At 31.8% G+C, this 66,837-nt stretch overlaps 12 protein-coding genes and 1 pseudogene across 27 annotated transcripts in view; 7 read left to right on the top strand and 6 right to left on the bottom strand.

Annotated features, from left to right (window-relative positions):
* The window catches only part of LOC111307417 (uncharacterized), a 4,099-nt gene extending 128 nt beyond the window's left edge, over nt 1-3,971 (top strand). The window contains exons 1-5 of one of the 3 annotated variants that reach the window (XM_022905429.2): nt 1-202; nt 1,601-2,380; nt 2,843-3,031; nt 3,137-3,262; nt 3,348-3,971. The exon at nt 1-202 is cut by the window's left edge and continues 128 nt beyond it. In XM_022905429.2, coding sequence (XP_022761164.2) covers nt 158-202; nt 1,601-2,380; nt 2,843-3,031; nt 3,137-3,262; nt 3,348-3,455 — 1,248 coding nt within the window. In that variant the 5' untranslated portion in view covers nt 1-157 and the 3' untranslated portion in view covers nt 3,456-3,971. Of the gene's footprint in view, nt 203-835; nt 1,514-1,600; nt 2,381-2,842; nt 3,032-3,136; nt 3,263-3,347 lie in introns of those variants that run through there. The other 2 variants (XM_089751938.1, XM_089751937.1) reach the window with 2 other exon arrangements.
* A 5,707-nt stretch (nt 3,972-9,678) lies between these two features.
* On the top strand, nt 9,679-13,770 carry LOC111306752 (cadherin EGF LAG seven-pass G-type receptor, putative (DUF3527)). Of its 3 annotated transcripts, none has more exons than XM_022904610.2 (3): nt 9,679-10,313; nt 11,277-13,156; nt 13,330-13,770. In XM_022904610.2, exons 2-3 carry the CDS (start codon nt 11,423-11,425, stop codon nt 13,498-13,500), a joined length of 1,905 nt encoding a protein of 634 aa, XP_022760345.2. In that variant the 5' UTR covers nt 9,679-10,313; nt 11,277-11,422; the 3' UTR covers nt 13,501-13,770. The 3 variants fall into 3 exon arrangements, with proteins under 3 accessions (XP_022760345.2, XP_089607681.1, XP_089607682.1); XM_089751555.1 differs by lacking the exon at nt 9,679-10,313 and adding an exon at nt 10,546-10,659; XM_089751556.1 differs by lacking the exon at nt 9,679-10,313 and adding an exon at nt 10,552-10,722.
* A 1,850-nt stretch (nt 13,771-15,620) lies between these two features.
* LOC111306751 (Ribosomal protein L14p/L23e family protein) lies at nt 15,621-18,079 on the top strand. The gene is made up of 4 exons (XM_022904609.2): nt 15,621-15,654; nt 16,016-16,300; nt 17,682-17,723; nt 17,836-18,079. Exons 1-4 carry the CDS (start codon nt 15,642-15,644, stop codon nt 17,916-17,918), a joined length of 423 nt encoding a protein of 140 aa, XP_022760344.1. The 5' UTR covers nt 15,621-15,641; the 3' UTR covers nt 17,919-18,079.
* Nucleotides 18,080-18,776: 697 nt separating this feature from the next.
* On the bottom strand, nt 18,777-20,428 carry LOC111306750 (putative peroxygenase 3). Its single transcript, XM_022904608.2, has 6 exons — nt 20,300-20,428; nt 19,875-20,024; nt 19,703-19,788; nt 19,505-19,599; nt 19,279-19,404; nt 18,777-19,141 (listed from the first exon to the last, which is right to left on the bottom strand). The coding sequence occupies exons 1-6, from the start codon at nt 20,394-20,396 to the stop codon at nt 18,988-18,990; spliced, it is 708 nt and encodes a 235-aa protein (XP_022760343.2). The 5' UTR covers nt 20,397-20,428; the 3' UTR covers nt 18,777-18,987.
* Nucleotides 20,429-23,369: 2,941 nt separating this feature from the next.
* Nucleotides 23,370-25,146, bottom strand: LOC111306747 (peroxygenase 2-like). The gene is made up of 6 exons (XM_022904604.2): nt 24,988-25,146; nt 24,501-24,650; nt 24,336-24,421; nt 24,119-24,213; nt 23,914-24,039; nt 23,370-23,816 (listed from the first exon to the last, which is right to left on the bottom strand). The coding sequence occupies exons 1-6, from the start codon at nt 25,082-25,084 to the stop codon at nt 23,663-23,665; spliced, it is 708 nt and encodes a 235-aa protein (XP_022760339.2). The 5' UTR covers nt 25,085-25,146; the 3' UTR covers nt 23,370-23,662.
* A 1,836-nt stretch (nt 25,147-26,982) lies between these two features.
* Nucleotides 26,983-29,401, top strand: LSP1 (Eukaryotic initiation factor 4E protein). The gene is made up of 5 exons (XM_022904606.2): nt 26,983-27,252; nt 27,793-27,961; nt 28,098-28,223; nt 28,985-29,050; nt 29,128-29,401. Exons 1-5 carry the CDS (start codon nt 27,056-27,058, stop codon nt 29,173-29,175), a joined length of 606 nt encoding a protein of 201 aa, XP_022760341.1. The 5' UTR covers nt 26,983-27,055; the 3' UTR covers nt 29,176-29,401.
* A 783-nt stretch (nt 29,402-30,184) lies between these two features.
* On the bottom strand, nt 30,185-30,998 carry LOC111306749 (protein PROTON GRADIENT REGULATION 5, chloroplastic-like; annotated as a pseudogene).
* An 840-nt stretch (nt 30,999-31,838) lies between these two features.
* LOC111306746 (uncharacterized) lies at nt 31,839-34,916 on the top strand. Of its 3 annotated transcripts, none has more exons than XM_089751748.1 (3): nt 31,839-32,892; nt 33,961-33,992; nt 34,762-34,916. In XM_089751748.1, the coding sequence occupies exon 1, from the start codon at nt 32,023-32,025 to the stop codon at nt 32,887-32,889; it is 867 nt and encodes a 288-aa protein (XP_089607874.1). In that variant the 5' UTR covers nt 31,839-32,022; the 3' UTR covers nt 32,890-32,892; nt 33,961-33,992; nt 34,762-34,916. The 3 variants fall into 3 exon arrangements, with proteins under 3 accessions (XP_089607874.1, XP_089607873.1, XP_022760336.2); XM_089751747.1 differs by having other exon boundaries at nt 33,961-33,997; XM_022904601.2 differs by having other exon boundaries at nt 33,961-34,916.
* ARPC2B (actin-related protein C2B) lies at nt 33,547-37,658 on the bottom strand. Of its 7 annotated transcripts, none has more exons than XM_089751746.1 (10): nt 37,205-37,658; nt 36,798-36,864; nt 36,274-36,481; nt 35,677-35,843; nt 35,025-35,102; nt 34,781-34,913; nt 34,386-34,477; nt 34,181-34,237; nt 33,903-33,954; nt 33,547-33,754 (listed from the first exon to the last, which is right to left on the bottom strand). In XM_089751746.1, the coding sequence occupies exons 1-10, from the start codon at nt 37,261-37,263 to the stop codon at nt 33,561-33,563; spliced, it is 1,107 nt and encodes a 368-aa protein (XP_089607872.1). In that variant the 5' UTR covers nt 37,264-37,658; the 3' UTR covers nt 33,547-33,560. The 7 variants fall into 7 exon arrangements, with proteins under 7 accessions (XP_089607872.1, XP_022760333.1, XP_089607869.1 ...); XM_022904598.2 differs by having other exon boundaries at nt 33,547-33,763; nt 34,781-34,943; nt 36,798-36,903; nt 37,205-37,600; XM_089751743.1 differs by having other exon boundaries at nt 34,781-34,943; nt 36,798-36,903; nt 37,205-37,597.
* A 2,842-nt stretch (nt 37,659-40,500) lies between these two features.
* On the top strand, nt 40,501-43,379 carry LOC111306744 (uncharacterized). Its single transcript, XM_022904597.2, has 2 exons — nt 40,501-41,463; nt 42,957-43,379. Exons 1-2 carry the CDS (start codon nt 41,225-41,227, stop codon nt 43,012-43,014), a joined length of 297 nt encoding a protein of 98 aa, XP_022760332.2. The 5' UTR covers nt 40,501-41,224; the 3' UTR covers nt 43,015-43,379.
* Nucleotides 43,380-44,259: 880 nt separating this feature from the next.
* LOC111306743 (FK506-binding nuclear-like protein) lies at nt 44,260-45,905 on the bottom strand. The gene is made up of 3 exons (XM_022904594.2): nt 45,667-45,905; nt 45,475-45,563; nt 44,260-45,395 (listed from the first exon to the last, which is right to left on the bottom strand). Exons 1-3 carry the CDS (start codon nt 45,748-45,750, stop codon nt 44,450-44,452), a joined length of 1,119 nt encoding a protein of 372 aa, XP_022760329.2. The 5' UTR covers nt 45,751-45,905; the 3' UTR covers nt 44,260-44,449.
* Nucleotides 45,906-47,729: 1,824 nt separating this feature from the next.
* Nucleotides 47,730-51,118, top strand: LOC111306742 (heterogeneous nuclear ribonucleoprotein 1-like). 2 transcript variants are annotated; one of them, XR_002692109.2, is made up of 3 exons: nt 47,730-48,126; nt 48,847-50,141; nt 50,599-51,118. XR_002692109.2 is itself a non-coding variant. In XM_022904593.2 (2 exons), the coding sequence occupies exons 1-2, from the start codon at nt 47,905-47,907 to the stop codon at nt 50,002-50,004; spliced, it is 1,380 nt and encodes a 459-aa protein (XP_022760328.2). In that variant the 5' UTR covers nt 47,730-47,904; the 3' UTR covers nt 50,005-50,357. The 2 variants fall into 2 exon arrangements, 1 of the variants encoding a protein (XP_022760328.2); XM_022904593.2 differs by lacking the exon at nt 50,599-51,118 and having other exon boundaries at nt 48,847-50,357.
* A 1,759-nt stretch (nt 51,119-52,877) lies between these two features.
* On the bottom strand, nt 52,878-64,223 carry LOC111306741 (uncharacterized). 3 transcript variants are annotated; one of them, XM_089751884.1, is made up of 26 exons: nt 64,188-64,223; nt 63,964-64,017; nt 63,444-63,627; nt 60,268-60,485; nt 60,054-60,159; nt 59,836-59,937; nt 59,618-59,677; nt 59,387-59,465; nt 58,588-58,735; nt 57,992-58,115; nt 57,397-57,577; nt 56,893-56,921; nt 56,586-56,734; nt 55,962-56,064; nt 55,710-55,805; nt 55,575-55,630; nt 55,359-55,482; nt 54,995-55,057; nt 54,826-54,885; nt 54,572-54,733; nt 54,111-54,184; nt 53,946-54,039; nt 53,680-53,816; nt 53,489-53,569; nt 53,283-53,388; nt 52,878-53,131 (listed from the first exon to the last, which is right to left on the bottom strand). In XM_089751884.1, exons 3-26 carry the CDS (start codon nt 63,615-63,617, stop codon nt 53,060-53,062), a joined length of 2,598 nt encoding a protein of 865 aa, XP_089608010.1. In that variant the 5' UTR covers nt 63,618-63,627; nt 63,964-64,017; nt 64,188-64,223; the 3' UTR covers nt 52,878-53,059. The 3 variants fall into 3 exon arrangements, with proteins under 3 accessions (XP_089608010.1, XP_022760327.2, XP_089608011.1); XM_022904592.2 differs by having other exon boundaries at nt 63,964-64,223; XM_089751885.1 differs by lacking the exons at nt 63,444-63,627; nt 63,964-64,017; nt 64,188-64,223 and adding an exon at nt 61,447-61,563.
* Between the last annotated feature and the right edge of the window lie 2,614 nt (nt 64,224-66,837).

Below are 66,837 nucleotides of genomic sequence, written 5' to 3'. Positions count from 1 at the left end.
GTTTCAAATGGATTTGTTTGTTTCATACACCTTAGTCTTATTACATTTTAAGCTTAATTAGGGCTGTCATATAGTAGCTAATATAATTTCTTTGACATTTGTCCCAATACTTCAACGGAGCTTTAATCAGGTTCATTGAAAAAGGAAGAAGAAAACCATGTTGGAAGACATGATTCATCCACCGGAACAGCAGCTTCCCATTGTAATTCTCACCCAATTCTTGAATGTGATTGTTTTTTTGATAATTTTCAAGTGATTGGTTGTGTTTTGTTTGAAGTGTAATTCTTATACAAAATTATATACCAACTTGGAACAAAGATTCTTTTCGTTGATGGGTTGGTTTTCGTTTTTATTATTACAAGGTTTTACGTGAGTTTGTGTCTAATCCTTTCATAGGATGTTTGACAGATTTACATTATCTTTGTTCTTTGTTGCTTTCTCCCTAATGTTTTTTTTTTTTTTCATGTCATTTTCGGCTCAATCATTTTCATGCCTCTCCTTTATTTCCTTCTTCAGCTTTCATTTGTATTACTTTATGTGAAATATTGCAAGCTAGGCTTTGCTTCATTTCAACCAAAAAACGAAAATTTCTTCAGGAGATTAATTCAATCTTGATTCTTGAATATATAACAAAGCATTTCCCATTTCAACTGTCATTTTCTTAGGGACAGCACCATCTTTCCAGTCTAATCCTTTTTTTTTACTGATTGTTGTTTCAACTTTTCTTTTGATCACTATGGAATAACTAACTTTTCGTGCTTCTTGTTGAAGCCTTTCTAATTGTGATTCTCTCTTTTTCTTTTTATTTTCTCTTGATTTAGATAGAGTGAAAGACCCCAAAAGAGAGCACTTCACAATTCACATGGAAAACATAAATGGGGCTCTTGGTAGTTTTTTTTTTCTATTCCAATTGTTTGTTTACAGTTGGACTCTTTCTCTATAAACTGAACAAAAATAACATGGCATTAACTTCTTTCCTTGTCAAATGCTTGTGATTTTTTGCAAACACTGGGGGTTATGGGGGGAGGGGGGGGGGGATTTTTAGTTCATACATGTCACATGGAGCACAGATACACAAACATCATTTTCTTCTTTATACGAAATATCCACTCTCAGTTTATCCTCCTAATGAGAAAGAACTTACATGTTTCTGATCAAATATGGAAACCAGATTGCTGCCTAGCAACCACACCCATGAACTTGGTTTATGTCCATTATGATCACTCCATCAAATTCCCCTTCATGTATCCAGAGAAAGAGAGAGTTCTATTCTGACCAAAGGTGATACCAAAAAAAATATAAAATAAAATATGTTCATTGAAAAATGTAGTTGAGCAACAGGAAGCTCTAAGTAGATTGATGACCCGAGTGCTTAAATTCAGGTTCTTTAAGTAACAGTTTCTTTTTCAAACTTTGTTGATCGCTAAATAGAATTAGATTCAAAGTTCAAACCTCATCAGATGAAAATATGAAGCATTATGACGCTTGTATGCCTAAAGAAAAGGTTGTTGAGGTTTGCATGTGTTGCAGTATGATTTTACTAGTTGAAGTAATTTTTCTTTTGTGATCTATCTAAACATGGTTTTTCATGTTTTTGCAGGATGATATACCAAGCCCGATTAGTGGTCCAATTTTTTATTTTTCTTATACTGATCTTTTCTCAGACGCCCTGCAAAACTCTGAGGTTGCTTCCTCGAATTGTTGCTATGATGAGAACTCTTCATATGGCAATAATCTTACCATACCACCAGACATTGAAACACTACATGGCTACAAAGATAACAATGGAAATACTAACTCAGCCACCCCCACTGCCACCAGTGCTACCACCAACGCCACCACAACCGCCATAGCTGCCACTAACAATAACAATAGCAATCTGTCCATAATCTTTGATTCTCCAGATGAGATTGACAATGACATTTCTGCTTCTATAGACTTTTCTCAATCCCCTTCTTTTTCTGTCCCTCCATTTCTAACTCAACAAGACCAATTTGACCTATCTTTAGTGCAATCTCAAATCCAATTAGCTGATGTTGCAGCTGATGGGTTCTCTCAGTACACTGCTGACCCTGTTGCCCCTCTTATGGGGCCGCCGTTACCATCTGTTTTTGATGAAGATTGCTTGTCTTCGGTGCCTTCTTATGTACCTTTAAATCCTTCATCTCCTTCTTGCTCTTTTCTTGGTCCTGCCATGACTACTTTCATGCCTGCTGGGGCTATGACTGCTGCATTATCTGCTGATACTACTGGGATTTTCGCTGGAAGCATTCTTATGGGCTCTGAACTGCAACCACAAGACCTGGAATATCAGGGTGATAATGCTGGAATTTTCTGTCCAGATTCAGTGCAACGAGTTTTTAACCCTGGAGATTTACAGGTGCTTGTTTAGTTTTCAACATTTGATAAATTGGAGTAGTCCATTAGGATTGTAGAACTTTCTGAACTAGATTTTGTCCATAATTTTTCACTCAACAATTTCTCTCTAATCTGAAAATAAAAAATTTGCCCTGAGAATGATTAACTACAGGTTGAAAATATTATTAATAGAAGGCCCTTACGAATCGTTTTCCATACATGAAACTTGGCATTGAAGGTAACTGCAAAACATTGAATTTTAGAACCATTTATGGAGGCTTCTGGTCCCCCATCCTGACTGACCCTGCATAAATTCCTTATGATTTTAGACTAAACCAAAGTGTATCATGAACTTTCTTTGAGCTTTCATCCAAACATGTCACCCCAAAAAGAGGAAGGGACATGATCTAACTATTGCATTTAGTATTAAAAAGCAACTACAGTTCATTTAACTTTGCAATCTTCTTTCTGATTGTTCCAAAAGGCCCTCAGCAGTGACAGTTTACAACTGGTGGGAGCAGCAGCCAGCTCTACTCCTTTAGCATCAGAGATCTCAAGTTTGGAAGATTCAACTTTCAACAAAGTTGGAAAACTTTCTGTTGAACAAAGGAAGGAGAAAATCCATAGGTACATGAAGAAAAGGAATGAAAGGAACTTCAGCAAGAAAATCAAGGTCACTTTTCTCTCTCCCACTCATATCAACATTTTATATGCAATGCATGTCCAACATGTAGCAATTTGGATAATTAAAGTACTAATGTTACAATCAAATTTGCAGTATGCCTGCCGCAAGACATTAGCCGATAGCCGACCTCGAGTTAGAGGAAGATTTGCAAAGAATGATGATTTTGGAGAGACCCCTAGGCAAGCTTGTAGCAATCATGAAGAAGATGATGATGATGAAGTAAGATCATTTTTTCTTTTCTTTATAAAATTCCAAGTTTTTCTTTCTGATGTGTATTGATACTTTTGCTTTCATTTCCCAACAGGTTGTTGTGAAAGAAGAGGAAGACATGGTTGATTCCTCAGATATTTTTGCTCACATTAGTGGTGTCAACTCCTTCAAATGCAATTACCCAAGCCAGTCCTGGATTTGAATATAGTTTCATTAACAACAAGTCTACCACAATTTTGCAGACCCCTGTTTCAGACAGGATTTCTCCACCTGAGTTTGATCTAAAAAAAAAAAACAACAAAAAGGAAAAAGAAGAATAATCGAATCCTATGGTATGCAAATAATCAAGTCAGGGTACTATAGACAGTGAATAAAACTGTAATTTTTGTAGATATGTATATCACCCTCCCTGTATCTTCAATGTCTATGATCAGCACAATTGACAATCCTATGGCATCCGGCATCCCCAACTTGCCAGAAATCACTGGTTGAAGAAATTACATCATGTTAGATTGTGAGTTGAAACAAATGCTCTTATTGTGGAATGCTTGACTCATGTAGTACAAATTAATTTCTTCAAAGGTAAAAAAATCGGATGTTGCTAGTTGATTACCTTTAGGTCATTTCATATTCACATTTATGTAGTCAAATCCACCTTTTTTTTGTGCGTTCTTTTTGGTGGCCAAATGGCAATGCATTTTTTTTTTCTTTTTGGGCACATTCTTACTGGGAAATTGGTATTATAATTTTTCCTATGACTAGTGGGCTTCATCAAAGCTTGCTTCGGCTTACAACTGCCCATGCTTGAATCAAAACCCAAATCTTGATCGTAGGGGCGGTTCTTTAGCAAAACCAGAGGGGGCCTCCAAGATTTTGAAAATTTTTCTCTATATACGCATATTTATATATCATATATATTAAATAAATTTAAATTGGCCCTCCAAATTAAAGTATTAAAATATATTATAATTTATACTGATTATATTAGATTAGTTGACATGTCATTAGAGTTGACATTTTGAAATTACGGGTTTGAGTCAGCTTAGGTGCATAATATTCTCTTCAGTCAGGTATGTAGTTTGGTAAAAAATTTAAAAGTAGATTAAGAATTTAAAAATATATATATATATATTAAAGTTTATCTATTTATTTTATCCATAAATTATTATTCACAAACATTTAATGTTAATTAGTTTTTCCCAAATATTAAATTATAAATATATAAATTAAAAAAACTTAATTTAATTTTTAATTTTTAATTTTATACTTTTAATTGAGTAAAAAATAAATAAATTTAGACTTTCTTCTTTGACCTATTTATTATAATTTCTTTTTTATTTTCAAAAGTTTATTAAACCCCCTTTGTTTTTGTTTGCTGTTTAAATTTTCGGCCTTTTAAAAGTATATATAATAAATTTGTTAAAAATTAATTTATTAGTTTATTTTTATTTTTATATAATCTATTTATGTCTGTATTTTAGCTCTATATGATAATTTTTTTTCTTGATATTTTGTTAATGCTATATATATATATAACAATGATTGTCTTTTATATATATATATATATATATTTACAATGACTCGATAAATTTTAAAACAACCACAGATTAGGCAACAACCAACATGACATGTTATAAAATTAAAAAAAAAAAATTGATTTGATAGGGTCTGATTTTTTCTCAGATAAAAATAATTTTGGATAGGTAAGTAAAAATGATTTTTACTTGATGGATTGATTTATGATATAATTGAGTTTTCAGTTTTGAGTGATCAAATAAAATTTCAAGCTAAATCATATTAACTTTTAAAGTGAAGTATCTAATTGGGTTTTATCATATTTGATTAAAAATATGATATTAATAAATGATTTATTTATGTAAATTTTTTTAATGTTAAATTATAAAATGAATTAATGAAAAAATTTAGTTTAGATAACTTGATTGTCAATATCGAAAGAAAATTTGTTGAAACATTTAGCTTATATTCAATTCTTAAAGATTTTGTTTCTTTAAAAGAACGTCATTCATAAATTTAGATAAAATTATTTATTTGATATATTTTGTTTTCTTATATTTTTATTTATAAATTAATAAAATTTATGATTTTATAAGTTTATGATTTTTTATTAGTATATTACTTGCATATATGTCTTATATTAGTAAAATAACATAAGTAAAATGAAATATATATCATATTAGACTCTTAGTCGACCCTTCAAAATCAAATGTGAAGATTCATCATTGCGAGTTGTTCAACAAATGCTTGGCATATCAAGAAATTTTATGTTTTTCCCAAACCTCTTCAATAACATTTTTGGATTTCGAAAAAAAAAAAAAAATTTTTTTCGAGCATTTAATTCAATGATTGGTATATATAGTCTCTTACTCAAAGAGAAGAATTCGAATATTTATTCTTCTAAATTGAAAATATAAAAAATGAAAATGTATATCATGATATAAAATTACTAAATTTGTTCTCCCTCAAGGTAATTTATGTGCTCTAGTTCAAAAGTTTAACAAATACTAACATCTACCAAAAAAAAAAAAAAGGTTGACTTTTAGTAATGGTCCACAGTTATCTATATCTTCAAATACAAACTTATTATGATGTTAGTTTAGATTTCCAATCAGCCCCCTCTTGCTATATATTGCCATTGAGATTTTGAGTGGAGTTGGTACATATATACCATTAAACAATTGTTCTCCATCATGATTATTAGGGTTTTAATTATTTGTAATTAGCATAATCATATAAATTACGAAATTCCCCCTAACTAAAAGTTGCTAATCATGATAATTTACTTGGATTATCAATGAATGATGATTTTTAATTGGGTCATGATTAGGGATGTAAATGATACATTAGTACTCGTAAGTTACTCGGGTTTGATTCGAAGAAAACTCGAATTCGGTTCGATTATTATCGAGTCGAGCTCGAGTGACTCGACTTATCGATCGAATCGAATTCAAGTATTCTTATATCCGATTAGAGTAACTTGCGAGCCTAATCGAACTTTTATATTTAAATATATTTTTATTATTTTAATTAATAAAATATTTCGAGTCCGAATTCGAGCATAAATAATCGAACTTTTATCAAGTATACGAATCGAGCTTATTTTTACATATTAATCGAGCTTAATTGAATGAGCTCGAGTAGCTGAAATTCGATCACGAATCGAGCTCGAACTAAGTATCGAACTCCGAGTTATGAGTCGAGCTCGAGCTCGAACTTCTTACTATTCGACTCGATTCGATTCGATTACATCCCTAATCATGATCAAACCGCACGTTTCGTAAGCACTTGAATGCAATAATAATTAGATTCATTGTTTGACAAAAGTGAACTTTACGAATTTTTTTAAATTTGTAATCTTTAATAGTTTGATCAACATGTATCACATCTAGGTTAATACTAAGTGAATATATTTCGGAATATAAACTATGATCAACAAGACAACAAAAATGGTATTCATTTTTTTCAATAAGGTTGTTGGTTTAAAACTATAGATTCATTTGATTGAGTCCATAATTGTCTAATTTATGATCTTGTTGGACCCACTTCTTTCTTAAAATTTTGAATATTCAAAATGCCGGGAATTTGGGAGAATAGACTACTAATGGAATCGAAGTATGCACGCTAGTAAATATTAGTGGCTTTTTTGCCAGCCGAAAGTGTACTCAATATAGACAAAATGGAAAATCAAATCTTGTAAGTTAAAAAAAAATGATTTATCGAGAAATTTAGATGAACAATGAAATTAAAAATAATAATAAAAATTATTGTAATTACGATTGAAAAATTTTTTTTTAAAAAATTTATATTGAATAACTCTCACTAAAATTAATATTTAAATTTAATTGTACCTCACCGAGATGCAATTGCATCCAAACATAGGCTTCTTGTTTCTATTTGAACATTTTATGTCTTGTAAGTTACGTTAAAAGGAAAAAAAAATTACATTTAGGTGTAATTATGTAAATAATGAAAAAATACTACTTCCTCTATCACAAATTTATTGTTTTTTATTAAATTAATTCAAATTTGATCATTAATTTTAATAAAATTATAAAATTAAATTTTTTTAAAAAAATAAGAATTGCAAATTTTAAATTTCAAAAATTCAAAGCTTATTTTTTTATAACTTTTTAATTCAATACAATATCTCAAGAAAATGAAAGTTAAAATTGAGTTAATTTGATCAAGAAAATTAATAAAGGACAATTATTTGGGAAGGAAGAGGAAGTATGAAATTTTCTATTTCTCACATCAAATCAAAGCAAAATGAAATTTTAAGTGATACTTTCACTTTCATATTGAATGAATTGATTTAAGAGAGCCATGAAAATTAGATGGGAAGCATAGGCTGAAATTACATTGATGCAATGAATGGATACAAGAATAGTTTGCAAAGGTAGTTGTGTGGTGTGGTAGTTAAAGATCTAATCAAAATGCAATTTTTTTTTAGCCTTTCTCTATCACATTTGATGCCAATAAAGACCAAAATTCCCTACATATAATCACATGAAAAAAAGGGTCAAATAATATTAGACTTAATCAAATAATGGGATTTTGAAATTTTCTTCTTTCAACATGAGAAGAAAAAATTTGGATGTGCCAATAGGATGATTTTAGTTGTCCATGTCAGATGGCACCTAACTCCAAATTAGTGGAGGTACTATTTTACACAAAATGCATGTTCTATGGCCCATAATTGCACTCACAAGAATCTTGGCATAGAAACCATCAACCAATTCCTTATTGCATCTCACTTATAATGGATACATTTAAATACATGAAAGGGAAAAAAATAAAAACTCAAAAAGTTGGTTTGTTTTTTAAATTTGTATGTCTTAAGAAAATCCTAAAGTTTAAATTATTTATTTGGAAAACGATGAAACAATACCATTAAAAAAATCGATAATCATTAAATTAAATATTCGAATAAAAAAATGAGTATATTTTAAGTTAACTTAATAGTAATATAATGATTTTTTTATATTGATGATGTTAGTTATTGAAATTTAGTTATTTGAACTAATAACACAATATTCTATTAATAAATCACATTATGCTTTGCTAATAATATAATGAAATTTTAATGAAATAATTTACTTACAATTTTCTAAGGTTATTATAGTTGAATTATAAATTACATTTGAGTGATTAAATTGTAATTTTTTTTGCATAAAGAAGACTATAGCTTAGAAATAAGAGAACGAGATTCAAATTTTAAATTTATTAAATATTATATTTTAAAAATATTATATAAATTAATTGAATTTAAATTCGAATTTAAATTATGATTTGTATTACTTCTTTGTGTTTCTAAATCCTAAGTAAAAATTAAAAAAAAAAAGAATAGTTAGGATTTGTTATTCCGGGAGTAACCGGACTATACATTGAAGTATTGTAACATACACATGTTTCATTTATTTTTCTTTTACTTTTTAAATTAACCTTGTTGATTTACTTTCCTTAATTTGGTCAGAAAAGGAGATTTACTTTCCTTTTACTTCCAACAACAATTAAAGGAAGAAAGTAAAGCTTCGTTTGGATGGGCATGTAAATTTATCTCATTGTATCATCATATTATTTTTAAACTAAATTTTTAAAAATTCAATCATAAAACAATACGACGACGGAGTGAAATCATTTTCACACACCGATAAAATAAAGCATAATAACCTAAGCTTATGGAATATTCTACTTCATACAGTTTGAGATAAGCAAAAGATGAACCCAAAATAAAATAAAATTCTAAAATTAGGGTTCATCAAATGATATTACAAGATATATATTGAATTCTATAATTTTAAGTATGATATAATAATACAATGTAAAAATAATATAATTTAAAATTTTAATAAAAATTATAAATAAATTTAATAAAAAATTATATTTTTATAACGATATAAATTATGATATAAAATATAATATAAATATATAAATTATTAATATTTTATATAATATAAATATATAAATCATCGCATCTTTTAACTATGAACATCAACATTATCAAAATTGACAGTTGAGTTTAGCTGTTTTTTAGAGATTAAATTTACATCCTTACCGGATACTGAGCGATGATGAATTGGAAATTACATTAAATTAATATAAGATCTGCGATGTAATAAATTAGAAGAAGTAAAAAGAGAATATGAGCAGTGTAATAAATGAAATCATAGTAAAAGAGAATAATAAACAACAGTACCAACGCGGCAGCACTTTGACCATTGCCTCAGGTAATCAAACCCAATCTTCCACGCTTGTCGCTCTTTCTCTCTCTTTCACATGGCTTTGGAAAAATACTTTTGTTTTTAATCCAAGAAATTTAACAAAAAACCAATAAATAAATAAATAAAACATTAAAACAAGAAAGTCCATTTCAGTTAATGTGCTCCCTCCGTGTTTAGCAAGTGGCCCTCTCTCTCTCTCTCTTTTGGCCTTATTGGATTTCTGTTCACATCCTGCGTTCCAGCTCACTTCCTCGTTTTTCTTTGTGTATTTTTCAATGGTTTCTTTATGAAGATTTCCCTACCATACCGGGTCTTTTTCATTTTTTTTGGATTGTATTTGACAAAGGAATAAAAAATGGGAAAAAAATTTGGGTTGGGTCCTACTTGAAACTATGGAAGAACGTGGTTGATGGAACCAAAATTCCTTAACTAAACGTGGCTTACACCATTTTTCGACTTCACACCCTTACCATTTTTGCTTCAGTTTTGGGGTGCTTTCAGCTTTGCTTTATTTGGTCATCTCTCTTTCTTAAGCCAAAAAAGAAACCTTGATTATTGTCAAACAGTTAACATCTTATCGACTTCTACTCTTAAAAAAAGCAAAAAAAAAAAAAAAAAAAAGGTGCTTGGAAACAGAAAAGCTGTCTTTTTTGTTATCCTGGTTGGGTGGTTATTCTTTACCTTGAGTTTTTAAGCACAGGGTTAATGGGTGATTAAGTTTTTTCTTGATTGAGAATCACCTGCTACTTTTTTTTTGCTTGTTTTGCTTGTCTATTGGATTGGGGTGGTTGAGCTTTGTTCCTTGGATCCATTTCTTTGAGGTAAGAGAACAAAAAAGTTTCTCTTTTTACTTATTCTATTCATAAATGTTTGCAACTTTCTTCTTTATTTTACTTTTCTTCTAATTTTGATTTTGACAGTCTTTTTTTTTTTTTTTTCTGGGTTTTGTTACTTTATGCTTTTCTTTTTCTCTGGTATTACTTAATATCAAGTGTTTACTAGTTTTGTCCTTAAGATTGAATTTCTTGTCAAATGTTTCATTTTCTTGTGATTCAACAGTTTTATATGTAGCTGAGTTGCTTGGCTGATGGAAGCTGGTTTATTGTTATAGAGTTCTATTTTTGACAGTGAACCCCGTCAGTTTTCTTTGATATCTTTGTAATTTGAGTAATCTTCTCTCTTTCTTCTATACTATCTGGATTGTAGGCTTGATTGAGTTTAATCAAGTTGGTATGAATTTCTGGTTATGGCGTTTTTAAATTTTTTTTCTGCTGAATTTTCCCATCACTGCTTCTTCATTCCTTCCTTTGCCTCCTTATAATCTTAATGTTGATGTTATCAAGCTTTTAAAATTTGGTTATATGCCATAATTATGATTCTTAAACAAAAAAGAAGTATTATATATCTTGATTTTGATTGCCCACAGATTTACTTTTAATTTGCATTTGGTTGTTTTTATCTCCTCTATTATAGATACCATGAAAATAAAATGAAAAAAGACAAGGGAAAGTAGGACATATGTTCTTGTTTTTCTTGTTCATAACTTTCATATAGTTACATATATAAAAAATCAAAGCTCCATCATTACTTGATAAAGTTATTATTCAAGTCCAACATGTTCTGTTTTGTTTCTCAATTGAAAATACCCTTTCCAACAAGATTTGCATTAACCTTGTTCTTTCTAGTTGAGGATTGGTAGCGCACGAGTCATAGCTTTCTTGCCATTTGTATTTGTTTCTTTCTTTTGGTTCTATCTTGATGTAATTCTTCATATTATTCTTCAGATTTCTTGTGAAGTACAAATTGGATTGTTGGAGGCTTTTATAGTTTGGATTCTGTCTGCTGTCAAACTCACAGCAACCACTTTGAGGCAGAAAATGTTAACGAGGTGTGCTCATCATTAAGCACTATATTTAATCAGAGACTGAAGATGGACAATGCATTTGTTAGTGGACAGAAAGATGACGTGGGGAAAGACGATTCGCTGCAAAACTTGGAAGATAACACAGATATGCCAGGAGAGAATGGAACGAATTATTCTGAATTAAAATTGAAAAAGCTGGCAAGAAGGGTAAATCCACAGCATGCTCTGATATTAAATGTTAGCAAAAGATTACAAGCCGGAAAAAGTCTTATAAAGGATTCATTCCTTCGGAGTATTTTTGGCATAGGCAATAAGATTCCGAGGCATGTGGTTACTCTAGATGAGAAATATCTTCGTCATTGCCTGGAATTGATTCATGTTAATCCTGCAAAAGCTTCTCAATGTAACATCTCTGTGAACTTGAGCTCTGTAAAAATGGGCATTTTATCTGATGGACTGAATTCAGCTAAAATAAGGGATGAAGGTACATTTGATTTGGGCAGGTTTGTTTTTGACTGTCCGCTGGCAGTTGGGACTGATAGTGTAGTCATTGGTCCTGCACAACAGTGGGTTGTAGGTTCAATAATGGGCAGCAGGAGTATGGCAAATATATTGAAGAGCCCATTGTTACAGAAAATGGGTAAATTGGATGTTGATCCAAGTTTGAATGATGTTAAAGGATCAATAAGTTATGACTTCACGAGCTCTCCTGGTGGTTTCAGTAACTATTACTCACAGAAGATAGGAAGTGAAACACCCATATCAGAAAATCATAAATATGGATCTGAGACTATGCATAAAAGGCTTGTTTCTGTGTCAAGTATAAACTCAACATGCTCTGATCAATCCTTTTCTTCTACTTCTACAACAATTTCTCAGGGAATGCTTCAGTGCACATGGAAGGGTGGGATTCCATATTTTGTTTTCTCCTTGGATAATCAGAAGGAGGTATATGTAGCAAATTTGTCAAAAGAAGGATCAGCTCACAATAAGGGTCTGGACTATATTTACTTGTTCCATTCAAGCAAGGGTAGTGATAAGGAACATGGGATTAGTGATAATGAGTCACACCTTGTTGGTAAGATGAAGGTGTCTACTTCTTTCTCAATCTGCCCCCAAGATTCTAAAATCATGGAGACGGAGTTTGTTTTGTTCAGTGGTAATGGAACTTTTAATTGGGAGATGCAAACTTCAAGCCATACCCACAAGAAGAATAAGAGTCTATCAAAAAAGGTGGTGGAAGTATTCAAGAGCAGTCACTCGTCCAAGCAGAGAACAATGCCTAGATTTCGTAGGTCAAGTTCCATAATGGAGGATTCTTCTTGGGATCCATGCCAAGATATAGTCAAGAATTCTGATGCACTAGATGGGACAAATATTTTAGAGGAAGAACTTCCACCAAATCTTGAATTGACTGCCATTGTTGTGAGGGACCATTTCCCCGAAAATCCTCGGCCAGAAGTTGGAGGTTGGGGCTTAAAGTTTCTCAGGAAAGCTAGGGTTAAGCAATACGTTGACACTTTGGAAGCCCCAGTTCTTTCTGCTTGTTCTTGCGGTATCAGTGATTGCTCAACAAGTATGGATATTCTAGTTCCAGCTGGTATTCATGGTGGTCCAAGAACCAGAAATGGTGGCCCCTCTAGTCTTATTGAAAGATGGAGATCTGGTGGACATTGTGACTGTGGTGGCTGGGACTTGGGCTGTCCACTGACGATACTTAAAGCCAGATCAAGTAAAGAAGTAGGTTTACCTCCAACAGAAATGTCTGAGGCATGCAAGTTATTTGATTTTTACATCCTGGTATGTCAGTCTCTATGTTTCCCATCTTTTACAACTTTGATGGTTAATTCTATTAGGATTTAGCCTCACTTGCATCGTTTGGACAGATTCTTTTTCATGGTTAACAATCAAATAACTGTTTTATAACCTGAATAAGCGTTGTGATAACCATTGCCTCGACTTCAATTTTTCAGGGTTTAGAGCATGGTTCTCCAACCTTGAGGATGATAAATGTTCATGATGGCCTGTATTTTATTCGTTTTCAATCAACACTCTCAGCCTTGCAGTCTTTCTCAATTGCAGTGGCATGCATCCATACTCAAAGTCCACCTCTCCGACCAAAATTTGTACAGCAGTCGAGGTAGCAAGATTGAAAATTGAAGTTTATTTAGTTGTAACCTTCTTACTGTGGCACAACAGTGTGTAAGTTGAAATTTAGGTATCTATACATGAATTGAGATTTTTTTTTTTTTGTTTTATGTTTACTCATAGCTAGTTTGACTGGTTTCAGATTGTTATCTTATATAGGTTGTCTATCATTAATCGGAATTTTAGCCATGATTTCTCAGAACAAAAGATATTGTATTTTTATCCTTTTTGATTGAATGTACAAGTTTGTGGAGTTAATTTTTATACCAGATGTATTCTATATTCTGTAGTCATTAATATTCAGTAAAATTTGGAGTTCTGTTTGTACAAACAAGAAGTGAAATTCAAGCAAAGGAAGAACAAGCATGTAGCTCAAAAATTGTAAGATAAAGGATGGGGCTGCATTTTGAGTGTGATGACTCAAATTTTCAAGTAGTTGTCATAAAATTATCTTTATATTAAGGTACTTTTTGCACATACTTTCATCAGTATTGCACTCATGCTCCAAGCGAAGCTAGGGGGAGAGGCCGGTCCTTTGCCCAACTGCTCCGCATTCTCCAGGTAACATTACTACTTTTCACTCTCAAATGCATTTTGCTAGTTTGCTGTCAAATTCACATTAACTGTCTAATTGAGAAGCATTGTTTCTGATACTGTTGAGAGTGATACACTATTATAATAGGCTTACACTTGGTCATAATATGCTTGTTTTGGTAGCATTAGTTTTCGTGTAAAATACACAAAAATCTTTCTGATACTATTGAGAAGGCTGAAAATAATCGATGCCCAAAGAAGATATGGAGCTGGAGGAAGTCAATGGAAAGTTACCAGAATATATGGTTCTACTGGTAGTGTGAGAATTGAATCCGATGCTAAGGCTGAAAATAGGAAGGGGAACAATCTGCAACAGATTTTTGGGCCGGGCTGCGTGTTTGTTGAGTATAGAAAAGCATAATGCATGGCTGCACATTGTTTACATGGATGGTTTTTTGACGATCGGATTGTGCTTGTGGAGTATGTTGACCTTAGACCTTTACCGGGTTAAATTTCCAAAATGAATTGGATCATTGCAAATGTAGATATAACTGCTTCTCGTAACCTTTAAACTCCATACATCCTTTGTTAGTTTCAAGACTTGTTCCTTCACGAACTCGTAGTTGATGATGAACTTTTATTTATAACTTTGGTTGTAGTCTTTCTTGCAAGCCTTGTTTGAACCTTAAATGGAGATTTCAAAGAACAAATGAAATGGATGTGTTGCAGATGCTACTTTTTTAAGGCTTCTTTTGTCCGTATCAATAAAGGCATGCAAAATGGATATACTGAAATGCCTTCGAGATACAACCTTGTATCAGAAAAATAAAACCACCAAGTCTTTTGACTAGATACGTAAATACCCTCTCTTTGACACGAATTTTTGCAGCAAAACAATGCCAAGAGACAAGCCATTTTATTTTGAAAGAATACAAGAAAAGAAAGAAATTTTGAATTATTCAATTTCTCGAATTTTTTTAAATGAATACTCATAATTTCTATTGTAGATTGTTTATTAAAAATTAATTATAAATTTACGCTTCAAAATTTAAATCGATGTTATCGCGTCGTATTTAGTTACTAACTCTTTTAATGCAAACTCACTATGAACATTTTTTTTTTTGTTGTTATGAAGTTAAGAATTTCACAAGCTGCAATACCATATTAAAAAAATATATAATAATTTAAAGATCAAATGAGGAGTTATCTTTATAAATATAAATTAAAAAAAATCATATTGACAATGAAATTTAGATTTTACAAAAAGAATTAATGAAATGACATTATCTTTTAAGATATAATAAAAATAAAAAATAATTAAAACATAAAACATATGATAATTTCTTAACTTGTCACGTGAAATTAAATAACTAAGAAACCCTAAACTAAAATAGAATTTATTAAGCCAATGTTTCAATTAAGGAAACCCCATGTTGGGTCCAGGCCCAATTTCAAAAAAGGGCATAAACCCATATCTGTAGGCCCACATACCTTCAACAGTCATGAATCAAAACAAACGCAAAACCCAAAAAAACCCTAATTTGCTCTATATAAATCTCAAAAACCCTAGCCTTTGCTCTTTGTTTCTCGTCAGCCGTCGAAAATGTCGAAGCGAGGTCAGTTTCCATCTATCTTTTTTTCTCTTTCTATGATCCAATTTATTGTTTCATTTTCCTTTTCCACTCGTTCCCGAGAAAAAGAGAAAAATAAAGGCAAAAAATCCATCCTTTTATATTCGCTTTAATGATTCTAACCCTATAAACGAAATCCCAAATCAGGAAAACCCAGAAATGAAATTTACCTGTTTTTAATTTAAAAAATTCAAGCTTCAATAGCTGTTAGCCGATTTAAAATGCTGAGGATTTGTAAAAACAAAAAATGTAGTTTTTTTTTTTTTTTTAATTTTGGGTTAGTTTGTTTTTCATAAGCTGTTTAATAGCTGAAAAAGGTGTGATTTTTGATTTTGTTTGTCATTAGGACGTGGAGGGTCAGCTGGTAACAAGTTTAGGATGTCACTGGGTCTGCCAGTGGCAGCTACAGTGAACTGTGCTGATAACACTGGTGCTAAGAACCTTTACATCATCTCGGTGAAGGGAATCAAGGGTCGCCTTAACCGTTTGCCATCAGCTTGTGTTGGAGATATGGTGATGGCTACTGTTAAGAAAGGGAAGCCTGATCTCAGGAAGAAGGTCTTGCCTGCTGTCATTGTGAGGCAGCGCAAGCCATGGCGCAGAAAGGATGGTGTTTACATGTACTTTGAAGGTAAATTTTTTGCTGCCTTTGCGGTTTTTATGTTATGTAGATTTGATGATTATGGTTGTGTGTAGTTTCATTACATGGTAAAGGGACTTGAAATATGTGATCTATTGATGGTTTTTTACTTATTTCCATAGTTTAGGGTAAGTAAAAATTATATGATATTGATATGCAACTGATAAGTGGTGTTTATACTGTTTGCCGAAGTTAGAGGTTTGCTGGTTAAGCGGTGTCCTGATACGTGCATTAACCCGTGCGTACTATGATTTGATGCTTCCTGAGACCAGCAAAATTATCTTATTGGTCGAATATTTTTATCGAGTGGGATTTCCCTCATTTGGGATCTCACTTTTCGCAATTTGATACATTTTTCTCATTTTGGGAATCTTACCTATGGTTTATAAACTATTATAACATTTTTATGTTGTTTTTCTTGCCTTTTTGGTGGTATTTATGCCTGGTGATGTGGTGTGGAGAATATTTTTTTGTTCAGGGTTTCTCTACACCTCCCATACCCAGCTAAATTGAGGTACCAACCTTAGCCCAATACCAGGTGGTTATTATGGTTACCATCCCTGTCCAGGTTGGGACACTTGATATAAAATGTTCTTTATTTTGATTGTCTTGCTATCGTATGGTAGGGGATGACTGGTTAATGATGTGACCTGGTATTTAACTTGAAATTCTGCAAGTCTTGAATACAACAAGTCAAAATAATGTCATGTCACCAGACATAAGTCAGGTATCTACTTTATTGTTCAATGGTGGATACAGTTACTAGTCTGGAAAACCTAGTGTGTCCATCGTTGCAGATGCATTAAGTTTTTGAAGCTTGCATGTGCTCCATTTGGGCCCTATATATTTTCAAACATTGTAAGAGGAAATTCTGCAAGTCTTGAAAACATTGTAGTCTTGATAATCAGTTAAAATAATGTCATATCACCAGACATAAGTCAGGTATCTACTTCAGTGTTCAATGGTTGATACAGTTACGAGTCTGGAAAATTGAGTGTGTCCATCGTTGCAGATGCATTAAGCTTTTGAAGCTTGCATGTGCTCCATTTGGGCCCTACATATTTCAAATGTTCATGGTAAACCTCGTCTTTGATGTTGGCCAAAAAAAAAAAAGTCTTCCACCGCTCATTTTGTTTCCATTACTTGATAACAGTATATGAGTTTGGGTGTTTTTGGTGTTCATAAACATGTAGAATGTCTCTGATTGGAGACACTGCCTTTGTTTAATATTTTTTAGTTTTCTTTCAATTTATCTTGTTCTGACAACCAGCATAGTCATTAAGTCACAATTCACAAGTATCTGCTCAGAAGATGCTAATTTCTGATGTTTTACTGTTTGAAGTTTCTAATTCAAATTTTGTTTTGTTTGCAGATAATGCTGGTGTCATTGTGAATCCGAAGGGAGAAATGAAAGGTAAACAGCCAATTGAAAAACATTTCAATTATTCAGGACAACATCCAATTTTGTAATGTCTGGTTGAAATGATATTAAAATTGATATTTTCTTCTTGATGCTCCTGTTCTAGGTTCTGCCATAACTGGTCCAATTGGAAAGGAGTGTGCTGATCTGTGGCCAAGGATTGCAAGTGCGGCCAATGCCATTGTTTAGGAACTCAAATGTTAGAGATTTTGTCTCTCTGTTGGACTAATCATAGTATTCTGGATCCAGATTTTGTTATATTTAGCTTATGTTTCTTCAGAATATCATTGGGATGGTTTTGATTGATTTTGGATTTGATGATGAATGTAGTTTATGAAGAGCTTTTCCTATGTTTTTGTTTGTAGCCGTTTTTTTTAATCATTTTGAAGCTATGTTTATCATTACATTTGTGTTCTTTAAATCAATATGTTGATAGTAAGTTCACTTGATTATGGCTTGTATAAGGCCCAACATGTCTTGTGCCATTAAATTTTCACAAGGTCATTTCTTGCACGAATCACTTATCATTTCTTTTACGTTGGTGATTGGTATAGGCTAATCACTCTAAAAGCTATGATGATTTTATGTATGGTGATTAGATTGCTTTAAATTCTATGATGATCAACTTATGGTAATTAGATCAGTTTGTATGGTAATTATTTTGTTATTTTATGTTTTCAAACTAATATTTACTATAATAAGTTTAAAATAATTTATGTATGTTTTATTTTTTAATATTTTATTATAATATAATTTTTTATTTTTCTTTTATTATGAATTGCATAAATTGATTTTATTTTTTAATTCAAATATTTTTTTTACATAATTTATATTACAAAAATCAATTTACCTATAAGCAAAAATATTTATTGATTTAATAATTTAATTATATTTATTATACAATAAAGAAATATTACTAATATTTTATCAATTATTATCTTTAAACAAATATAAAATTTTTAATTTATATAATTATTATAATATGTATTGTTATTTATCATACTTTAAAAACAATAAAATAATTTTAAATCATAAATGTTAAGATCATTTTGATAATAAGATCAATCTTATAATTACTCACCATGATAATTTTACAAAAGATACCAAACACTACCTTATAAGAAATCACTTCAACTTGATTGCTGACGAGTAAAAGATTGAAAGAGTTATTCAATAATACAAGTGACAAGAATTTGATTCAGAAATGTTTGAAGACCTATAGCAAAAACCACATTTTATTAGAACTAGTAATCTTCATTCAGCGGTTCTTTCTGTCAACACCCTTGTTCATTTTGGCACAGTATTCAAACAAACTCCCATCAAAACACCCCCTTACAGCTTCTTTAGACAGAAAACCATTCTCGTCCCTAGCAAGCCTATACAAAAGCACCCATTCTCCCTTGGCTATAACCCTGCAAACCCAAGATAAAAGGATCAAAATGAAAAAACTTCAAAAGGATTCAAATGGACGGAAATGAAATCAGAACTGAAACAAAGCATTTTTTGAATCAAAAACATCAATTTCGACGCTAAGGGTCGTTGAACAAACCAGCCAATAAAGTCATAGGCCACCCGATTTGCCTCAGTCATCCGCCACATCTCTCGGAAAGTTAGCTTGTCAGGCTCTGTGCGAGCATACTTGCTAAATATGTTCTCAAGGTTCACTGGCATAAACCTGCAAGCAACACCATTGTACAAGAGTATTAAGAATGGTTAAAAGGATTTTTAGCTTTATGTTTTTAGTGTTCAAATTTATGAGAATTTGATATGCTAACCTTCCCTCAGTGTCAAATGTTGCTGAATCACTACCATGTTTAGCTTTGTGTATCCTGTCTATATATACGGGAAATAATAGATTTGGCAGCCATCCCTGTGAAAATTGTCCAATGCAACATCAGCTATTTGGTGGGGTGCGTATATATATTTACAGGAGAACTTTACAAAAGAGAATACAAGTTATCACAAAAACTTACAGGGAGAGTGACATAACTCAATGCTAAATTGATGAGAATTGCAATAATAGAAGAGGAAATTGGATTGATGCCAATATCTCTCAAACCTGGTTTTCACATGGTGAATATAAAATTTGTCTAAAAGAGAAAAAAATCATATTAATCTGAAATTTGGAAAATTTTAGTATTTTACCTCTGTAAGTCTCCCAGGGATAAACAATTCCATTGTTGTCTTGGTCAAAAAAAGAAACATGTTGCTGAAGAACACTCATTCCATTATTCTTATGTCCTGCTGTTCCATTTGGATGTTCCACATCAGGAGCTTCCAGTGCTCTAGCCAAATCTAATTCCATATTTTTGGTAATTAGTCATAGGAGAAGAAAAAAAAACAACAAAAAAACCCTGACACGTTAGATTTTGTTGGATATGTGATAAAGAAGTTAAACGGATTGAGGATATATTTGGTTTTTAATTACTAAACTAATGCTTTATCACCAGATATAAAAATATGGATAAACACGATTTGTATCGTCTCTTCTGGCCTTCTATGAAAAAAAATGGCAACCAATGAAAATTGAAATCAAAAGGAACAAGAAAGAAATAGGGATTTAAATTTACAGGGTTTTGGTAGTTTTTCTTCCAGGTTATCTCTAATCTTCCTTTCACTAGTCACCGGAGCTTTGGGTGCCTCAGTTGCAATAGTTTCCTTCTCCATTTTTACTCTTCTCTCTTTCTGATGTTGTGAGCATTTTGATAAACAATGAAGCTCCTTATAAAGTTATTTTGGTCTCAAGAGACGACAAAAAAAAAAAAAAAAAAAAAGACACCAAAGAAAAAGGGCATGTAAGAGAAATTAATTCAATAGTTGGTTGTACCAAATAATCTTTTCCTACTTTTAATTACCTAATAAAAGATTTTTCCTTTAATAGAAAATGAAAATGGATGGGTGAAATCGAGTTCTACACGTTTTTCATAGTTTCTCCATTTTGGAAGAGGAGAAAGGACCACATAAACCGAAAAAAAAGAAACACCTCCTTTTCATGGAAAGTTATCCTGCTGGTGTTTATCATTTCAAAGACTATCATACGTGAATTTTCGTTTACGCAATTTTCGTTTGGTATATTTAGTGTCCATTTGGAACGTATGGTGCTTGAATTACCGTTGTTGAGCAAAATTTCAAGTCTTCACTGTTTAAGGAGTTACGAGTTTTGGTATCTAAGAACGTATTACATATGATATTAATAGAGGTTAAGCAAGTTAATTATGTTGGGATTGAAGCAAATGCTTGTGGTTGTGTGACCAAAAATATGTATGGATTACCTTGTGCCCATGAGGTTGATAAAATTTAACAGTGGGAAGTCCAATTTTTTTTACTTAAAGTGCATTTGCATTAGAAAAAGTTGGATTTAGTGAATAGCGGAGATAATGAAATATCTAAAAAGTTAACCATCAAATCCAAGGTTGATTGAATCATAAAATGCTTTAATAAATATGATAAGTTCGATAAATTGGCAATGAAAAAAAAGCTGCGAGAATTTGGTGATTTGTCCACAACTGCCTTAATGCCACATTAGAGATAGTTAAGTCAAAAGGTTGTAAGTTTTAAAAGCATATACCTTTACATGCGACCCGTCACATTAGGAGATTGTGTTATCAGCTCAGGATAGTATATCACAACCAACAACTACCAACTCAACCAGACCAATAAAACAAATTGCTAAACTTCTTATTAATCAACCTTATGGTAAGTAAAAAATGTGATATTTGGATAATTTGTCAATAGAGAACATTTGTATATACAGAGCATTGTTAATGTTGAGACGGATGGACATTGTGGTTTTTGTTTTATTATTGGATTGCTTAGATTAGGATTAAATGGTTAGATATAGGTGTGATGAGATTTAATTGAAAAGTTTAATCAGTTTCGAGACAATTATGTAATTTTGTATGGATCCATGGAGTATATTGAGGAATTGTTATAAATTTTATCGTGTTTTAACACTTCAACCTTATACAATAAGTAGATGACATTACTTGATATGGATCATTTGATTTCCTCTTGATATAATGTAGTGCTAGTTCACATTAGTATGAGATAATGGTTGATATATCTCCTTATTAGATCTATATCACCTACATAATTGGAGCATAAATTAATTATGATTGGATTTGTTAATGATTGTCATTTTATACAAGTACTATTAATTAGTATTGTCATTTGCTATTTATATTTATTGTTTCTATTTTAGTTAATGACATTATATAAATAATGTTCCTATTTTATACAAATGTTAATAAAATCATTATCACTAATACCTTCAATTACATGCAACTGGCATAAGATTCGATACAATTATGCTCAAGAATGGGAGGTTTCATATGTACCCTACATTGAAGATTTCAAGCTATTGTTTAGTTTAAATTTTGATATGGTTACCAACGAAACAATAGACATTGATTGAATTTTTTGGTAATAAATTTTAACTTGTTATATTAATATTTATGGTTTATATTTGTTTATACTTTACATTTTAAACATGTTATCCAATAAGCGATTGTTATATTTAATATTTTATGTAATGGGATGCATCATATCGAAAAGGTAATAATCTAATAAATATTTGATAAATATAAATTAAATATAAACAAAATGAAATAAGTAATAAAATCAATACCCTAAACATAATTAACTAAATATAAAATTAATATTAGTATATGATAATAGTAAAAAATAAGTATTAATCCCTATCCCTTGACCTCTCCCTTGGTCATTTAATAGTGTACACCCTAACAAATATAGTAGAAAAACTCATAATGCACAAGCAATAGCATCATCATCTGATGCATCAGTGACATGTCGAGAGGTATCTGTAATCAAATAATCCATTTTTGAGAAACTCGAATTCATCTTAAATCCTATTATAAACCTCCACTATATTCACATCCATTTCATCAAAATTTCAACCAATTCAATAGAAAAAAAGTTAGAAATCTTACATCTAATTATTGAAAAACTAATTAACACAGGTGATTTGATGTTAGTTTGATGAATTTATGATTCTTTTTTCTTTTTTTAGATTGAAATGTGAAGAGAGAGGAAGAGAGAATGAAGGAATGAAAGGGTAAGGAGGGAAAATAAAAATTGAAGGATGGGATGTATTTAATAAAAATAGGATATTTAATTTTGAATTTGAAGTATATTTAATAATGGAGTGTATAAAATAAAAAAAAAGAGGTATAAATAAAATTCTCCTTTATTTTAAAAAATATCCTTATTTTAAGTTTTGTTATCTCTTTCATGTCTTCTTTATTTTTTTTTTCAATTCTATTAATGTAAAACTTTTTAAATGATTTTATTAATTTATTATATTATTATTAGATATATTATTATTAATTATTTATTAACATAATTATTATTTACTATAAAAATAATTTTTTAATTATCTATTAATTTTATAAATATAAATAATTTAATTTTATTATTATATATAAAATTTAATTTAATATTCTTAATAATTATTTATCACTACTTTTACATTCAAACACATATCTTACCATTAATTCACCATTAATTCACTTCAATTGTTTTGAATTTCACATTCAATTGTTTTGAACCTCACTGAGATTGGTTCACCGAAATCAATCTTACTATCAATACAAATTAACCCCACCGAAATCACACCGTCAATTCAAATAAACCCTCAGTTAAAATTGGCTAAAAATTTGACTAGCAGCAGACACACTTCCTCATCATGTTCACATGGTTTGAAAGGAAAGAAAACACCAGACAATTAGACACTTTCATGCCAAATCTATAATTCAAGAGACTTGTCTTCATCTTTTTATAGTAACTCTTTATTGTCCTGGAAATAAGCTAAACTAGAATCTGCATGGGCAGCATATACAGGATAAAGAAACAGATGCTAATGAAACTGAAGTAGAAGTTTCTGGTTCAAAGGGAACTTCTAGCATTGCACTTACTTAACCCATCTTCTCCTGGCTACCCTTGTTCCTTTTAGCACAGTACTCGAACAAGCTACCGTCGAAGCAACGTCTTACAGCTTCCTTAGACAACATGCCTTCCTCATCCCTTGCTAGGACATACAGAATCCCCCACTCGAACTTACTAGCAATCCTGCACTTGCAATCCATGATCACATTTTAGAGGTTTTCCATCAGAAGACACTATTGTTTTGAAATGGAAAAGAAAAAGGGCCCTGAAGCAAACAAACCAGCCAAAGAAGTCGAATGCCTCTCGGTTCGCCTCGGTCATGTGCCAAAGCTCTCCCAGTTTAAACTTGTCAGGCACTGTAAGAGCATATTTGCTGAACATGTTTTCAATGTACGCTGGAGTATACCTGCAAATCAATTGCATAATAACAACGGTAGAACAAGTTAAAACAAAAGAGGTTTTGCTTACTAAACGTGCTTAATTACCTCCCTTCAGTGTCATAAACACCTGAGTCACTACCATGCTTGGCTCTGTGTATGTTGTGAACGTATATGGGGAAGAAAGGCGAAGGAAGCCACCCCTGCAAAAGGAACATTCAATAATGTAAAGAACAATGAAATTGAATTCACTTAAATTTCCATTTCCATTGAGTTATAAGCTGGAAATCCAACATCAGACTAATAGTCAGCAAAGCAAACTCACTGGCAGTGTAGCATAGCTCAATGCCCCATTAATAAGAACCGACATAACAAGAGAGGCAATAGGATTGAAGCCAATGGCTCTCAAGCCTGTTTTAGAAATGAAATTAAAAGATCATGTGATAAGCACAAAACTGAGAGATAATTTGAGCAACAATGGAGTATTTACCAGTGTAAGTCTCCCAAGGATAAATGATTCCATTGTTGTCTAAGTCGAAAAATGCTACATGCTGCTGAAGGACGCTCAATTGGTTATGCCTGTGGCCTGGTGTTCCATTAGGGTGTTCAGTATCTGGAGCCACCAAAGCTCTAGGCATATCTGAATTTAAATATACATACAAAAACAGAGAAATTAGCATCATTTCTTCAAGTACTGTCGTAAATTAAAATTTATTCTTCAACTTTCACCACACCAACAATTTATCTTTTAGATTCAATTTTATACGTTTAATACAAAAGGAAGTACATAAAAAGAAATATCAAGGTTAAAATTCATACTGAAAACAAACTTTTCAAGTTAAAATTCTAGGTTGACTGATCATTTATGCCTATATATACAAAAATAGTTCATACTAAACAGCAAGTTAAAATCCCAGAAAATTAATCAATTGAAATGAAGGCTATAAAACTAGAATTTGAGAGCAATTAGAATTTACAAGGTTTTAGGAGTTTGTCTTCCAAGTCATTCCTGACTCTTCTTTCATAAGTCACAGGTGCAAAAGGAGCCTCAGTTGCCAGTGCCTCTTTCTCCATAGCTGAAGCCTTTCAAATTCTCACTCCTTTTCTTTTTTGCCTCTTTGATTCTTCTTCTGTATAAAGGGGTGGCTTAGCATCTTTATATGGGTGATATAGTTGCGTGCAAGCCGTGCAAGGAGAGCTCGTTGGCCTGTTGGCCATGTGGCATTGACATTGAATGCTTTTTTTCATAGCATTTTCCTGTTTTCACCCCCAACATTTGGCATCTCCTAAGAAATGGGTCCAAAGAAGCTGTCATCCTTACATTTTACAAAGTGATTAAAAATCAGCATCCGAATTTTTTTTTTCTTTTGAAATGTTTCAAATCTTAACTTTACAATTATGGTCCTCTCTTGGCTTATCAACTAAGCAAGAAAGGATCAATTCCAAAATGCAATAATTGTGTATGTGGTATTGCCATTTTTGTTATTGGACAATCCTTTTGAAGGACAAAAATAAGGCACCTAATCCAAATAAATATCAAACAGGTGTTTATCCAAATCAAATTCGAACATTAGTTGTGTTTCAAGTTTCATCTGAAAGTTTTTTTGTTGTTAGATAATTGATTAAATATAAGGATTGTCAGAAGAGTTTATTAAGGTTCATTTGACATTGAAAAATTTAGGATTAAGTAAAATACGATATTTTTTATTTAATTTTTATTTGTCTTTTTCTTTTATTAATTTTTAAAACATGGATTACTTTTAAAGTTTAAAATATGGATTACTTAATATACTTTCTAATGTTTTAAATTATAAATTATATTTTTATTTTTATATATAAATATAAAAATAATATATGTGATATTATATAATTTAAAAGATGGATCAGATTGCTTAAGCTTGAATTTTGAATGTTGGAGTCAAGGGTAGTTCATTTTTCAAACAAAACATTTTAAGTCTAAATCCATTTAATCAATTTAATATATAGTTTCAAATTAAAAAAAAAAAACCTAATCTTTGAACAAATATAATCAGAAGTTATTAATGTGCTTGATTAACTAAAACTTTTGTTAAAATGTATTTTTTGTTTTAAGATGTTATTAAATTTTAATAAATTGGTTGTCGGACGACATTAAATACATGATATAACATATCTTATATTTTTTAATAATCAAATTATTAAAATATATTCTTAACTGATTTTGAATTTCTCATTATGAAAAAAATACTAACCAAAATTTGAATTAAATTAAAAAAAATTGAGCCCTATTCTCTTAGATTTCAATCAGATCTTCTCTAATCTAGGTAAAATGTAAGGAAAGAAAAAAAAAAAAGGCTTGGATGAAAAAAATAAGACTTTATTTATATTTTGTTGGTGATAAAAGGTATTTGAGATTCGTCAAATACTTTTTTTTACCGATTCAAATAAGGGTAAAAAAAATTAAAAAATTAAAAATCGATTCAAAATTATAATATTTAATTTAATTTTTTTGTTTAATTTAGATTAAATTAAATATTAAATATATTATTAAATTTGAATCAAGAAGTGAAAAATAAAAAAAAAATCAACTAAATCAAATTATATATTTTTATTAATATATATTAAATTTTTATAAAATAAAAATAATTATTTTATATTTAAAATCTATTTAAATATATTAAAAATTATATTAAAATAATATATAAAAATAAAAATTAAATTTTAAAAACTGATAAATTAAACCAAACTAATAAAATTTAATTTAAATATAATTAAATCATATAAAAATTTAATTAATTTTTAAAAATTTATTATTATATATATTATTTAAAAAATTAAATCGAATTCGATTAACAACAAGCAAAAAGCCGTACCAAATGAAGCATAAGAAACCATTTGAAGTATAACTTAGCCTCGTTATTATAACCAAAGCCCCAAAGCCCATCAATAGTCCAAACCCCAAAACTACAAAAGAAAACCCAAAACCTAAATTTGTCTCTTTTGTTTTCCATTTCCTCTTCAAAGAGCTAAAAGGAAGGAAACGAAAAACAAAAGAAAAAAAAACGTATGGCGAGTGAGGCGGCGGCGGTGGCGGCGGTGGTGGCAGCGGAGGCAGCAGCAACAGGGGCAGAGAAGCAGCCACATAAGCTTGAAAGAAAGTGGACTTTTTGGTTTGATAACCAATCAAAACCTAAACAAGGCGCTGCTTGGGGTACTTCTCTACGCAAAGTTTATACCTTTGACACCGTAGAAGAATTTTGGTGGTAATTTTATCAAAAACCCATTTCTCTTTTTTTGCCTATACTTTTAAGATCTGTTGTTTTTTTTTTTTTTTTTTTTTCTGGTGTTGATAATTGATTGTGTTTTTGGATTTGTGATTGTGTATTAGTTTTTTATTAATATTTTTTATCTTTTGAAAAAAGGTTCTTTTCCATTTTTTTTTCTGTCTCTAAATTATTGGTCATTGGAGATTTACTTTGTTTAAAAGAGAAAAGGGCACCTTGGTTTTTGTGTTTGGTTCCTAAGAATGGATTGCCTTGGAGGTTGTTGAGGATATGGTCTTACCAGAATTGTTAGCATAATTTGAGTTTGCAAAATTTGTTCATTTTCCTTATGATTCAGTTTATTGATATCTCTCCTGTTTAGCAGCATGACTTGATTTCACGAAATTTGCCCATTTTTCTTATGATTCAGTTTATTGATATCTCTCCTGTCTTGCTTCAAGGGAACTTGAATTGGTTTCTGTTTTTTGCCTTGTTATGGTTTTGAAAGTTGAGACTCAAAATACTTTTGTTATGTTTCAGTTTGTATGATCAAATATTCAAGCCCAGCAAGTTGCCTGGAAATGCTGATTTCCACTTGTTTAAGGCTGGAATTGAGCCCAAATGGGAAGATCCTGAGTGTGCTAATGGAGGAAAGTGGTCTGTCACTAGCAGCAGAAAGGCTAATCTTGATAACATGTGGCTTGAAACTGTAGGCATCATGAGTCCTGATTGTAATGCTTACCAAACACACACACACACACAATGTGGAGTGGATTGATGGTTTGTTCTTTGTTAAATTGGGATTTATTGGGATTTTGGCTGACTGATCATTTTTGGTTGGCCAGTTGATGGCATTGATTGGCGAGCAATTTGATGAGGCAGATGAGATTTGTGGCGTAGTTGCTAGTGTACGCCAGAGGCAGGACAAACTTGCATTGTGGACCAAGACAGCCACGAATGAGGCTGCTCAGGTCTATATCATAGTAACTATTGATACTATGAATTAGAACCTATTTATTTGTTGAATTAAGAATCTTGTGCTTTGAAAAACTATCTATACATCATCTTTACAGAATTAGTTTTATTGCTTGAATCCTTACGCTCATGAGCTTGTCTAATTTTTTACTTAGAAATTTCTTCAATGATCGCTCTGCAAGAAATTGCTTCAAGTTTATGTACATTAAATATATGCTCAGATTGACAATGATTTTTCTATATCTCCAATAAGTCAATAACATGTTTATATCTATCCGATTGCTCATCCATTGTAGAAAATTTATTTTCATATTTAAGGGGCTAAAGCTTTTGTTATAAAGATGGATTTATCTTTTCAATTAGAATATAAAAGAAGTGAAATTATTTATATTGATGTAATAATTGGGCACTGCTTTCAGTTCATCATTCATCCATTTATTAAGAATTTGACAATTTTAGCATGCTGGCAATTTACCATTGCACAGGGGGTCATCTTCTGATGTTTCATCTACATTTATAAGTTAGTTTTCTGATCTCTCTAAAACAAATATTTTTTGCATGTAAACTATCTCGTTCACATATATAAAGTTCCTCTCACAAGTCCAGATCACATTACCATGTTGTTGTGATGCATAATTTGCAGAAGGACACTGAAGCTATGGTCGCTATTTACCCATGCTTTTGATGATTTAGTGTCCATTTGAAATTTTTGAATGGCATAAATGTTGATAATGTTAATTTTAACCATGTGATCTAGATGGGCATTGGTAGGAAGTGGAAGGAGATCATTGACGTCAATGATAAAATTACTTATAGCTTCCATGTAAGTGTAACTTGATTGGTATTTGTGATTTTGATTGCATATTCTCTTACTGCAACTGACAGCTTTGTATGTCGCAGGATGACTCGAGAAGGGAAAGATCAGCGAAAGGCCGATACAATGTTTGAACTCTTTGCTGGTTTCTTTGTGGTGCTTGTACTCTCTATTGCCAAATTGTAGCCGGAAGTACTGTAATTTGTTACCTATTTTTGTGCTTTGTGCGCTGAGAACACTAGATAGTTGAAATATTCTGCATGTGAGTTTTTTTTAATGTAATACCATCAACAATCAAGTTCTATGTTTAGATATTTTTTATATTCTAGTATTGAGAAATTTATTCCTTGAATACTCAAATTTCCTGTCTCAGTTCTGAATATGCATGTCTGTTGGTTTTCCTGAAATCTTCTGTAAAGAATTCTTGTGATGGATTCCACTTTGCTGGCAGCCTTAAGATTCTATTTTTGAAATAAATTAGACCTATCAATTTGTGTAACTGTATTTGTTTGTTTTGTGTTTAACACTTATAATGCTTGAAAATTATCGAATCATAATTCATGTGGACACTGAAATACAATGTACATCTTTGTTTTTACCTACTTCATTTATGGTTTTTCTAAGACACTAAATCATGTGGATTTCATTTTTTAACCTTTTTGTATCGTCTCTAATTCTATTGTTTAAAATTGGCAAATCTTTTACATTTGGCAATGTTTTCTGCTTTGATTGCTACTGGTACATCCCTAAAACAGAATAGGGAAGTTTATCATGCTTAAGTTGAAGGTATTCTGTTGGCCACCATTTTATCTGATAGTTTATCATTTTGGGGTGGGTGCTGGGTCTCAGGTTCAAACCTAAGCATCTTTCATCTCCTACATAGCTACCTGCCTACCTCCTTTTCTTAAATCACCACGGTTATAATTAAGAAGAAAAAACTAATGGTAACCATTTATACATTCTACCAGAAATTAAAGCTTTCAATTTTCTGAAACATCAGATGGGTTGATTCTAATCTAAATCGTTGAACTTGTTTGCTCGTTTCTGAGTTTTGTTTCAATGGTCTGAAACTTAAATACTACAACTAAACTGAAGGTTTCAAGTACATAAGAAGGAAAGACGTGTTTACATTCTGAGTCTCCAAGGAAATACCCGGATGAAGAACGCTTTAACATCTTGGATGTCCTTGGAATGGACTGAACATCTCTAATAGTCAAGACAAAATACACGTGTGTGGTCATCATCATGCAAGGAAGCCAAGCCTTTCCCCATTCTTCTTGGCCAGACGAATCAATCCTTGCCTTTGTTTAGCATCAGCTCCTATTGATTTGCAGAATTCAGTAATTACCTGGAAAAGAAACAGAGGACTTCAATAACACGCTATCACAATTGTTGGGAACCTGGTTCATTCCTAGCTCTGTTCCATTTGACAACAAAGACAAAATGGACAAATTTTGGACATGGGTAAGTTCCATTTTCAAACATAAGACAGAAAACTGCAGAAACTTTTGTGCATGTCCTCAAATCTCGATGTTTCTCAACTTTTATCCAGAAAGAAACTTGGTGCCTGCGAGTGCAAAGCAATTGCTTTTCCTCTGAGCTGATTGAACCTTTTCTTGCCAATAATTTGGCGTGTAACAACCACAATAGGAGCAAACAAACCTTTCCCTTCATTGATGTTCTTCATCATAGTCTGTGCTCTAACAGGCTTTCCAACTCGAACATGGTTCGGAACTGACTTAGCCATCATGGCATAGTCTTCACCATATACTGAAGTGCCCCAACTTCGTAGAAGGAAGTTCCTAAACCTCCCTTAAACCCAGTTGCAGAAATTGAAGTAGCCATTGAACACCTATTCAGAACTTTTCTCTAGCTGCTATGAATCTATGGATGATGTTTTCTCTATATTGTTCCGAATTTGTGATTGATAAAGCTTGATGCGTTTTTTTTTTTTTTTTTTAAATTTAAGATAAATAAATTTTTTAATTTTTTAAATCAAAATAAAATGTATTATATTTATTTAAAATATAAAATTATAAATTATGTATTTAAAATAATATCAATAAATAACTATCAATAAAACTTCCAAAGATTTTTTGGTTTAAAAAGAGGAGGTTTAACCAATTGTGCTGAAAATTGAAATAGCCAATGAGCACCTATTCAGAACTTTTCTCTAGCGGCTATGAAACTATGGATGATGGTTTTTCTCTAAGTTGTTTCGAATTTGTGATTGGTAAAGCTTGATTGTTTTTTTTTTTAATACGAAATATATAGTTTATTCATCTTTTATATTAAAATAAAATATAATTTAAGATAAATGATTATAAATAATATATTTAATATAATTTTAATAATTAATTACTAATAAAATTTAAATTTACAATTTTTACGTTAAAAAAAATAAACCTTAATGCCTGATGGGGTTTTTCTCGGAGCGTAAATTCAAGAGCTTCAAGGTTTTTTATTGGAGCCTGGTGAGTAGAGCAGTCCATTAGAACATTAGGAGCCACATATTTTGATGGCTTGGATTTTTTAGTTTTGGAATGGGACCACGGATATTATTTGCATACTACTTTGTAACTTACGGTCCCCGAATTTCAATAAAAAAAATAAAAAAATTAAAAATTTTAATAAAAATTATGTAAATTTAAAAAAATAAAAAATATATTTATATTTAACTATTAACAGACGTAACAAACACACATTCATAATCGAATTGCCAGCTGTATTTTTTCTCACAACAACGAAAGAAATAGGTAAAATAAGTAGAAATTAAAAATATAAATCCAAGGCAGTAATTAATACTGACATAAAAATAGAATAAAGGCTGAGATAGTCAGCTCTCACGATCCAGCCAAAGGGCTTTAGTTTCCGCTTTGCACGTTCGTTGCTTGCTTCTCCTTCCTCTCCGCCCGAAAACAAGGAAAACAAATTTAGAGACAGAGAGATTAAGAAAAACGGTGAAATCCCAAACCAAAAAAATGGCTTCTTTAGCTACCCATTTGTCAGCCTGTCTCTTCTTGGTCCCTATAGGCATCCGACGCCTCCTTTGTTCCTCCTCTCTCTTCCTAAAAGACCCATCTTTTTTCAAATCAAAACCATGGTACTTCTCCAATCCCAAATGGAAAAACTTGGATCTTTACATCCTCTCAATTGCCCTTCCCCTTGCTTCTTTCTCTCAAATTTTCCTTTTTATTTCTATTTCAGGTCACTCCACTTACCGTTTCTCCTTTTTCCAACAATTTGCAACCCTTTCTCTCTTCTGGGTACTTATCATTTTCTTTGTTCTTCATGACGGTCTTGACCATTTTCTTTTCAATGAAAGTTTCATATTTATTTACGCTGCCATAGCCTTTCTTGTTGAGTATTCTGTTATTGGGGTTGGCATTATGGGTCTTGGAACCGTTGTTTATGAATTGCTGGCTCAATTGACTCTTCTTTGTGCTGGTTCTTGTTTGGTTTTGTCCGTCAAACCAACCGCCTTCTTTGCCGAGTTCTTGTTGTCCATTGGATTGGTTTTTAAAGGGACTTGGTTGTTGCAAGCTGGTTTATGTTTGTACACTGATGCTTTTGTTTTAAAAGGTTGTACGAAAATGGTGCTTTTGCCTGGTAGTCCTAATGCTGATGTTCATTGTGAGCTTGAAGCGGATGGTATTAGGGGTGTAGCTTTGGTGAATCTGTTGTTTGTTGTTCATGCAATAGGGGTTGTCATTGCTGGTTTTGTGGTTTTCTGGCTTTTGTCAAGGTTTAGGAATCTGAGGTGTGGGGAAGCAAGTGGTCCATTGCTGGCTGGGCTTGAACCAGAGAGTACATTGATGCGCCTGAGTCGTGAACTTGAGATGGAATGATGCGTATGCTATTTTTTTTTATCTTTCTCTCAAGTAGTCTATTACACAATTTTTTGCGTTTTTGTTTAGAGAGGGATTACTTGTTCGTTCCTTTTCTCTAAGTAGGCATTGTTTTAGAGTTATCCTTCTTGGTTGTATACATACATTTCTTGCCTTTAATCTTTACATACATTTCTTTTAATTATGGAGTTGGAGTGCCTCTCTGGTTGATTAATATTGTTATTTATAGTCAAAATTTCTTATAAGCACTGTTCATATAGTAAATGATGTGAAACTGAGTGGAGTGGAATAGATTGCTCAAGCATGTATGTTGTGATGAGGGGCTGTCTTTGTGCAGAGTTTACAAGAAAGTTCAGAACTAGAAATTCTGAGTCTTTCAATTGTTGGTTGGGCCCTGGCATGATCAACTATCTTTGTGATCTTGGTCATGTTCATTACTGATGTGAGTGTCAGATGGGCATGCTTTGGTGCGTGTTGCTGCAATATGGGATTTATGAAGACCAAAATGTTTGTATATTACCTGGTTGTTGGGTGATTATTGATTGCAGAACTTTTGTTTCTTTAATTCTAATGGCAATATTAGATTGGTGAAGATCATGGTGTTTGTTACAATGAAAAGAATAATGGAAGTCTATTTATGTCACTGGTTTATGTAGATGCAAAAGAGAAAATTATTCTAGTTTAGTATATCCCTTTGAAGAAGAGAACTTCAGCATTGTCAACCATCGCCTACGAAAACGCCCAAAACCATGGATTTTAATCCGGAAACGGATCCTCATAATCTTCCTTGTGAAGTCACGACAACTTCGTTTGAGAATTTTAGATTTTGATGATAACTTGACCAGTTTTTTCATGTATTGCCATCCTGCATTTTCTTGAAGGAAACAATTATAATGAGAAAGAATCATTTCTAAAATATTTTATTTTGCTGAGTTTCCTCACATGTTCTTCCCAAATGTCATGGACTAAATCATCAGCTAAGCTAAGCTATGTGCTGATTGTTGAATTCATACCTTGAAACTTTCTAATATGTCTATCGTCTTCTAAGCTTGAATTTTGCAGGACCTGCAGGTTGATTAAAGAGCATTAGTGGTTATTGCAAGGTGAGGTATGCAAGTAATTTAACTTGAGTTTGTTTGTTTTTGAAGTCATTGAGTCATTGAATTCGGTGTGACTATACATTTGATGTGAGAACAAAGAACAGAAATGTTTTTTCTTCATTTTTTGTTGCAACTAGTGATAGACTGCAGACCCTCATGACACATTGGATTCCAGGGTTTCAGCTCATTACCTCAACCAAACTTTCCAACCGCCTTCTCATCCTTCTTTGTATGAAGCCTCTGGTGCACTGTTAAACAATTTTGCCAGAACAGGACATTAAAACTCCATTTCTTATAATTCCAAATATGAAAAAATGAAAAATTTCCCAGTGGAAATGAGATAAGAGGAGAAGAAGGATGGGTGATGGGGAAGCTTAAAGCAATAAAAAAAATTACCTTTACATGGTGTTTCACATAGGCATAGAAGTTTAATAGACTCCAGACTGTCTTGTCTAATCTTTTACCTTCAACATGGCGTGAAGATATATCTGTCAAACAAATAAAAGTCATGCGAATATGTCTTAGGCTGCAAAATCCATCTAATGCTAAACTGACATGAATCTGTTGAAAAGCATCATTTGCCTAGATTTCATGGTCTTCATTAAGCCTGGCTGAAGGCACTGATTTTAACTATTATAGGTGTCAAATCTATATTTTGAATCTGTTCTGTATGTTGAAACTTGAAACAAAGAGTTTAATCATGCAGCTGATTTTTTCTGTAGTATAGCTGCTAAATGATTGGAATGTGATTTAATTACTCTATTCATTTAAGATTGGACAATGTGTTGTACCGAAAGAGACAAATCCTCCATTAGTGCTCAAATCTTCCAACGGTTCCCCTCTAAGTTCAGCTGGTGGAATGGGTGACCAGTTGCAAGGAGGTGCTTTAGCCCATTTTTCTGAACTTCCCACATCCATGAGTTCCTGTTTAGGTAACAAATAAGGGAAATCCCACTATTTGCAGCTATGGGAATAAGAGTTACAATTTTTGTTATGTTAGAAATCACTGAAAGTTTTGTATTATCAACCAGAAACCTGAAAGAAGGATGTTGCGATGATAACATCTGAATAATCTTTGAAACGCATGGGGAATACTGCCACTATTTTATGAGGCTGCCAAAAATGTTCTCATTCATTAGAAAAATGCTGGAGCCAAAATGGCAAAATGTAATGATTTATGAACACAAATATGAGTTTTCATGCTTCAACATAGACGTGGGTTATCTGTCATCTAAAATTTAAAGAATCAAGACATGCAAATCATTATATGTGAACATTCTAAACATATAACGTTGACTGATATGATATTATGATGCAATTTTTCCATTGCTTTGAGAAGAACCCTAGGCATGAAATAATCATGAAGAAATAACCAGGTCTCACTTCTTGAAAAAAAATGAAAAAAAAAAGCTCATGCTACTACAATTAATGTGTATGTATTGTAGGAAATGCAGGATGTTATCTCTTATAATTGTCTGATATAAATGTCAGACATAAACATAGAAGCTGCATGCATTTACATGTCCAAGACACCAACTTTCGGTTGTGAGAGCTACAAATCCTAGTGCAGCATACAGAATTTTCAATGGAATCGAGCCTGAAACCAGTTTCTAATCCTTATAAATGTATAGAATGCTAGTACATGTTATAGTTGTTAGATGTTAAGGATCGCGCAATTTGGGAATACCTGTCTGATGACATAGAAAGGTTCTCTTGGGTGATATACAAGTTTGATTGGTTTGTACATCCCTTGAGATGCATCCCAAGAATTCACACTCTGCAACATTTCTTTCAGCTGAGAACTTAGTATTATGGATTGGACAGAGGAAACTTCTGTGATTACCTTCAGAGAGTCTGGACAAGGAAATACGCATATATACAGTCAGTGCTTTTGGCATTGATCCCTATGTCTGATCATTAACTTTTGCCTCATGGGCATTGCTATTTTATACGTTCTTTTATATGATAGACAATGGAAATTATGGGTAGAAAACAAGAGGTTGGGTTATTGGAATGAGTAGCCCAACCACTCTGTTTGAAAAGGAGTCATTTGAATTATAGTTTAGATCAGTTGATTTATATAACTATCTTTGAAAGGTAACATTCAGTAAGTATAAAGTTCAAATCTAAACATCTACACTCTCATATTCTATTCTTAGACAACGGCTTCTTTTATTAAAAAAAAAAAAATTGTACTAGGAGATGAAATGTTTCAGTAAAAAACTTGACAAGGAGAAGTAAATCAATGAAATTGCAATCATGGCGATGAAGGGTATTCACAAACCTTTGCCCCGTGGAATCTTGGAAAAATCAAGTCTTAGAGTAAGCTGGTATCCTTCTGTTGCAGGTTCTACAATCTCCAGAACATCAGTGGAGATTTCCCTCACCATTTGTGTGGTATATGGTGATAGCCCATATGAGAGCAATACCCCTTGGGTCAGTAGAGGTGTTGATATTGACAAGTAGGTAAGTTGTGGAGCTGATGCTGAAGACTGTTAAAAGTTAAAAAAGATGATTGTCAAGAGTGACTTCAATCATTTGTTTAGGTTCAGTAGACATTGCAAATGAGTTCAATTCTGTCATATGTGCATATGCATAAACACTGATAGAGACCTATATATATGCTTAGACATGGATATAAACTTTGACATAGACGTGCATTTGGAGGTCCGATCCTCCAAATATATGAAAAATATTAAAAAAAAAAAAAAGAACATATCTATGTCGGATACATTTTCAGATCTGACACTAACCTCACAGACCATTTATCTATCATAAAATATCAGAGCCAGTTGGAAGACTAATTACCTTAATGTGGTATTCAACGGAGCCAAATTCATACAAGTGATGATCAACCTCTATGGGCTTTTCTGCACTGTAATGACAGGAACAACATTGATTATGAGAGTGGTTTCTGTTGGCAATAATGCAAATTAGTTATTATGAATTGATTATTTAGAAAAAAAAATATAGGAATTTAACCATTGTCATTCTTTCTACATGGCTTAGAACTCTCTCTTGTTGATTTTCCAGGTAAGCAGATCCTATCTTTTTATCTATGCAGTCAGATATACAGAGAATAATTTATAGCAAATTGACTGATCATAGGACTACAGCTCATGAAACAGCACAAGGGCAGTCAGAATTCTGAAAACAACAGGCAAAATTCCTTGCCCCCTTGCTGATGAAAAGGCAAAGGGTTAACCATGGCTTACCGGTAAATTCTGAGTAGTATCTCCTTTAAAGCTGGTGATGCTCTCTCAAAGCTTGCCATTTTGGAAAAAAAAAAACAAGAACCCAACTTTTCTTCCTGGACTGTTTCCTCAAACACTTGCACCTCAAATGTTGCATAGTTTGAACAATGGCAGCACTGAACTTAAAAATATGATGTTGAACAGAATGATTTTGTTTTGAGTGAAGTGGAAGTTCAATGTTGCAATCATAATCAGCAACCTCTTAAGCAATCACCTACTTTGCTTTACCACTAACTTATTTGTAGAGTAAGCCAAATTGATCACTTTTCAGCATCGACTTTTTCTGTAAATTTCGTCAGTTTCCATCATCAAAGTCAAATTCCTTCATCATCTTTGCAATCATAGCTATGAAAGTAGTTTTTTTTTTTTTTTTTTTTCATGAAGGAAACTGCATTATGAGAATAAGAAAAATAAATTGTATGTATTAAAATTTGAATTTTAAATTTATTAAATGTTATTTTTTAATAAATTAACGAATTGAGATAAATTTTGAATTAAAAAACATTTCATTAATAAACTTATTAAATGAAGGTAGGATTTCACTTCAGATTTCCTTATGGTTTAGTTGGCAATTCCAAATATTAAGCAATGCCACTTTTTTTGGCAAACACTTGGTTTGATTAGCTTGCTAATGGAGAAAGGTAGTTCATAGGCCATATTTATTTATCTTTACTCCCAAAAGTTGGTAAAATTGCAAATCATTTATACCAAGAAAACCACAAAACAAATTTTCCTTTTTGTTTTCATTGTTAAACCACACAATTATAGTTGACTTGTGTTTTTACTTACTTGTAATCTTGCAAACTTTACTATATGCTAAGTTTCATTGATAATTACCAAGTACCTAATTGCAGGTTCATTACCAAATCATTCTCAATGATAGTAACATTTGTTATATCAAGCAATACTATTTGAATGATCTTTATATGGACTTGAAATTTTGTTTTTAAAATTTCATAAGTGAATTTAGCATGGCGCCAAACGTTTATTATTATACAAAAAAGATAGTAGTTTAAAAATAGAAAAATAAGTTACAAATGTTAATGTTTGAATATCATTATAAATGATAATGATTTGAATCGAATCGAATTCAATTTGATTTTTTAATATTGCATAATATCATAAATTTTTAAAATTTGATTCGAATCCTAACCAAACTTTCATAAGATTCAATTCGAAGTGAACTGAATTTTATTGATTTGATTTGGTTCTATTTATCTATTTTTAAAATAATTTTTTTGTGTTTTATATATGATTTTAGTATAAAATTTTAATATATTTAAATAGATTTTGATATAAAATTATTATTTTTATTTTATAAAAATTTTTAAAAATATAAAAACTAATAAAAATATATAATTCATTTTGATTTATTTTTTATTTTTTATTTTTGATTTGAAATCTAATCCGAATTTAATATATACATTTAATATTTAAACATAATTTAAACTGAATAAAAAAAATGAACCGAATCCACCGTTACGATTTCAAATCGATTTTTGATTTTTTTTATTTTTTTCATCTTTAAATACAACTCTTAAAAATAATTATATATTTAAATAAATGATTAATATTTTAAAATATATCATAAATGAACACTTATTAACCTTTTAATCTATTTATAAAATTAAAAAATTCACTATCAATTTATATCATAAATTAAAAGTATTCTTAATCTTACATTTTAATCATTACAATCTAATTTTTTTTACGTGACAAAATAACACCATTATTTAATTGTAACTATAGGAATTAGAAGGATCTTAGAAATTCTAGCATTAACAATAAATACTTGAAATATAGAGAATCATTGATGATCTTATCCCATTGAAGAAGTATTGAAAGCAATGTCGTGACATTTCAATTTGTGGGCGCAAAAACCATCAAATCAATTATAAATTTATTACTTTTTGCTTTGACATTTTTGCATCTGAAAGAACCAAATATAGCATCCCTAATGTGTTGCTTATTTGAAGATTCTTCCCTTTATTTTCAACAATTTCATCGATTTATGCTTCTTATTTATCCAAAATTCCATCAAATAATGCGCTTTTAAATTAAATTAAAAAATTTTCTTATAAACAATTGAGTTATAAATTATTTAAAAATAATTAACATCAATATGGTATCCTTTTTACAAGAATATAAAAAAAAATTAATATCCATTCTCGACGAAAAAATTTTGGGTTCGAGTTTTATCAGTGGTCATTTATTGGGATCATTTTAAATGTATGACTTGCAATCATCTATCTTAAACTATCAAATATGGTATATCTTATCTTGACCTGAGAGACTGAATAATTTATCTATTCTTATTTTTTTTACAAAAAAAAAACCTAATTTATTATTGATACTTAATGGAATTCATACACTCAAATATTTTTTTTAAGTGAGTTAAATAAATAAATATTAAAGTTAATAATAGTGTAATTTATTAATAAAATATTTAATTTTTAAAATAAAAAATCTATATAATTTTAATATAAAAGAATAAAAATTAAAAAAAATTAAAAAAAATTAAAATTTAAAAAAAATGTACAAATTAATAACCATCCGACACCACCAAAAAAAAAAAAAAAAAAAATGGTATGACGAAAGTTTCATTGCACAGTTCTCAAATGTTGACACCTCACCAAACAAAGAATCTAACCGGTATGACCAAAGTTCGATAGCACTCACCTCAAACGCTGACACCTCTCCCAACAAAACCGATTACGTAATTAATTTTGAGATAATATAAAAAAAAAAAAACTTTCCAATTTAAATAAAAAATTGAAAATAAGTCCCCATCTTTTACTCTTGAAATTAAAATTATAAATTTTTACTATTTTATTATAATTATATTCATTAAATTTAAAAGTGAATGAAATTAAATTAAATTGTTAAAATTATTAAAATTAATTCTCTTAAAAAGTTTTTTTTAGCTACAAAATTTTTTGAAGTATGTAATTAATCTAAATAAATGTAAGTAAATTTTTTTTATAAATTATATCAATCAATTTATCTAATTAATCCAAATAAATATAAATAAAATTTTATTATAAATTATATCAATTTATTCGGCTCATGCTATACTCATTGGCATCTTACCCTCCTCATCAAACCGAAAGAAAATAACGATATAAACGACCGTACATCAGCAGCCTGATCGAGGACTCCCTCATAATTTCAAATCCTGGCCGTTGATCATAAAATATTGCATGATAAAAAGAGTTTAGATTAATACGTTTCATTGTTTGTCAAATATTACTCTTTTTTTTCGCCCTTTTAAATTGCTTGTTTCATATTTTAAAAAATATTCTCATTTTTTATTATTATTTTCTATATTTTTTATAAATAAAATATATCAGTTGTTTTTGAGTTTTGTTTCTTCGTCTCTGTATTTCATTTGAGGTCAAAAGCTTTGGTTTGTTTTTCTTTTTTAAGTAGTGATTTAACTGATTTTCCATCACTTTCCCTGGAAATAAAATCTTGCTCCTTGTCCCTTACCCTGATTTGAATTCTCAAGTTTCATGGTTTTCTAATTTCTAGTTTCCCTCTTGAAAATTAAATTTCATTTTTGTTGGTTTCTTCAATGGTGTAAAAAACAAAGGCTTTGACTTTCTTCTTGGGATTTTTCAGATTGAAGCATACCACTTTCTACCCATTCAAACCTAGAAAAAAATTTTGAATTTTTGGTTCAGGTTTTGATAATTCATCAGTTTTTGCTTTCTGGGTATCTGGGAATTTTTGAAAATCACAATCTAACTCAGAGATCTCCTTATTTGTTTCAATGGTTTTCCTTGAAATTTGAGAGTTAAAAGGTTTATGAAAGTTTTCTTTTTTCACCTCGTTGGCCTAATGGGGTTTATGATTTATGATAAAAGATCCACTTTTTTAGCCAAATTATCAAATTTTGTGGCAGTGTTGTTTAAAGTTTATTGATTTGTAGATTTAAAGTTTTTTAGCAGAATTTTGTTGTGTGGGGAGGTGTAATTGTCAATGGATGCGGTCCATAATGATGTTAAGGATGTTAATCGACATAAAAACAAGACTTTAGGTACCATAGATTCTCCAAAAGTTGAAGATCACACTGATGGAGAAGATTACAGTGAGTCAAATTCTTTGTTGCCACCTAAGAGAGGTGGGATGTCAAGAAAACCTGAAAAGACACAGCGAAAAGTCCAATGGAATGATAGAAATGGGAATAAACTCGCAGAGATTCTGGAGTTTGAACCAAGGTAATTGGTTTTGTCGAGTTTATCTTCTAATGTATGATGTACTTTGTTTGATGTTTGAGACTTTTGATTCTTTTGACTTGGTTTGTTGATATGTCATTTAGCTGATTTTTTTCACTAGGTGAACATTTTGTTTGAATTTATTGCCAATGCTACATTGATTAAGTGTTATCAGCATAGCTACTTTATCATTTTAAGTATGCAACAAATGTATGTACACCAGAAATTTCATATTTGGGTGAAACTAAAAAGTAGTTTATCCTCGTACACTTGTTTGTATCTGCAACTCCCTTGTTCTAATTTCATCTTTGGGTGAAACTAAAAAGTAGCTTGTCTTCAAACATGTTCTAATTTCTTGCATTGGTGAGGTGTATATCAGTCCAGCTAAATGATAATTCTAAGAATAGAACAAATAGGTACAGAACATAAATTTTTAATGTAGCATTCAAGCCGAAAATTTTGTGATCACAGAGATGGATCGACTTAAAGCAACGTTCTTTTGTATGAAAATAACTTTGAGGGTTTGCTTTAGGGTATTTTTTCTGTATTGATCATTGATCATGTGAAGTTTTAAATTGTTTCCTATTTCTAAATCAAGGACTGTTGTAGTCAATCCTTGTAATATGGACCTCAGCAGATCTTAAGAAAAAGTTTTCAACTTTATCTTATGATTCCAAATGGCTTCTATTACAGCATGTCTTTCAGGTACTTTCATGAAGCATTAAGGATTTTTTTGCATATTTCTTCAAGGGTTTTGTTGGCATAGGCTATAGACAATACCGAAGCTATAATATTGCGAATTCCAGGGTATCGTGTTTCTATGTTCTATTTCTCTTACCTCTTGGTCTAAGCGTTGCAATGCATTGGCATCCAACTATCTAAGTATATAGTAACCCTACCAGCCATAGATTAGAGAATGCAGATCGAAGTGCTGACAGCTTAGTTTGCTGTTATTGATGCTTTGACTTAGAAGATCAAGAACTTTGCTTTAAGTACTAAGGACTATCTTCTCTGGTAACATGATTTGAATAGCTCTTGGTTACTTGAGTTGAATTGTACTGTACATTATGTGTCCACATGATACATTCCATGTAGTATTTTTGTTTCTGTGATCAAAATAATGGCATATTTTGGATCTTTGAAAAAATGAGCACTTTATTTATTTATTTTTTTTTTGCAAGCCTAAAAAGTCACTGATATTTTTGCTTGAATATGAACAATCCTGAAGAGTTCTTTGATGTACTTTATTGTCTTTTTCCCATGTTATATGATAATATTTGTGAGAAACTAATTGAAAAGAGCCTTTGGTTTAACATATATTTGCTCAATGGATAACACTAGGTTGCATGCATTCCTTATACAAGATCAAATTGAAAAAGAAAATGATTACTCATAAGAATCACACTTGACCTTGCAACATGAATTACTTGGAGTTGAATAGTTGCTTGATTCACCGTTGGACATGTCACCTCCAAAACTCCTATTTGTGCCTGCAGTGATGTGAGCGATTCTGATGCTGAGGATTCTGATTCCTGCATATGTATCATAATGTAGATAGAATACACAACACCACCAGGAATTATCTGCTGGAAAAATCAATTCCTCCTTCAGTTTCAACCATGATTTTGATGATTTTGCTACTAGATAGCCCTGGTTTCAACTTGCTGTTGGAAGGATATAAGGGTCTAGAGGCTGAGCAAGGCAGTCTCTCATACATTTGCAGTTTATCAAACTGGAGCTCCTTACCATTTCTTGAGTGGTTTCTCATGTGTTTCACTACCTATGATGTGTATTTCATTAACCATTATGATCCCTTTTTTTGGCTCTCTCTATGTTTATATATACGAGTTGAACAACATTTAATAGATCACATTCCTTGATAATCATGTAAATGAAATAGTTAATACTTTTAAATCTTATTTGCATCTTCTGAGTGTTGGTGATCTCCATCACAACATTCTTGGTTGCTAGTTGCTACACTGAGGCAGAAGAGAATTTTGTCCACAATAACCATTTGCTAATAAATTAAGAGTTTGCTTCATGATGAGAAGAGACATGCGATTGTGGTACACCGGGTAAGGTATTGTGCGTTGTTATTCTGATTACTGTTTGGTCAGGTATGGGTTTGTAACTTTCATCAGAACTGCAAATGAATCCATTATATGGATTTAATAAAGTACATATATTTGAGCACTTAAAACTTCTGAATTGATCCTACCATATGTTTTTAGTTGTGAGAGAATCATTCAATACTGCAGAATGTGTAAACTATGCTTATTCTGATTGTCTTTGTTTAGAACATATACTTCCATTGAGCCCATTATTGAGCATAGTTTATCAAATATGCTGTATGATTAGTTGATAGGAACATACACTGAGACCTGCTGCACCACTTGCTGCCAGGTTGCAAGTGCTACTCACTGCAAGACTCGAAACCCACAACAAACCAGCAGAATCAACGTTTAAAGGTAGACAGGAGCCTATATCTCCAAGCTAATCTCTAGGAAATTAATATATGGGAATGGAAAGTTGTACTTAAAAAAATTGTTGAATTTTACTGGTGTTATTTGCTCTTTCTTTCAGCAACCTCTACCTTCCCATTGGCCATTATGAGCAGGTTGTCTTCTGCTGCTTTTGTTTGGAACTCTCTTATGTATATTTTCAGGTCAATTTTATGATAGCAACAAAAGGTACGAAAGTGAGCAGTTTCCTTCCTTGTTTAAGTTAGAAGCTTGAAATCAAATGATTCAACTTAAACACATTGTTCAATCCTTATACAAGTAGCACAGCATGAACAAATGGAGCCAATGGCTACCGAAATTAACCAAATCTTATAAAACAATCTGAAATCAATCAAAGAATCATAACTGACATACAAACAAAAACCACCCCAAACTTTTTTGCACACCCTTGTGAATAGGCTGAAATTGAATTCATAGCTTGTTCAGTATACTTTCGTTATACTCTTGAAAGGACTGGAGAATATGATTTATAAGGCCTCCAAGTTGGTGATATCTAAGATTACTCTATCTTCTCTACTCCACCAAGAGAATGAGCCATCACATATACTGTTCTTCAATGACAGGGTATCAAATGCAATGCTGCAACTTTTGCTGCTACCTGTGGTTTTGGACCCATCGGTATTTGTTGGAATTAACCAGTTTGAGAGGCTAGCATCAACTGCTATGTCTTGCAGTAGGGGCTTTGACTGATTATAATTTGGTGAGCAGTCGGATCTCAGCTTTGAACTGAAGGGTATTTGTGGTTCTTCCTCAAGGGCAATATTCTCCTTCCTCCTGTTTTTAGGTGCTGGTGCTGCTCTTGCTTTGATTTCTTTCCATTTAGTAGTGTTTTCAACTGGATTCAGTACAGAACATAGATATTGGCTTCTGATCCTTGTATTTCCACACCCAAGTGACTTCAATTCACCATCTGTTGAAGCAGAAAGTGGCATTTGGTTCTTGGCCTTGTCCTCATCCAAATGAACCAAAGAAGCTCCCTTTGCTGATTCCATGTTTAGAGAGTCAAATTGATCCAAAGACTCCTCTCTTCTTTGTTTTTGATCATCAACATCTTTGTCACCATCATCACTCTCGTCTTCATCATCATAATCATAAAAATAATCATCATCTTCTAGATCACATTCCTCAAATGCCATTTCATCATCTTCATCATAGCTTTCTCTGCAGTTTTGGTATCTATAGTTGGTAGGATAAGAACCCATCTGCAATGAATTTGAATCCCCCTCATCGAGGGAGGGTAAGCTCCCTTTTCCTGCTTCTGCTCCATTGTTTTCACTTTCTTTCTCTTCAACACTCTGTAAAAACTGATATGTAGTTGTTTCTTCAGCTGGAATCGGTTCATAGGTCTGAACATTCAAGTTAAAGCTCACTTTTTTCCTGATTTTGATGCTCGATCTCTCCTTAGGCTTATTACTGCACTTTACAAGAAAATCTAAGTCGACATATTTTCACATAAAACTACAAAATATGAGACAATAAACCAGCAACTGACCTCAGCTGAGAACTCGAGGAAATGGGTTCTTCTGGGATGTCAAGATTTATAGAAACAGAGGAATCCAAGGGTTCATAGCTAACAAGTTTCTGCAAAAACCCCATTAAACAGCAAAAACAAAGCTATAAAAAAAATGAAGCATTCAAGCTGAAACTTTCAAGAAATGTTTTAAAAGAAACAACAAAAGCTTACTGAATCTCCAGGGAGAATACGGTTGGCCGGTTTTCTACGCTTTCTTTTAGTAGAAATCCCAAAACAGCCAAGGAAACAACCCATTAGAAAATCTATGATGAAGGCTTCACACAGACACAAATGAATGTTGGGGGTAGAGTCAGATCAGAAGGGATCCATGCTGAGAAAAAAAAAAATCAATGAACTCTCAACTTGTCTCAAGTGTTACAAAGAGCTGAAAGCTCAAAGGAAGAGAAATGAGAGGTGGGTGTTTTTAAAATCGATTTGGCTCCAACGGTTTTCGAAAAAATAAGAACGTTGGACCTTTAATGATGATACAAGGGACCAAAGGGGAGGTGGGTGCACGAGAGTTCAGTAATAAGAGAGAAAAAACAAAAGACAAACATGACTTTGTTGTTTCTTTGGATTTGAAAATGCGGCTGTCACTTCACTTAGTGTTTGCTTCCTTCTTTTTATCTTATGTTAATTAAGTAGTTATGTTCCATTTCAGACATGGCAAGCTTGCATAAGATTTTGTTCTAATCTCAACAAAAATTTATCTTACCGACATCCTAGCATTTGGTGCATATCTTCTGTTAGTAGAGCTAATATAAAAATTATTATATCGTAATTATATATAAAACATGAGATATATTTTTTATTTTTTTTATCAAACTCATTTAATTTTTTTATTAAAATTTTAAATTATATATTTTTTTATTTTTTTTATATTTTTATATCATATCATATTTAAAATTATTGAATTGTTTTATAAATAAAAATAAAATCTCTTAAAAATTATTCTATCAGGTTTGATAAGTATGAATTTTTTTTTTTGAAGTTAGATAATATAAGTTAATTTCGTCAAAAAATAAAATTTATTATTCAACGAATTCTAGTTTGATTTATATGAATTTTTTTTATTTAAGATTTAAATTTATGTGATATCAATGAATAAAAAAACCAATTCATAATCTGAACCCACTTAATCCAAATCCGACCAATTCTATTATCAACTCAGACATAGTTCCGTCAAGCCCTCCCTCATCCCAAACAATTTCAAACGCCATTTTGACCCATATCTAAATAAATAAATAAACCCAAAAAAAACAAGACCGTTAGTTCAACTTGTCTAACAGCTAATAAAGAAGGAAAAATGGGAAAGACAGAGATCCAGCTATGGAAAAGCTGTTCGTTACACAGAAGACGAGACAAAAGAAAATAAGCTCAAGGAGTACTTCAGCCAATTCAGTACTAGGAGGCACTGAGGCTTCGGTTTCATTGTTTTTTCATACCATATATTCAATTCGTATTCTGCTGTCAAGGACAAACTTACCGTTTTTCAAACCTGTAAGCCATCGAGCCAAGTTGCTAGTAAGAAAAACGCGTTGGTTAGATTTATGGACCGTCTAACATATACTTTAATTGTTTCCTAAAAAATTTTATATAAATTTTCTCTTGGGATGTGAAGAAATCAAACTAATTGTCTAGTTATTCTAATTGTAATCTGGATTTTGAAACTTTCACTAGACCTCCAGACTTTTTAACCCTTGTTTTGTTAGCTTATTCTCTGGGGTGGTGGTACATTAAAGTTTTATGCATGCTTCAATTTGAAAAAAAAAAAAAAACAGAAAATAAATATAAAAAACTTGATTTAAAAGAATTATTAATAAATGTCATTATATAATTTATTGACCATCTATACATTAATTATGCATTAAATATAAATAATATATATCTATAAAAAAAAAAAAAAAACAAACATAAAGAAGCCATAGGATGCTTTTATTTTCTCATAAAAAATAAACAAAAATTTATCTTTTTATGACGTTCACAAAAATAACGAAAGTTTTTATCACGTGCACCTCACATGAGATCAAATAAAAACATCCAAAATTTCAAAACAAAGCCAAGAGAGACTCTTACGGGTGGATACGACCTAACTAAGCTTCCACCCTCCCAAAATTAATCACAACCGTCCATTCCAAAACATCCCACAATCACTACCGTCCTAACAGCATACTCTCCTCTCCCTCACACTTCCTTCCCTTCTTTATTCCTCCGTAACTCTTCACCCGCAATTTCTCTCTCTCAAACCCCAAAATCGACCACAAACTGTCTCTTCTTCATCTTCTCCAAATCCCTAAAAAACCAGAAAACCCTACCAAGAAGAAGATTAAATCTAAAGTTTTTTTGTTAGATTTTGAGGAATAAAAGAGAGGAAAGAAGAAGAAGAAGAAGGAGAGGTACAAAGGGGGAATGGATTCAGATCAGGGAAAGTTGTTCATTGGAGGGATATCATGGGAAACAAACGAAGATAAGCTAAGGGAATACTTTGGCCAATACGGCGAGGTTTTACAGACTGTTGTTATGAGAGATAAGATTACTGGAAGACCTCGGGGGTTTGGATTCGTTGTCTTTTCAGATCCTTCTGTTCTCGACACTGTTCTTCAAGAAAAACACACCATCGATGGTAGACAGGTGAGATTCTTTTTGGGCTTTTTGGGTTTTATTTTTTATTTTTTAAATTTCTTGTTAATGGGTTTTCTAGGGTTATTATTTCCTCTGTTTTTCCTTTCTAATGCTAATTTTATTTTAGTGGGAAAATAAATTTGGATTTTCTTTATTTTTTATGTTATTTTGATGGATATATGTTTTTGGATTATTGAGTTTTCTCTTGATTTACTGTTTGATGATTGTGTGGTTCCATGTTGGGTTTTTTTTTTTTTTTTTATGAGTTTTGTTGTATTTTATTGTTAATTATGAATTTTATAAGTTTTATGTTATTTTGTTTTTTCCTAAGCTTGGGAAGATACTTGGGTTTTCATGATGTATGCTACATCCCTTTGGTTTCAATTTTGTAGTTAAGGTGTTGTTTGGTTAACTTAGGAACTGTTATTGCTTTTGAATTGTGGCTGAGGTGCACGAGTGAACTTTTTGAGAGGAAACAAAAGCTAATGAGATATAATTTCTGAGTGGAATCCCAGGCAACTTTCTTGCTGGAATAACATAGTTTTACATCAGTCAATATATGTTAAGGTGACTTTCTTTTAAAAGAATGTTCTTTTAGCTGTATTCTTGTTTCTGATTTGCATGAATACTAGAGTTCATCCAAGTTTGTGAATATAGCTGTATTCTTGTTGCACTTGTCTGGTGTTTAAGATTAGTTCCCTTTTATAAGATATGATAACTGTTTCCCAGGTTGAGGCAAAGAGGGCGTTATCAAGAGAGGAGCAGCAAACTTCTGCTAGATCTGGAAATCTTAATCAGGGTAGAAACTCTGGAGGCGTTGGAAATATCAGGACCAAGAAGATTTTTGTTGGAGGGTTGCCTCCTACCTTAACTGAAGAGGGATTTCGCCAATACTTTGAGGCTTATGGTCATGTAACTGATGTGGTAATCATGTATGACCAGAATACTCAGCGGCCTCGCGGATTTGGTTTTATCTCCTTTGACACTGAAGATGCTGTTGATAGGGTTTTGCACAAGACTTTTCATGATTTAAATGGCAAGCAAGTTGAAGTGAAGCGGGCCCTTCCCAAAGATGCCAATCCTGGTGGGGTTAGCCGAACTATGAGTGGTGGTGGTGGTGGAGGTTATCAGGGCTATGGTTCTTCTGGGGGGAATGTGAGTTCTTATGATGGTCGTATGGACTCCAATAGGTACATGCAGGCCCAGAGTACTGGAGCTGGCTTTCCACCTTATGGCTCATCAGGATATACACCTGGTTACGGTTATGGTCCTGCTAATAATGGTGTTGGTTATGGTAGTTATGGCAATTATGGTGGTGCAGGTGCTGGTTATGGTGCCCCTGCAGGTGCAGGTTATGGGAACCCCAATGCTGGTTATGCAACTGGGCCTCCTGCTACCCCTAGAAGTTCATGGGGTACTCAAACTCCATCTGGTTATGGTGCTATGGGTTATGGAAATGCTGCTCCTTGGGGTGCCCCAAGTGCTGGTGCTGGTAGCGGTGGCCCAGGTTCAGCAGCTACCGGCCAATCTCCCACTGGAGCTGCTGGGTACGGGAGTCAAGGTTATGGATATGGTGGATATGGTGGAAATGATGGATCTTATGGGAATGCTGGGTATGGGACTGTTGGAGTTCGTTCTGGTGGTACTCCAAATAGTAATGCTGGTTCTGGTGGGGGAGATCTACAAGGGAGCAGCGGTGGTTACATGGGAAGTGGATATGGTGATGCAAATGGAAGTTCAGGGTATGGAAATGCATCTTGGAGGTCCGATTCATCTCAAGGTTCTGGAAATTATGGGGGCACTCAGGCAAATGTTCCTCATGGTGGACAAGGTGGTTACAGTGGTGGGTACGGTGGTGCTCAGGGTCGACAAGCGCAACAACAGTGATTCAATCACTTGAAAGACAACTTGATCTCAGCCTCTTCAGTGCCTAACCTTCTCTTTGCTGTTGTGGTTGTGATGGTTTCTTATTTCCAGCAGCAAGAGGAGAGGCTCAAGTTGGATGTCAAATCACCTTGGGACCGGTTGGATTGCTTGAATCTCAGTAGTTTGCAGTATCTATTTTGCTAGTCATAATAAGTAGTTTTGAGGCATAATAGATGCCTTTCTTTAGTTTTGCTATTGAGTGTAGTTTAAATTTGGCTTGCATTATATTTGTTTACTTGCTGCTTCAGTACCTTTCTTATTTATGGTAGTGTTTAAGCTTTATTAGTTTATATAACTTCTATTTGTGTTGTCTAGCTGTTTTGAGTATTTTTTTTGTTATTTATATCATCTAGGAAAATTTGATGATAGGTAATTATGCTTGATTTGATATGATGAGTAGGGTACGGAGGTGTACCAGGGATTTTTACTGATAACAGTGGAGCTATGGGCCACTTGGGTTGATCACTTCGTTATGGTAGCGATAAACGTAGTGGTAGTTGACACTTGAGGATGGTATAATCATTTTCCCCCTGTATTTGCCCTTGTGTTGTACAGGAGAGATGCTTGAGAGTTCAAAGGTGGAATCAAGTATCCACTCATGGCTGAACCTGAGCTTCGTGGTGGGGGGTTGTTCAGTTTGGGGTTTGTTCAGCGCAGGACTTGCTCAGTTGAAATTTTGAATTAACATGAGATGACATAGGCCCTTCCTCATCCAGGTGCTGCAAACACTGCAAATTCTTGGCTTTTGAAGTAAACAAGTTTCCTGATCTTCATTCGGGTTTCTGTGGTGGTTTTTCAAGATGGGATTGAATTTGTGAAGTAAAACATTCTTGGGGTATGTTGACCCAAAGCTGTTAGCTGTCTAGCAGATCAAGATTAATTATTCCCTAATTATTGAGTGTGCCTTTTGATTCTTCAGAGTAGATCTTACAATATGATTTCTGGTTATTAGAGCACTAGAAAAGTATGACCTTAAAGTTCCCGTTAGTTTTGGTATGAATTATTTGTGTTTTGCCAAACATTTAATTCTGGGGCCTTTCGTCCCTTTTAAAGGCAGTAGGTAAATTATTCCGAATGGTGTTGGTAACCTAACATTATTCATAATGACTCATTATTCTTCCCCTGTATCAAGAGTCAAGACCACAAAACATTTTCCTCTATACATTTTAGGTGACAAACTAATAATTCAGTGGAAAAAAAAAGGGGGGGGGGGGGGGGGGGGTTAGTAAGAGTGAGTGTCAGCCTAGGCAGTTGAATTGAGTTTTGGATGGTGTAAGGAGTTAGGGTTGATGCTGCAATCATTCATTTTCGGGATTACAATGCTGAAAGCATTTGCTAGCAAGGATTTTAGACGTCTGGCTTTATGTCGATGGGAGGAAGGGTTCAACTGTTGTTAATCACTAGAAATGACTTGGTGACTGAATGGCAGCATATTGGGATAGAAACTCAGCCTCTATAATCAATGGAGGCAGGCAGTGTTAGAACTGGAAAATCTCAGGTATTAAAAGGTAATTACAATTTATTTAAGCTATCAGCTAATTAGGATAATCAAATGTTCTTATTACAACGGGAATTGTAAAAGCTGATAGTAGGTAAATAACTGGCAATGGATGATGCAGCAATGGTACATAGCAACAGTTTGGCACCTTGCTTGAAGTATGCTGAAGGAAAACCTTGGTATCGGTGGTCAAGTGCAGCGAAATTGCCAGGGCGTCTGAATACAACCTATAATCATTTCTTTTTCTCGAACTTTTCATTGAATGCCAAAGCCAGAATTTTACTAAGTCAAAAACAAAAAAGAATGCATTAACATAAAAAATCTGAATCCCTAATTCTCAATATGAAATCATATATGTTTGGAGGAAAGAGTCCTTCATTCATGCGCTTAGAGATAGTCCCAAGTCGATACAGAGGCGTGGTCCAATCAAGTGTGGCTTTCTTAGCAGCATGCAATGAAGACGATAACTTGGATGACTGATTCAAAGGATTACAAATGTAAAAGACCGATGCCCGTTTCAACTTTAACTAGTAATCATATGGGCCATATGAGCATTAAGGAATGCAGAATTGCAAGAAGAGAGCTCAAAGAACCCAGACACAGGCAAGATATGCTAAAAGGAGTCCCTTGATGAATTCCAACGAGCACAAAGTTAAACACGAGACTCGAATAACAACAAATGGAAGCCACCACCACCTGGTATAATTAAAATTAATTTTAATGGAGCTCTTGATATTTAAACAAAAACTGGAGGAATCGGTAGGCATTGTTGCTCAAAATAGAGAGGGCGGAGCAGAGTAGAGGGAGCTCTAGTGTTTAAAATGAAAGAGGTCGGATATAATTTTATAGACCTTTTAAATTTTAGACATGATTGTTTACCGAAAAAAGAACAGCTCATTTCGTGTGCTAATTAAAATAATTTTAATGTAGTAAAAGGGGGACATCTTCATGGCGGTGCCAATTCCCGCCCCCCCCCCCCCCCCCCCCCCCGCCTCTAATCCAGTCAATTCCAGCAGCAATATAAGGCAAAAAGGTGGGGGAAGGGAAGGCAGTTAGGCTTGGCTATGGCTATGTTTGAGGTTTCCTTTTTTTTTTTTTTTTACAGAGATCGCAACCTAAGATTAAAGAAAAAGTTACATGTGTTGGAATTTATTAGATTTCAATGCATAAGAAGCCACAGCTAGACTTTAATTCAATTGGTGTAATGCTCTGATCCACGTAGGACATTTATGGAATTCGATATATATATAAATTCATCCAGTTTCATGTTTTGTTCTGTTTCTTTTCCGGACAAAGTTTCTAGAAAACGGGAACTACATTCATCAAAACAGGTATATACCAGCCATGATTTTGTTTTGTTTTGTTTTTATGTGTTTTTTTTTTTTTTTTTTTTGAACGATATTAAACTTGTAGTGATCAGTTTCTACAAACTTAATGCATGGTTACCAACACTGATTGAGCCACATAACATTGTGATTCACTTTAAATGGTACAATATCTACTCTTAGTAGAAAAGAATTAAGACGCAGAAGGAAACCCTTTGTATGGGTTGCCCAGTGCAGCCACATTTCCAGGGCGTGAAAATACAACCTACAAAATGTGAGGAAATCTCCATCATTTAATATTTCTGATGATATTAGATGGCATGTCAAGGCATAATTTCCAATAAATGCATGGTTTCAAACAGTTTATGAGATGATGGTCTGAGTAGAAAATGCATTTGCCAGTACCAGAAACTCACCTGGTAATTTCCAAGAGTATTTGACTTGAAACCAGCTGCGCAATAATCAAAATAGTATTCCCAGGTTCGAATGAACTTCTCGTTGAAACCCAAGGCAAGGATTTTGCTAAGAACAACAGAATCAAAATGCAAATTATCATAAAAGTTTCTAAAAATCATGTTTATATAAGTCTTTCCATGAGAGATAGAGAGATCTAACGTCATACCTCTGCTTCTCCAAGAAATTCTTTCTCCAATATCTAAGTGTTTGGTAGTAATGAAGTCCTATGTTTTCCACATGCTCCACACTATAATTTTACAACTTTCTTTAGTTTTCTGGATAACAAAAAGTGTATAACAAAAACAAGAATTGCATGGCTATGTACATAAATTTTACTGAAAGAATAATGCATTATACCAGAGTCTGGATGCAGAATTCATGGCTGATGTTATCCTAGCCAATGAAGGTAGGCATCCACCACGGAAGATGTATTCCTTGATAAAATCTGAACTTTGCCTGTATTCGTCATAGCGTTCTTCTGGTATTGATATGAACTGCAGGAACATGTACCACCCCAAGCATTGGCAGAAAGTGTTTAAAAACAAAATAAATGTACTAGTAATTTTTGGATAAATGCTGAAAATGCAAGGCACAAATTCTTTTGTTTCTACTCAATGCAATACCTGTAAAACAAGAAGTCCATCTTCTGCCAGCACAGATTCACAGCAACCGAAGAATTCTTCCATGTATTCATGGCCAACATTTTCTATCATCTCACTGGAGAAGGCCACATAAAATTATGGTCTTTGCTTTGGTAAATGGTAAAAATTAGTGTCAAAAGACCTTACCAAGATATTATTCTATCATACTTGTTGGTGCTAGGTAGTTGTCGATAGTCACAGAGTTGGAATCTTATATTGCCCTGACAGTAAAGTTAAAAATTCAGAATTTGAATCAAAGAAAGCTAATTTTCAAAATTAATTCTAGAAAATACAGAGATTCTGATGGCTAAGAACCCTTGAAGCTCATCAGATGCAATAGCCACTGCCATCCATAACTCAAAATGGTCCTAAAGCTGATACTCAAAAAATCATAGTCAGACAATACAATGTATGCTACTAGATAAAAAAAAATGAAATTTGATTAATTTAGTAAGCAAAACAACTATGCTACAAAGAAAACAAGTCTGCATGTGTTCTTGGCCTTCTCTACAATGCGAGGTAATTTGCAGCTTATCATTTTCAGAATAATTTGCATAAAAAGACAGCTTATCTTTTTGACAATAGTTTGCAGCTTATCAGATAGATACCTGAAGTCCAGCTTCCTTCACTCTCTTTTCTGCAAATTTTAGTTGCTCCTCGGATAAAGTGATGCCAGTATATTTGCATCCAGTTTGTTTGACAACCTCAATAGCTAAGCTTCCCCAACCACATCCAATCTCAAGAATTTCATGGTTACTATCAATTCTAGCCTGGAATATTGAAAAGGAAAATTTTAATAAAGGATATGGTATGGTTAGAAAGTCCAAAATGTGATGATATAATTATTACTGACAGGACTTACTTTTTCAATCAGAAGTAAGATCTTTCTCTGTTGTGCATCTTTCAAATCTTCATCTTCTGTCTATGAAACATATAAAATAGTTACCAAGAGTTTTGTCTTATTAAGTAAATAATTACACAAAATGCAAAGTAAGAAACGTTTTTTTATGGTTAATGATAGTGAGTCTAACCTTAAACACTGCACAGGAGTATGTCATTGTTTCATCCAAGAATAGAGCAAAAAGGTCATTACTCTAGGAAGACAAACCAGATAACAATGTCAGCATTTGGTATGTCTTAATAAGTCGTAAATTATCATAAAAAAAAAAGGAAAATAAAGAAACTAGAACACTTGCTTAATTATTTCACTCAGCCCCAGAGATAACTTTTCATATACATATGTACCGAGCATGACATGTTAGCACAGCCTTAGTGTTTCACACTACACATACTAAATAACTATAATATAGATGTTTACTGCTTTTGGTGTTTCATTTCTGAACTTGTACAAAGACTTTTGTAGCAATAGGGAATTTAATAGTAATAACTTCATACCAAGTCGTAATGACGAGAAATGTTCCTTCGAGCTTGTGTAAGAGTATTGTGCCTTAAGACATGCTTGAAGAAATACTTTGCTGATGTTAAACCAGCTGTAAACAACAAAGGTGTCCACCAACCCCTAAACCAAAAGTGTTCGATACTAAATCAACTGGGATTTAGAAGAAGAATATGCAGATGCTATATTATTGTGTTTTACAATTAACGGTATACCTTTTCTTACTCAGTTTTGAGTTGGAAGAAATCAAATCTCTGTTGGCGATGAGAATCTGCAGTTAACAACACAATTTTGTGAAAGTAAAGACCACTAGGTATGACGCATTGCTATTATTGTTTCAATTTTCTTACCATGACAAGATTTAAAAGACCATCATTTTTATCAACAAAAGAAAAATCTCCATTGATATATGCATCTGCAAGGCCTAAATCTGCCTCAGTCATAACCTGACAAAGCAATTTTAGTGCAGTTCAATTGCTGAAATATTGTGCATAATGAAACCATGTCATTAAATTTTGTCAAATATATTAGATAGTTTGACATAATAATGTCTAATCATTCCATGTTATTTTCCATGAATGATTGGTTCCAAAAGTATTTACCTTCCAGTAAAATTGTGGATTGTGAACCTTAATAACAGTTTTTAGAGAACATTTTTTGCTAGTTCCCTCAAAGGTAAACATTGTGCCACCTTCCTCCAATAAACTGTTCATAGAAAAAGTACAAGATATTAGTTACAATTATAAACTCACAAATTGGAGAAGTCCAAGAGCTGTTGCATTTATTCAAATAAAATACAGAAGTCTAAACATAGATAGCTTGTTGATATTGAATGAAGAGATGTGAACAAGTTATCCAGTTCAAACCATGCTCATTGAATTTATTCATGCAGGCTGACACCAAAAAAATCATAAGGATAAACAGGATAAATGCCTCCTAAGTAGAACGAAATGAATATTTTATGCAATGGACGTTACAGCTTCAGATGAAACAACTAGCAGTGTTAGTAGCATATAGTTTTCTATGGATTTTAAATGTAGAAGCTATTGTAACACAGCAAATATTGCATATATTGAATTTGGACAATAGATGAAGCATCTCGCCCTCCAGGATTGACCAACAAAGCTCGGAATGATCTTATCATTCAACAAGTATACGTACATTAGAACAGATAATAACCAGCATAAGTGAAAAGAACAAGTGCATAAGACCTTTTAAGAACTCACATCACACAGCCAGTTGATATAAAATGACTGAGGAATCTAGTAACAAATAGGCGTGCCCCTGTTTCCACCAGAGAAGGTACCATATGTTTTGGATTGCTCAGAATGGAACAACTTTTTCCCAGCACACCATTTGCAGCAACCAAACCAGCCTGTAAAGAAGTGAACCTTACTTGTGAACTACATTATAATAAACAAATTCTTTTGAAAAAGTAAAAACCTTAGTGAAAAATATATTAGGAAAACATTTTAATCATATTGAATATAAGCATGTAGTAGTTTGATAACATGGCAAGATAAGAAATAGTACCTTTAATCCGTCTTCATGGAAGCCATAGCCTGAAAGAAAAGTGACATAAGTTACAATGATGAATTACTGAAAGGGAAGATTCTTAGCCTCAGCCAAATGATTATACAGAAAAGTCAATGCACAGAAAATATATATGGCATTGTAAAACAAAATGGTTATCACATACATTTTTTGAATAAAACATGCATCAAATCACCATATGATATTTCTCAAAGAAAAAAAAAACTATGAAAAAGTATGATTATAATAAATTTTTCTGATTTTCCTGGATGCCAGGCAATCAGCAAATTAAAAGACCATGCACTGCTAACTGCTAACTTCTAACAAGGATACTTTAGTTACAATGTACACCTTGCAGAAAAATAATTATCCATATTCAAATTTAGTTAAGCTCGGATGTATACTCTGTATAAAATACTGATGAAAAGGAAGTATGAAAAATGAAATGCGATTAACAAAACAAAGACAGCCCATGGAGGCTCTTTTATAACCGAATCTGCTCACCCTGGTATGCTCCACAAAACCAAATTCCTCTCTTTCCTTGAATCTGATCAAGCTCAAGTGAAGCTTTTGTTGCAGCAACAGATGGTACTGGATGGCCTGTTCTCCACTTAAGTAAGGTATGCTGTGGCTTATAATCTGGATTGAGAGTTACAAGAAAGGGTAGGCTTGTTTCTCCAAGATTCTGCACGTTCATACATTGAGACAATCTTAGACTATTTAAGCAGTATAGGAGTACTTAATTTCCTTTACGGACTACCGATTACTGATAACATTACTGATAACTTTTTTCTCATATTAATTTTGGTTTCCCTTCCTTTTTTAGAGAAATATATTTTCTAACTGCCAGTGTAAAGTTAATTAGGTTAGAAACCAATTTCAAGAAGTAATCCAACTTCCTATACCTTAACATCATCATTAGTTGGTGGAAGCTCCAAAAACAGTCCCAGTATAATACAAGCAACACAGTTTGAATTATGAATACTTAACATGCAGGGCAAAAGCACTTAAGTGTTACTCAACATTACATAATTCCTTTTGCAAACCGATAGCTTCAGGCCATGAACAAGTCTTTAAGCAAAGAGAACATAGTACCTACCTGAAGCACATTGAGCCAGTATGTCAAACATACTTTCTTGTCTGTACTTCCAAGAAAATTCCATGCACTCCATGCTGCTGGGTTTTTGGGCATTAAATTTTTGTCATGATGAAGAAAAATATCACTGCCAATAGAGAATCACAAAAGATCGTACAAAAGTGACTTGAGTAACCATAGTAGACAAGAGGTACATCAATTTTTAATAGCTCACATCTCAGAACCATAGGAGATGCATGATGAAAAGAAGGGAACAAAAAAGGAAGTGATTATCTATCAAATAGTTTTACATAGTTATTTCTTTCATTTGGTGAACTTGTTCATTGACAAGTTGACATCTAAAATGGTGAAATTTAAAAGGTCAACATAATTATTTTTTTTAGAAAAAAAAAAGGTGGAAATATTTAATAGAAGCAAAGAACTCTTCCATTGTATCAACAACAGATTTCTGTAAATGGTTTCAGACAATAATTGCATAAAATTTCAGTTTCAGTGATATTCTGTATTTAATACATAGTATAGCAACATTATAGTTTTCACAACTTGGAGAATATATATTATTAGTCTATCAGAGTGATGCATTGCAGAAGCCACCGTACCTATACACATATTGGAAAGCACCAAGAACTCTCGATTCGTCAAATGTTGCTTGGTTTCCTAACAATCTCAAAGCATCTGGTGCATGAATAGCCATTATGCAACCATCGTGTGATTCTTGAGAGTCATCTCCACATAATACAGTGCAACCTGTAAAAAACCTTTACATTACCAGGGGAACCACAAAAGTTTCTGAAATGAGAAAACTCTCAATATAAATGCCATATCCACCATATTTGAACAGTTTTAAGAAATAGTTACTTCAGTTGACTGTATAACAGAAACCAAGTTACTCTTTATCATATATGAATAGGCTTCGATTAAAAATGTTTGTTTCAAATAACCATTCACCTAAGATATGACTCATTTTAGAGAGTAAGAATGTAGGAATGAACCATGTAGAAGTTTCCGAAAAACAGTTTTTGACTGGTTTGAAATCGGGGATAGAAGTCAGATAAGAAAAATACCATCACAAAGTCCTAGGTAGTTTTTAATTTTTTTCTCCCTTCAGGCTTTACTTGACAAAAATCCAAATTCCATCAATTTTAGCTGTTCATTTTATTTCATTTCAAGTTTTAAATCTTTAATGCTTGATTAGATCCTCTAAGCACAGACCATCACATGAAATTGTATCAAAAGGAAAGGTAATTAATCCAATGAAATACAAGACCATGTTGCTATGGTCATTTTATAAGTATGTTATCAATAAACTTTTGAGAGAATCTCTATCCAGCTCTGTTGCATAAATCTTGAATGTATCCCAAGCAAATGCTCGAGCAAAACACCGTTTTAAATACGCACCTTGAGCATCACTCAAAACAGAATGCACCTCACAACCAGTTCTTATTTCACAACCTCTACTCTCCAGCTCTTCTCTGACCTGATAACATTTTGCCAACAAGCAAACAGCAAAATAACATGCTTAGAGCTCACATCTAATGCATCTGACAATGAATTTAGAAACTAGACAAATGATGAAAGCGGTAGATATGGTGCAATCTAGGAAGAGGAAATGGAAAGGCAAACTAGTACCTTATTGACATAGCGATGTGAACGCCATCTAACAGTCATCCACTGCGGCCGTCCAAAGAGCTATAAAGATAACCAAAGTAATATTATCAATTCCAAAGTGACACAAAAAGCTCTAGTATCATAAAAACCAATATCACGTAGAGAGGAAATTACTCATAAAGACCATGACAGATTCTCACAAATACTTAATATAATACTTTGTTTGCAAGAGAATGTACCTGAAGTAGATGATGGTTACAGCAAAATGAAAGAATAGAGAAAGCTGAAAAATCCATAACTCTTTCTGTAGGGCAGGACCATATTGAACCACATATTGGTACCTACAGAACGACAACATTGTCATTGCTATTTGCTACTAAGGCGACTTTTTGTCAAATAAATAGATTTCAACATAAAGAAAAACGTATCACAAAATGTAGACACCCTCTGATCTCACCAGATAAGCCTTCTGAAATAATTCGGAGTAATCCCGTGACTCGACGAACTGTCCCAATGTTTCATTGCGATCAACATCTGGGTTGTTTTCAAGCACTTCAAGATAACTACACCAAAGTAAATGATATGCAAATCGAAAGTGAAGATGATCTAATATAACAAGTTAAGATTCCATAATAAATAACACTAATGGAAGGTGTCTTGCCGTTGCTCACCTAATAACATCATTCTTGAACTTGATAATTTCTCTAAGCATTTGCCAAAAGTATGGATTCAAGACATTTATTTTCTGTGCAAACAAGCTTGACAAACCATTTCGGCTGCCCCATTCACAGCCTTTGCCTTCATCCAGGCTTACTGAGAATGACATATCAGATGGCTCCATATCAACTCCAAGACTCTCAAAGAACTCCATCATATTTGGATATGTTACCTGCCAAAGATAATGTCAGCTCATTAAAACACATTGCATAGAGCCATAGACATCCACAAGTAACTATGAAACAATATCTTAACAAAGAAAAAAGTTTTCACTATATATTCCTATAACAAAGCTCCAACATCAGTTTTTTGACATGAAAAAAGGCCTAGAATCAAATATTATTGATCAAATCTCTTACTTGTTTGAGTCATCTAGAAGCCATGCCAATGAAAAAAGGCTAAATTTCTTGCAACCATAGCTGATTGCAGGTCATACCCCTTTAAATTCCATCACATTAAATCCATAAGCACTCTTCCCATTAAAATGGGTTAGATGAACATGAAGCTGGAGGCATAATGTCTATCAACTATTGTTTGTTAAGACTAATATTCAACATGTATTAAACCCTAACTATATATTTTAAATCTTGATAAAGGGCAAAGGAAATATTTTCTTAATATCAAATAACCACCAAGATGAATGCGATTTTTTTAAAGAAGGCCACAATCCGGAAATACTGAAAAAAGGTTGCATGGTTGCATTGTTGTGATTTGACTGAAAGCTATTTTTTTAAAGAGATAGCATGAATCAACTAAAATTGAATGTCGACCTCACTTGGACAAACACAACGGTCTCAAAAGATCTCCATTTTTGTAAATAACCATTATGTTACAGCAATATTATCTCTAGAAATTAAGAAAAGCTATAAGCCTAAGCCAATCCAAAATCCCACACCTCATACCATCTAAATTCTGTAAAATTTTTTTCTTCACAAGAAAGAAAACAAAATCAAATTTTGTATCAACCCTATATAAATATTCTGTTATATATTACAAATTGTTAATATGATACTTTTAAAACTAAAATTTCCAAGCTAACCATATGAACATTCAAATTGATTTGGGACACATTAATCTATAATTTTGCCAACAAAGTACCTAACAAAAAGACTAAGAAAAGAGGCAAGACTCACCCCAAAATCTTACTTTAGTGGTCCAACAAAATGTCATGGGCTTCAATACTTGGCATTTGCCATGGTGGCAGATCCTAATGTTGGCAACCCAAAACATCCATAAACTAGCATTCTAAATCCAACGAGAAACTGGCTATTCTCCCTCTAGTCTTGTCCCTTTTCTTTCCCTTTTCCTAAATTTCCAACCCCAATTTATATTTGTTTCAATTCCAGTATTTTTTATGTCAATTTGTATTAAAATTCTGTTAGTGTTGCCTTTATTAGTATACCAATAGTCAATCCATCAAAGCTAAGACAATTTTTCATATAAATAAATTCTAATAATCAAACATAATTAGAGCTGACAAAATTTATTTGAATCCAAAAATTTTGTTCAATCCGTTCTAAACTCAAAATTAATTTAAATTCAAAATATACAATTTAGACTAATTTAAAATAATCCAAAATTAAATTAATTTGACTTTAAAACTTAAATTTCTGAATGCAAAGTGATTCAATCTTGATAATTCAAACTCAAATAATAGGAGTGTCAAACTCCAAAATTTCAAATCCAAAAAAATTCGAAGTGAAAATAATCTAATTTAGATTTTCTTCAACAAAATAACTCAGCTTGAAGTGATCTGATCCAGATTAAATTAATCTGAGCCGTCTTGACCCACCCAATCGTGTTACATTTCGGTTTTCCCATTTTCAAACTTATATAATCTCTTACGTTTTGTGTAGACCTCGATATATGTTCCCTAGTTGCTATTCTACTGCCCTCAATCCCTTGCAGATCTGATGTGTTTCACTTCGCACTGACACCATTAATTGTGTTTGCGTGAAGCTCGAGAGCCAACAAATGCAGGAATAGCTCCTCTGATGATTCATGCAGAGTTGGTTTATGATTCGCTGCCCTAGGTAAGGCTAAGGGTGCTTTCGGCTTTCAATATAGAAATAGCAAGCAACTATCAGAAAATCAGCAATAATCGTGTTTCCATCTTTCCTTTCCTACCAAAAATCCCAGAAACGTACTAAATTCAAGAAAGCATAGCCTCCCGAGAACGAAAATAATAATAATAAAAATAAAATCATCCTATTAATTGTCATTTTAAACTCACAAGATTAATAGAATGAGAAATACCTTTCAAAAATTAAAATAAAACGATAATCGTTTATTCCTATTTATAAAATTAAAAAATTACACCATCAATATACTAAAAATGAAATGTTTAGCCGCCAATAATAATAGAGCAATTAAACATAAACAAATAAATTTTTAAAAAAGTTCGAAAATAAATCAAAAGAAAAAATTTAGGCAAAATTTTTTAAATAAAATTAATGAAAGTTTTTATTAAAAATGATTAAATAAAAATTAATATTAATATTAAAATATCTTGTTACATAAATTTTACAATTTATGTATTTTTAAAAAATTTTGAAATTAACCAAACTTCGATATATTTTTAATAAATATTTTTGATAAAAATATTAACAAAAATTGATCAAATTTAAATTATAAATAATATTTTTAATAATTTTTTGTATATTATTATTTTAATATTAAATTATTTTAAATTTATTATTAAATTTATTATTAAATTATTTTAAAAAAAACTTAATAAACTTTACAGGGGCAAAAGTAGTCCTCATAAATATACCTAATCTTCTTATTTTTTGGGGAAAATATTATTTTATTTGAAGTTGTCAAACATTAAATTTAAGGACTGTAATGTAAAGTATGTGATCAATATTATCAGAAAAATTATCACATTTGATCAGAAAATTATGCCACGTGATGGAATATTTCTAAAAAAATATAGGAGATACTTTCAGGAGTGCGTTTTAAGTTTGTGGTTATATCGGTACTTGTGTTTGTTTTGGAATTTGGAAGTTGGAATTTGCGGTTGAAGTCTTGTATTAAAATTGCTGTTTGCTTGTTCTATTCAATTGTTAAGAGAAGGAAAAATCAGCACAAAATTAAGTGATTACAGAGGAAAAGAAATTGAGAAACTTACACGATTGAAGACCATGAAACCAAGGTCTAAGTCAACAGCTTCAAAGTTAACAGTCTTGGCATGGCCACCCAAGTGATTTTCCTTCTCATAAAGCACCACATTCACACCTGCCTTGGCAAGAACATAAGCTGATACCAAGCCACTAATCCCACCTCCAATCACTGCTATCTTCATCTTTCACTGCCTGCATTGATTTTAAGTTGGAAAAAGCTCAAGACAATGCAAGTTTGTAATGATGGAAAACTTCATTTTCATTGTGAAGTTAAACATTTTAGGACCCCAAATATTTTTGTTGAAAAACCAACCAAAAACACTGATTTTTTCCTTTTTTTGGGTAAATAATGCTGTCATTTTTAGACCTTTTGGCCTTAAAAAATCTAGTTCTACATAATCTTGAATGGCTAAAGCCATTTCTTGGGAATGTTCAGAGTGATTTTATGCTGAACTAGGAAATGTGGGTAGCAATGTTTAAGAGAGTGTGAGAGACAGAAACAGAAAATCAAGATAATGCTGAAGTTACCTGAAAGGTTCAAAGTTTTGAAATATCCCAAGAGGGGTCACTGCAACTTCAAAACTGGAGAAATTGAACAATTTGAAACAAAAGAAATTTACTGTTTTTTTGTGTGTTTCTCCGATTAGATGAAAAGATATTAAAATGCAAGATTTATGGAATAGAAAGAGAGGAAGAAGACAGAAGAACATGCAAAAGAAACATAAAATAAAAGGCAGATGGCAGAAACCCACAACTCTATCCCCAGACTGAAAACTCTCAAGCTAAACAATTGTTGCCAGTTGCACTTGATAAGCTAAATAAAATGTCGATTGGAAATGTGGGCTCCATTTTCTTCAGTAGAATATGGCTTTTGAAATTAAGTTTTGTATATTTTTATATTTATTTGATAAAAAATTAAATGATGAACGAAAAATGATTTATTAATAAAAAAATGAGATTTTTTTTAAAAATTATTTTTTCCTTTTCATTAATTTTTGTATATTTTTATATTTATTTGTTAAAAAATAATTGATGAAGGAAAAATGATTTATTAATTAACAAAAAATGAGATTGTTTTTAAAAATTATCTTTTCGTTTTTTAAAAGAGAAAAACAATTTTTAAAAAAAATTATATATGAATAGAATTATTTATTAACAGTAAAAAATTTACTCAACGATTTCAATTAGTTTCTTATTTATATATACAAGCAAGTAAAAATTAATTTTTTTACCAAAGCAAATAAAAAGTAATAAACAATTTAAGATTTATTTCAATTAATTTATGCAATAAGATAATAATTATTAAATTTAAAATTTAAAATTTATCATTTTTTAATATTTATATTATAATTTTTGTATAAAAATAAAAATATAATTAAACCTTATGAATAATTTCTTCTTAATTTTCTTAAGTGAAATGGAAACTTTTTTTTAATTTTTTCTGTAAACTTTTGCATTTTAGAGCCATTGAATTAAATGAATTGAGTAAAAGAATAGTCAAAGACCCATTTGAGAAACATGGGCAAATGGGATAGTTGGATTAGTGATTTGCTCTTTAAGATGGTTGAAAATTGACCATGGAATTTTTTATTTTGTTTACTTTGCTTTTTGGATGCAGAAAGAGAAATTTTATAAATATATATATATTTATATATATTCCACCAATGTGTTTTTTTTTTTTTTTTCATTGTATCGGAGCAAGAGAGTGGTCAGTATGATGGACAATGATGGGCAATGTTATAATCGATAATATGAAACACGTTACACAGTGATATCTTATAAATATGGCAATCAAATTTTATTATTACGAATAATTAAATAAAATATTAATTTTGAATTTTATAAATAAAAAAATAAATATTAAAAGAGTTTATCTTTTATAAAATTTAATTTGATTTTAAATTAATTAAAATTTAAAATAATTATCAAATATTATAATTTAAATTTTAATAATAATTATATATAAATTTAATAAAATTAAAAAAATAATTTTTATATTTTTATATTAATATAAATTCTAATATATAATTTTTATATAAAATATATTATAAATATAAAAATTTTATTATTTTACATAATATAAATACATAAATCATTAATTCCAATAAATTGACAGCAACCAATTAAGACCTTTGGGATGCGTAACAGAGCGTTGGAGTCCACATGTTTTGCTTGCTCATTTGCAGCTCTTGTCGTGTCTACGTGGTTCCGTGGACACCGCTATAAAAATTATTAAATTCAAAAGTCACTTTTGCATCGACCGTGCATTTTTCTTTTTATAAAGAATTTTCAAGCACTTGTGCGCACTTCGAAAGTTTCATCGGTTGTCGCTATTTTGTAAAAAATAATTTTTTAAAAATAATTTGTCAAAAATATTTATTTTTTTGAATTAAAATTTTTATTATTATTTGAATGAGTTAATAAAAATATTTTTTTGTTATTTGATTATTTTTAAAAAAATTTATTTTTTTCAAATAATATTAATATAATTATTAAAATATTAAAAATTATTTATTATTAAAATATGTTGAAATTATTTATTATTAAAATTATTAATATTCAAAAATAATTATATTTTAATAATAATAGTTAATATTAAAATATTATTTTAATATAAAAATACTTAAAATAAAACTATTTATTATTCTTTATATTATTTGTTAATATATTAATATATTATTTATTAATAATATTTATTAATATATTATATTAATAGTATATTATTTTATTAATAATATATTATTTATTCATATATTATTATAATATTTATTAATTAAATTAATAATATTTATTATTATATTATTTGTTAATATAATATTATTTATTAATACTATAATATTATTTATTAATATTATTACACTCTAACACCAAGCTATATTATTTTAAAGTAAAACTCAAAAGTAATATGAAACATTTTTTTTAATCATTTTAAATTTTTTTAATAAAATAATCTATTAAGTAAAATATATATATTTAATTCAACAATAATACATTTTTATATATTCAAATACAAACTATATAAAATATAAAACCAATAATAATATCTCATAGGCCAACATTATCTTTGATGACTAAATAATTTTTTTTATTTTGATCTTCTGACTATTCATAAGACTAACTAAACTTATTATTTACTCATATGTAAGGAGAAAAAAAAAAGAAGAATGAGTAAACCATAGCTTAACAAGTATAGGTTCACACACCTTACTGGATCAAGTATCGTTTTCATACATATCATATAAAATCATTTAAAATATTCATCAAATTATAATGTTAAAATATTTTAAAGATCATCATTTTGACAAATATTTCACAAATTCATAAATCAATATCAAAACATGTCAATTTATAAATTATTATAAAATATGTTACTATTCAAATATCGTAATTAAACTAAATTAT

The sequence above is a fragment of the Durio zibethinus genome, chromosome 22 (genome assembly GCF_047325235.1).
Source record: "Durio zibethinus cultivar Kanyao isolate XHJ-2024 chromosome 22, ASM4732523v1, whole genome shotgun sequence".
Classification (NCBI taxonomy): domain Eukaryota; kingdom Viridiplantae; phylum Streptophyta; class Magnoliopsida; order Malvales; family Malvaceae; genus Durio; species Durio zibethinus.
This window is presented reverse-complemented; position numbering and strand designations above follow the sequence as displayed.

Excerpts from the sequence above, each read along its gene's own strand:
- LOC111306746 (XM_089751748.1), top strand. The coding sequence starts at position 32,023 with ATGGCTTCTTTAGCTACCCATTTGTCAGCCTGTCTCTTCTTGGTCCCT.
- LOC111306747 (XM_022904604.2), bottom strand. The coding sequence starts at position 25,084 with ATGGAGAAAGAGGCACTGGCAACTGAGGCTCCTTTTGCACCTGTGACT. Across the intron at positions 24,214-24,335 it reads TGAGCTATGCTACACTGCCA|GGGTGGCTTCCTTCGCCTTT; the intron begins GTGAGTTTGCTT and ends TTCCTTTTGCAG. Across the intron at positions 23,817-23,913 it reads GCATTCGACTTCTTTGGCTG|GATTGCTAGTAAGTTCGAGT; the intron begins GTTTGTTTGCTT and ends TTGCAAGTGCAG.
- LSP1 (XM_022904606.2), top strand. The coding sequence starts at position 27,056 with ATGGCGAGTGAGGCGGCGGCGGTGGCGGCGGTGGTGGCAGCGGAGGCA. Across the intron at positions 27,253-27,792 it reads ACCGTAGAAGAATTTTGGTG|TTTGTATGATCAAATATTCA; the intron begins GTAATTTTATCA and ends GTTATGTTTCAG. Across the intron at positions 28,224-28,984 it reads CCACGAATGAGGCTGCTCAG|ATGGGCATTGGTAGGAAGTG; the intron begins GTCTATATCATA and ends CATGTGATCTAG.
- LOC111306750 (XM_022904608.2), bottom strand. The coding sequence starts at position 20,396 with ATGGAGAAGGAAACTATTGCAACTGAGGCACCCAAAGCTCCGGTGACT. Across the intron at positions 19,789-19,874 it reads TCCCTGGGAGACTTACAGAG|GTTTGAGAGATATTGGCATC; the intron begins GTAAAATACTAA and ends TGTGAAAACCAG. Across the intron at positions 19,405-19,504 it reads ACATTTGACACTGAGGGAAG|GTTTATGCCAGTGAACCTTG; the intron begins GTTAGCATATCA and ends TGTTGCTTGCAG.
- LOC111306751 (XM_022904609.2), top strand. Across the intron at positions 16,301-17,681 it reads TGTTTACATGTACTTTGAAG|ATAATGCTGGTGTCATTGTG; the intron begins GTAAATTTTTTG and ends TTTTGTTTGCAG. Across the intron at positions 17,724-17,835 it reads TCCGAAGGGAGAAATGAAAG|GTTCTGCCATAACTGGTCCA; the intron begins GTAAACAGCCAA and ends CTCCTGTTCTAG.
- LOC111306744 (XM_022904597.2), top strand. The coding sequence starts at position 41,225 with ATGGATGCGGTCCATAATGATGTTAAGGATGTTAATCGACATAAAAAC. Across the intron at positions 41,464-42,956 it reads ATTCTGGAGTTTGAACCAAG|TGATGTGAGCGATTCTGATG; the intron begins GTAATTGGTTTT and ends TTGTGCCTGCAG.
- LOC111306743 (XM_022904594.2), bottom strand. The coding sequence starts at position 45,750 with ATGGGTTGTTTCCTTGGCTGTTTTGGGATTTCTACTAAAAGAAAGCGT. Across the intron at positions 45,564-45,666 it reads GTATTCTCCCTGGAGATTCA|AAACTTGTTAGCTATGAACC; the intron begins GTAAGCTTTTGT and ends GGGTTTTTGCAG. Across the intron at positions 45,396-45,474 it reads TCCTCGAGTTCTCAGCTGAG|TAATAAGCCTAAGGAGAGAT; the intron begins GTCAGTTGCTGG and ends TGTAAAGTGCAG.
- ARPC2B (XM_022904598.2), bottom strand. The coding sequence starts at position 37,263 with ATGGCAAGCTTTGAGAGAGCATCACCAGCTTTAAAGGAGATACTACTC. Across the intron at positions 34,238-34,385 it reads ATGTGAAACACCATGTAAAG|TGCACCAGAGGCTTCATACA; the intron begins GTAATTTTTTTT and ends ATTGTTTAACAG. Across the intron at positions 33,955-34,180 it reads GGTTGGAAAGTTTGGTTGAG|GTCCTGCAAAATTCAAGCTT; the intron begins GTAATGAGCTGA and ends ATCAACCTGCAG.
- LOC111306741 (XM_022904592.2), bottom strand. The coding sequence starts at position 63,617 with ATGAAGATAGCAGTGATTGGAGGTGGGATTAGTGGCTTGGTATCAGCT. Across the intron at positions 54,040-54,110 it reads TATGATAGAATAATATCTTG|TGAGATGATAGAAAATGTTG; the intron begins GTAAGGTCTTTT and ends GGCCTTCTCCAG. Across the intron at positions 53,389-53,488 it reads AATTTCTTGGAGAAGCAGAG|CAAAATCCTTGCCTTGGGTT; the intron begins GTATGACGTTAG and ends TGTTGTTCTTAG.
- LOC111306752 (XM_022904610.2), top strand. The coding sequence starts at position 11,423 with ATGGACAATGCATTTGTTAGTGGACAGAAAGATGACGTGGGGAAAGAC. Across the intron at positions 13,157-13,329 it reads TATTTGATTTTTACATCCTG|GGTTTAGAGCATGGTTCTCC; the intron begins GTATGTCAGTCT and ends TCAATTTTTCAG.
- LOC111306742 (XM_022904593.2), top strand. The coding sequence starts at position 47,905 with ATGGATTCAGATCAGGGAAAGTTGTTCATTGGAGGGATATCATGGGAA. Across the intron at positions 48,127-48,846 it reads ACACCATCGATGGTAGACAG|GTTGAGGCAAAGAGGGCGTT; the intron begins GTGAGATTCTTT and ends ACTGTTTCCCAG.